Source organism: Gracilinanus agilis, chromosome 1 (assembly GCF_016433145.1).
Source record: "Gracilinanus agilis isolate LMUSP501 chromosome 1, AgileGrace, whole genome shotgun sequence".
In the NCBI taxonomy this organism is placed as follows: Eukaryota; Metazoa; Chordata; class Mammalia; order Didelphimorphia; family Didelphidae; genus Gracilinanus; species Gracilinanus agilis.
The window spans coordinates 642,934,801-643,006,889 of NC_058130.1; the positions used below are offsets into that span (position 1 = coordinate 642,934,801).

Sequence of the window (72,089 nt, forward strand, 5' to 3'; positions counted from 1 at the left end):
GGGAAAGTAAGAGCATGAATCATGTAACCATGTTAACTTTTCTAAAAAATAAATATTAAAAAAAGAAGAAGAACAAAAAGGCCAAGTTGATGAGCAAAGGGACTCCAAAATAGGGCACAGCATCGAAGGTATGTGGGATATGGACATTTCCATGCTATAAGGTGGTGAATTAGCTCCCACCAAAATGTGAGCTGATTGACCCTCCCTCACCCCACCTATGGGGCACGATTCACAGCCAGTGCTAGAATTAAAGGAGTGTGGGGCAACCTCTAAGTTCTTGGCAGTAGATCAAAAGCACCCCTAAGAACAGCTAGATCTGAAACTAGCACCCCTAAGAGTAGCTAGACCAGGAGGCTGAAGAGTGCACACCTTGGGCACAGAGAGGGGAGTGGGACTGGGGCAACATACAGCAGAAATTGTGTAGACTCAAAAAGTAGCCTCAGGCAAAAACCCCTCTGGAGCTCCATACACAGAGAGCCTGCCATCTTCATCCAGACTTCTGAGGGAAGCAAAAATCAGCACAGTAATGGCTAGCAATGCTCAAGAAATACTGGCCACCAAAAGAAACAAGAGAAAAGCACTAACTCTAGATAATTTTTACATAGAAAAAATCCAGACCACAGCACAGACAGCAGAGGAGGACAAACAATTAACACATCCTCCCCCCAAAAAATGAAAATTGGTCACAAGCTCTTGAAGAGTTCCAATCTGAGATCATGAGAAAGATGGAAGAGATTTGGCAAGAAAAGTGAGAAATAGTTCAAAAAGAATGGTGATGGGGCAGCTGGGTAGCTCAGTGGATTGAGAGTCAGGCCTAGAGACCGGAGGTCCTAGATTCAAATCCGGCCTCAGACACTTCCCAGCTGTGTGACCCTGGGCAAGTCACTTGACCCCCATTGCCCACCCTTACCACTCTTCCACCTATAAGACAATACACAGAAGTTAAGGGTTCAAAAAATTAAAAAAAAAAAAAAGAATGGTGATGAGAGAAAACATTTCTAGTAGAAATCATATTTTGGGACTTATCTCAAGAAGATGAAGTAAAGTCTTATATTTTGTGGCTCCCAAACCTTAAAATTAAAGCATGAAGGTAGCTGTATATTGACCCAGGACATGTATCTCGAATGTGATAGAGTCTCTCAAGATTTGTCAAATCTAATTACCAATATTTACTTCTAGCGATTTATGTGGATATAATTGAATGTACTAGAAGGAATCAAGAAAGAATTTCTAATGACTGAAATTTTGGATGAGAAACAAAGACCTAAAGGACCAAGGAGGTATCTTCATCAGAAATGCTAAATGAAGGGGCAGCCAAGTAGCTCAGTGGATTGAGAGCCAGGCCTAGAGACGGGAAGTCCTAGGTTCAAATCTGGCCTCAGCCACTTCCCAGCTGTGTGACCCTGGGAAAGTCACTTGGCCCCCATTGCCTACCCTTAGCACTCTTCTGCCTTGGAGCCAATACACAGTATTGACTCCAAGATGGAAGGTAAGGGTTTTAAAAAAATGCTAAATGAAGAAAATAAGGGAGAATATGGGAAATTACCAAAGAGACAATATGTGGAAGTAGAATTTGTATTTTCTGGATAAGGAATAAAGATTCTGAAATGATGAGTTCTGGGCTAGATAGAGTACATCTAACAATATTAGGAAGACTATATCTGTAATATAGTTTAGAGTTAGCATAGTGAGTGAAAAGTGTGCTGGACCATGAGTTTAGAGAAACCTACCTCCAACACTTATCAATATTTATCAGTGTTACCCAGGGCAAGTCATTTAACCTTTCTACTTAACTTTATTCATGTGCTAGGTGGTGCAGTGCTTAGAGTACCATGCCTGGAGTCAGAAAGACTCATCTTCCTAAATTCAAACCTGGCTTCAGACACTTCCTAGCTGTGTGACCCTGGGCAAGCCACTTAACTCTGTTTGCCTCAGCTTATTTATGTGTAAAATCAGCTGGAGAAGGAGATGGCAACCATTCTGGTATCTTTGTCAAGAAAGCCCCAAATGAAGTTCATGAAGAGTCAGACATGATTGAAACAACTGAAAAACTACAAAATGAGTATAATTAAATACTTCCCCATTGCCATCAGAATTGAATAAGGTAATGTATGTAAACCTAAAAGCACTTTAAAAGATGAACTACTTAATCATTGGGAGGCAGCATGGAAGAGTGAATAGAGCTGATCCTGAAACCAGGAAAACCTTGATTTAAATTTCACATATGACAGACATATACTTGTGTGTGATGCTGGACAAAGCACTTAAACTCTCAGTACTCTGGCAACTCTGACTACAAATTGCATAGAAGGTACAGATCTGCTTTGGGAGAGCATTTCCTCATTCAAGAGTTGTCTGTAGCATTGAAATACTAGCCACTATCCCTAATTAATTATAGATTTAGCAGTGTAAAAAGGATCTTATCTATCACCTGATTTTACCCCGTTAGGGCAGTTAGGAGGCACAACAGATAAGTGTTGGGCTTGGAATCAGGAAAGCTCATCTTCAAAGCTATGTTCAAATCTGATATCAGTTTCTCACTGTGTTACCCTAGGCGAGTCACTTAAACCCAGTTGCCTAGTCTCTACCACTCTTCTGCCTAGGAACCAAAACTTAGTATTAACTCTAAGGCAGAAAGTATGGGTTAAAAAAAAAGTGGTGGAATATACCCATGACGTGATGGATTAGGACAAGGTAGAGTTTGACTATTACTTCACTATTCCTGGAATTTAAGGCTCTTGTATTGCAGCCCAACTTCATTAACTTTTTTTGCTTGTCACCACATCACATTAACTCTGTATTATTCTAAAGAACTTTTTCAGACAAACTGCTATCTAACCATATCTTCTCATTTTGCCATAAGTGGTCTTCAGTTCTTTCAGTCATGTACAATTTTTCAGGAGTCAAAAAAATATTTTTTTTGGCCAAGATACTGGAGTGATTTGCTATTTCCTTCTCTAGCTTATTTTACAGATAAGGAAACGGAAGCAAACAGAGTTAAATGACTTGTCCAGAGTAACATAGCTATCTGAGGTCAGATTGGAATTAGGGAAAATAGGTCTTACTGACTCTAGTTCTATCCACTGTGTCACCTAGCTGCCCTACTACTACAGGAAGTAAATGATAGATGCAGATTAAAATTCCAATCCTTTGACTCCAAACTCTATTCTTTCCCTACTGTATCATGCTGCCTGCACCCAAATACTGTATAAGGGATCCATTCAAACTCAGACTTCTCATATGGCAAGTGAGAATTCTCTCATTGAGCTACCTACAGAACTTTACACTGAAAACAGGGGAAAAAATAACCCATTGAAAACTTCTTCACTATGTATAATAGATGATAACAAGTATGGCATTCAAAGAAAAATTGTATAGATCTAGGAGGATATGATCCATCAAAAGGGGACAATAGTATACCTAGGTAAGAGCCAAGCCAAGCCAAGCCAAATAAATAAATTAAAATATATATATACATACACATACATTCAACATTTGAAGGCTAATGATTCAGTGGGATGTGACATTTGACCAATACATGACATTGGAAATGTAACATTTGGGCTATCCCTACAACTTGATCCTTCAGATTAGTTAGGTTCCCTGAATGACAATTACCCCAGGTTCAGGTATTTTGTAAATCCATACTTCTGAAAGTATAGCTTGTGAACCCCAATCAACAGGTTTATCTGATAATAGTCAGTCAGAGGATACAATTAACTTAGAGCAAAAGCATTTGCTAGAACATTTTTAACATAACATTTCAAATATTTTGTAGTTATGTATTATTATATATTTTATCAAAGCCTTTTTCTGAATCTACTGGCTTGATCATGTAATTTTTACTTGTAATTTGTTATTGGTTCAGTCTATTTTGTGAATAGTTTACCCTATTTTAAGCCAATCTTGAACTCTTGATATAAATCCAACACAATCATAACAAATAATCCTTTTCTAATATCTTGTATCCTCTTTGCTAACATTTTATTCAATTTTTTCACCAATAATCATGAATAATATTGGTCTACTATAATCTTTTTTGGTTTTCCCTATCCCTGGTTTAGTTATTAAAACATATTTGATGACAACAAAGGAAAGTAATAAATGTTGGAGGAGATGTGGCAAAATTGGGACACTAATGCATTGCTGGTGAAGTTGTGAATTGATTCAACCATTATGGATGGCAATTTGGAACTATGCCCAAAGGGTGCTAAAAGACTGCCTCCCCTTTGATCCAGCCATACCACTGCTGGGTTTATACCCCAAAGAGATCATAGGGGAAAAGACTTGCACAAAAATATTTATAGCCACGCTCTTTGTGATAGCAAAAAATTGGAAAATGAGGGGATGTCCTTTGATTGGGGAATGACTGAACAAATTGTGGTATCTGTTGGTGATGAAATACTATTGTGCTAAAAGGAGTAATGAACTGGAGGAATTCCATGTGAACTAGAATGACCTACAGAAATTAATGCAGAGTGAAAGGAGCAGAACCAGGAGAACATTATACACAGAGATGGGTACACTGTGGCACAATTGAATGTAATGGACTTCTCTACTAGCAGCAATGCAATAATCCATGACAATTCTGAGGGACTCATGAGAAAGAATGCTGTCCACATCCAAAGAAAGAACTGTGGGAGCAGAAACACAGAAGAAAGACATTTCCTTGATCACATGGTTTGATGGGGATATGATTGCGGATGTAGACTCTAAATGATCATGCTTTTGCAAATATTAATAATATGGAAATAGGTCTTGTAAAACCCAGTTGGATTGCACATTGGCTTTGGGAGAGGGGAGGGAGGAGAGGAGGGAAAAAACATGAATCATGTAACCATGGAAAAATATTCTAAATTAATTAATTTTTTTAAACCATATTTCATTCACAGAAGGAATTTGGTGATTCCTTATTTTCCTATTTTTTAAGACAGTTTATATAATTTTAAAATTGTTCTTTACCATTTGACAAAAGTCACTTGTAAATCCACATAGTCCCAGGTTGTTGTTTTTTTTTTTAACTTGAGAGGTCACTTATGTTTTGTTCTATTTATTTTTCTGAAATTGCGTTATTAAAATGATCTATTTCCAGGTGATCCATACCCAGCTAGTCTAGGTATCTTATTTTTTGCAAAAAAATCTTCTAAATTTTCAATTTTGTTGATGTATAGTTGGGCAAAATCATTTCTGGTAATTTCCTTTATTTGTCATGAGTTATTATTCACGTTGATACTAGCAATTTTGTTCTATTTATCAGATATTTTATTAGTTTTTCTAGCTTTTTAGCTTTATTTACCAATTCAATTGGCTTTTTACTTTCAAATTTGTGGATCTCTTGTGATTTTTAGTATTTCTATTTTGTATTTAGTTTAATTATTTGATTTCTTGATTTTTTTAGATGTCTTTTTAGTTGCATGCATAATTCATTGATCTGTTCTCTATTTTGTCCAATTTATTATTTATTTTAAACAAACTTTAAAAAATTTTTGAATTCCAAATTCTTTCCCTCTTTTCTACTCCTTCATTAGCACACTGAGAAGGAACGCAATATGATATTAATAATACATGTGGAATCATGCAAAGCATATTTCTGTTTCCCTAAAAAGCAAGAAAAATAAAGAAAACAAGAACATTATACTTCAATTTGTATTAGGATTCATTAGTTCTTAATGTGAAGGATGATAAGTACTTTTACATCATAAGTCCTTTGGAATTGTCTTGGATCATTGTATTGATTAGAGTAGCCATGTCTTTCACAGTTGATTGTCATTACATTGCTCTAACTGTGCACAGTGATCTGATCCTTCTCACTTTACTTTTATATCAGTTCATATAGGTCTCACCATGTTTTTTCTGAAACTACCCCACTCATCATTTCTTATAACACAATAGTATTTCATCACAATCATATACCACAACTTCTTCCAGCCATTCCCTAGTTGATGATCCAATCATCATCATCATCAATCAATCATCATTGGAAATCCCTGATTTCCAATTCTTTGCCAATACAAAAAGAGTGGCTGTAAATATGTTTTTATGTATAGGTCTTTTTCTTTTTCTTTGATCTCTTTGGAATATAGATCAAGTAGTGGTATTACTGGGTCAAAGAGTATTCATGGTTGTATAGCCCTTTTGTTATAGTTCCAAATTATTCTCCAGTATGGTTGGACCAATTATTAGTGTACCTCTTTCCCCCTCATCCCCTCCAGAATTGGTCATTTTTAATAGATGTGAGATGGTACTTCAGAGTTTTAATTTTCATTTTTTTAACCAGTTGTGATTTAGAGCAGTTTTTCACAAGACTAAAGATAGCTTTAATTTCTTTTTATGAAAACTGCCTGTTCATGTTCATTAACTGTTTATCAATTGGAGAGTGACTTATTTTTATATATTTGACTCTTAGTTCTGAAATGGGTAGTGAAATTAGAGTCTTGCCCAGAGAACTGGTAACTCAAGTAATCTCCATGGTGAAGGAACAGGTTTTACTGAGAGAAAGAGAAAGGAAGGAGGTAGAATGGCCCTGGTGATAAAAAGGCCAGGGAGATGGACTGGCCTTGAGGACAGAAAGGCTATGAGGAGATTTCAGGAATGTTTTTTATCTTGCTTGGTTGTCAGGTAAGGAGTCAATTGTTTGGGTGGTTACAGTCTTGCTATACCCAAGAAACTGATGTCACATTACCCATAGTTCACCTTGTTGGTAAATCGGAAGGTGAAAATCAAAATGCAAATAGATCCTAATGATATATTAAATGCCCCAGGGCAACTCTACCAAATTTTGGGTGGTTCTGTGCAGGCTCCAAGTACCTAATCCACTGTGCCTATGGTGATTGGCTGGTTGCAGAGCTCCTGTCTACATCCTTATAGTATCCAGTAAACATCCATACACCAACCTGTCTGCATAGCAAATAACATTAGTTCTATAGACAGGATATGTCTGAGAAATGAGGTCTCTATCAGAGAAAAATGCTGTAAATTTTATATTTCATTGTCTACCTTTTAGTATAATGTAGTTTTCCTGGTTATCTCTCTTAATTAGCTCTATTATTGCTTTTGCTTTATCTGAGATCATGATTGCTACCTCTTTTTATATTTCAGCTGAAGCATATTAGATTCTGCTATAGCCCTTTATTTTGATTCTGTGTGTGTCCTTCTGTTTTAAGTAACAAATTGTTAGATTCTGGTTTCTAATACATTCTATCAACTTCCATTTTATGAATGAGCTCATTCTATCCACATTCAAAGTTATGATGGCTAATTGTGTATTCATCACCATCCCATTTTCTTCCATTTCTTCCTTTTTCTTTTTATCCTGTCCTTCCTAAAAACTCCATTTTGTTTCTAACTACTGCTTCCCCTAATTAGCCCTCCTTTTAATCCACCTTCTGCTTTTTTCTTATCCCTTTCTCCTCCTATTTCCCCACTGGGTAAGTTGCATTTCTATACATAACTGAGTATACATATATATGTACATATTTTTCCTTCCTTCCTTCTTTCTTTCCTTCTTTTCTTTTTCCTTCTTTCCTTCCTTCCTTCCATTTTCCTTTCTTTCTTTCTTCCTTCCTTCTTTTCTTTTTCCCTTCCTTCCTTCCTTTCTTTCCTTCCTTCCTTTCTTTCTTTCCTTCCTTCATTATTCCTTTTTTCTTTCTTTCATTCATTCTTTCTTTCTTTAATTCTTTCTCTCTTTCTTTTTTCTTTCTTTCTTTCTCTCTTCCTTCCTTCCTTTCTTTCTCTTTTAAATCAATTCTGATGAGAGTGAGGTTCAAGCATTGCCTACCATCCCCTGCCATTTCCATTATATTATAAAAACTCTTCCTTATGCACCTATTTTATGTGATACAATTTACCCCATTCTACCTCTCCTTTTCCCCTTCTCACAGTACATCCTTCTTTCTAACAACTTCAGTTTTTTTGGAGATCATTCCAACATAATTGACTCACATTCATGTTCTCTATTTATGTAAATTCCTTTTTTTTTTTTATTTTAAACCCTTAACTTCTGTGTATTGACTTATAGGTGGAAGAGTGGTAAGGGTAGGCAATGGGGGTCAAGTGACTTGCCCAGGGTCACATAGCTGGGAAGTGTCTGAGGCCAGATTTGAACCTAGGACCTCCCATCTCTAGGCCTGGCTCTCAATCCACTGAGCTACCCAGCTGCCCATGTAAATTCCTTTTAAGTGTCTTAATAATAACAGAGTTCTTAGAAGTTACATGTATCATCTTCTCATATAGGAGTAAAAGCAGTTTAACTTTATTAAGTTCTTTATTTCATTTAATTTCCCCTGAAGTATTACACTCAGTTTTCCTATTTTCCAGTATTTTCCAGTATTCTTGGCTATAATCCTAGCTAGCTCCTTTGCTTCCTGGAATAACATATTCCAAGACCTCTACTTCTTTAATGTGGCTCTGATTGTGGCTTCATGATATTTGAATTGCTTCTTCCTAGCTACTTGAAATATTTTCCCTTTGACCTGGGAATTCTGGAGTTTGGCTATAATATTCCATAGAGTTTTCATTTTGGGATCTCTTTCAGGAGATGATCAGGGGATTCTTTTAATTTCTGTTTTACCCTCTGAATCTAAGATATCAGGGCAGTTTTCCTTGATAATTAAAAAAAAACCCTCTTACCTTCTGATTTAGAATTAAAGTATCAGTTTCAAGACAGAAGAGTAGTAAGTGCTAGGCATTTGGGGTTAAGTGACTTGCCCAAAGTCATATAATTAGGAAGTGTCTGAGGCCATATTTGAACCCAGGTTCTAGGTTCTAGTTCTAGGCCTGGCACTCTATCCACTGACCTACCTAGCTGGCTTGATAATTTCTTGACATATGATGTCTAGGTTCTTTCTTTGATTATGACTCTCAGGCAGTCCAATTCTCTCTTCTCAATCTATTTTCTAGTCAATTTGTTTTTTTAAACCCTTACCTTCCATCTTACCTTCCAATGTGTATTGGCTACAAGGCAGAAGAGTGGTAAAGGCCAGGCAATGGGGGTCAAGTGACTTGCCCAGGGTCACACAGCTAGGAAGTGTCTGAAGCCAGATTTGAACCTAGGACCTCCCATCTCTAGGCCTGGCTCCTAATCCACTGAGCCATTCAGCTTCCCCCTAGTCACTTTTTATCCAATGAGACATTTCACATTTTCTCTTATTATTTCATTCTTTTGACTTAAAAAATTTTTTTCTTGATGAAAATTCTAAGTTTTAAGAAATTATTTTCTTCAATCAGCTTTTATACTTGCTTTTCAATTTGGCCAATTCTACTCTTTAAGGAATTATCTTCATCAGTTAATTATTTCTATTTCTTTTCCTTTTTGCATGATTCTGTTTTTCACAATACTATTTTATTCAGTGTTTTTGTGCCTCTTTTGCCAATCTATTACTTCTCTTTTCATAATTTTCTTGCATCATTCTCATTTTCCCCCATTTTTTCTTCTACCAGTCTTATCTCTTTTTTTAATGGGTCCAAGAATTTTTCTTTGGTTTGGGTCCTTGAGGTTTTGTTTACATTGCTGTTTTCTCCATCTTGGTTTTTTCTGCCACTGAAGTGGTTTTTTATGGTCAAATTATTTTGTTGTTGTTTATTCACTTTTCTAGCTTATTTCTTGATTTTTAACTTTATGTCAAAGTTGGGCTCTTTTCACCTGGGATTGTGGAGACACTATATCAAGCTTCAGGCTTTTTGTGCTGCTATTTTCAGAGCTAATTCTTGGGACGGGTGGTTTTGTCTGCCAATTCTGGAAGGTCTTCCAAAGTGATGTGATCCAAAAGACGTGTGATCACTGTTTTCCTTGTCTTTGCTCTGATCTTTAACCAGGAACAGACCCTGGTTCCCTATAGACACGTTAGCATTGCTGGTGAATGACTATAAACAAGTTGTAGCATTCGATTGTGATGGAATACTGCTGCACCATAAGAAAAGATGAGCAGGTTAATTTGAAAAAAACATGGAAGGACCAACATAAAATTATGAAGAATGAAACAAGCAGAACCAAGAGAACGTTATATACAGCAACAGAAATATAGTTTGAAGAATGACTTGCATATAAATACCTCCAAACAAAGAACTGTTATATAGAAACAGGAAAGACATAGTTTTATATATTCATATATCTTTTTGTCAAATGATACCTTTTCTAGAAGGGGGGAGGGGAGGGATGGTGGGAGATACCCAGAATTTTAATGTAACAAACAAATAAATAAAAATTTTAAATAGCATATTGTTTTAGTCTTTTTTTTTAAACCCTTACCTCTGTCTTGGAGTCAATACTGTGTATTGGCTTCAAGGCAGAAGAGTGCTAAGGGCTAGGCAATGGAGGTCAAGTGACTTGCCCAGGGTCACACAGTTAGGAAGTGTCTGAGGCCAGATTTGAACCTAGGACTTCTCGTCTCTCGGCCTGGCTTTCAATTCACTGAGCTACCCAGCAGCCCCTTTTAGTCTTTTTGCAAGAGTTTTATTTAAAATTTTTTGTTAGTATTTTATTTAAAATTTAAAAATCAATATGTATTAATGATGGTAGACTAGAGTTTTGTTGCTTTGCTCTACCCTTCTCTGGTTTAGGTATTAGGATTAAATTTGTGTCACAAAATGTACTTGGTAAAGTGTTGTCTTTCTCCATTTTTGAGTATAATCTATATTAAATAAGTATCAATTTTTCTTTAAATATAAATCCATCTGGACTATGATGTTTTCTGGCTGTTTTTTTTAACAGCTCATTTAGTTTAATTATCTGAGATTATAATGCTTAAGATCTCTATTTCATGTTCTGTTAAATATGAACATTTTATATTTTTGTAGCTAATCATTAGTTTCTTTTGAATTCTTCATTTCTGGCACAAAATTATGTATAGTTGGTTTTGGTAATTGTTTTTATTTCTTCTCTGTTGTAATTTTGGGGACTAATTTTATTTTCCTCCCTTCTTTTCAGTTAAACTTTTAGGTTAGCTAAACTTTTATCAATTCAGTTAATTTGTTCAAAGAACTAGCTTTTAGAATTTTGTCAATTCTATGGTCTTTTTGTTCTTACTTTGGGTTAGTTTATTTGTTGATTTCCTATTTTTAAAAATTGCATATTTGATTCATGAATTCCCTCTTTTCCTATTTTGTTAAAATTTATTTTTAGAGATATAACTTCCTCTGAGGACTGCTTTGTTACATCTAGAAATTCTGATATTTTGTCTCATCATTTTCATTCTATTTCACATAGTTACTGTTTCTATGATTTGTTCTTTGATCCACTCATCATTCAGGATGCCATTATTAAGTTTCCATTTAGATCTCTATTTTTTGCTTATGTTCCCTGTGTTACTATTTTTATTGTGCTGCAGCCTATAAAGGATTTATTAAGTATTTGTTTTTTCACTTTGATCTATAATTTCTCTGTGTCCTAGAACATGGTCTATTTTGCATATGTAACATGTAGTGCTGAGCAATAGGAATATTCTTTAATATTCCCATTCAGAAGATACCACAAGTTTTGCTCCAAGTTCACTAATAGTTTATTCAGTTTTTCATTTTCTTTTTGTTCATCTTTCTATTGCTTTGTTATCCACCTTCTTCAGAGAAATATTGAAATCGCTTACAACAGGGAAGGTAGATGACACAATGGATAGGGAGCCAGGCCTGGAGTTGAGAGGACCTGGGTTCAAATCTGGCCTCAGATACTGTCTAATTGTGTGACCTTGGGCAAGTCGCTTAACCCTGTTTGGCTAGCCCTTGCTTTTCTGTCTTAGAGTAGTTACTAAAACAGAAAGTAAGGTTAAACACACACACACACACACACACACACACACACACACACACACACACACACACACAACCTGTCCTATAGTTATGCTACTATTAAAATCCTTTTGCAATTCAGTTAATTTTTCTTTTGTGAATTTAGATGCTATGACATTGGTTGCATGTTCAGTATTGATATTGGTTTGTTGCTTATGATTTCTATGATTTCTACTTCTATGAAGTAGGCCCATTTGTACTTCCCTTTCTTATATGTTACATTCCTCCACCTGCCTGTTAAAGATGAGAATTCTTCTTTTTCTCTTTCCTTCCTTCCTCCCTTCCTTCCTTCCTTCCTTCCTTTCTTCATCCCTTCCTTCCTTCCTTCCATCATTCCTTCCTTCCATCCTTCTTTCCTTTTTCCCATCCATCCTTCCTTCCTTCTTTCCTTCCATCTCCACATGTCTCTGTCTCTTTCTTTCTCTCCCTTACCTTCCTCCTGGAGTACGCATTAAGACCTTTTTCACTACTTCAGACATCTTCATTTCTCCAATTTCTAGTAAATTCAATTCACTTATCTCCTAGGCAGGAAAAAATACTGAGTTTTTTTACTTCCATCATTTGGTACACCACCCTTTTTTCTTCATTCATAATTATAATAATAATAGTAATAATATAAACTCATGTTCATATAGTGCAGTCACTCTCACTACCACCATTCACTTTTTTAACCCTTACCTTCTGTCTTAGAATCAATAGTAAATGTCAGTTCCAAGACAGAAGAATGGCAAGAGCTAAGCAACTGGGGTTAAGTGACTTGCCTGGGGTCACATAATTTTAAAATGTCTGAGGCCACATTTGAACCCAGGACCTCCTGTTTCCAGGCCTGACTCTCTGTCCACTGACCTACCAAGCTGCCTCCACATACTTTTTCTCCTATTTCTTCCTTGACCCAATTCTTCCATTCTTTTATGGGATACATTTTTTTCTCTGCTAACCTAAAAAGTAGAGATATATTCCAGCAAATCTCTTTCACTTTTTCTTCTATGAAGTAGGCCCATTTGTATTTGGTGCCGACATAGGTGGTCAGTTTAATTCAACAAACATTTACTAAGCACCTACAGATATACAAGACTCAGTGCTTGTGTAGGGATGGGAAGAGAGGGAAATACCAAGGCAAAAATGAAAGTCTATGTCCTCAAGGAACATTTCTGAAGGGCAGATATAATATCTGCTTACTTGGGGAAATAAGCAAATTCAATGTATATACGAAGAAGTACAAATTAAAGAGACAAAACTAATAGCTGGTGAAATCCAGCAAAGTCACTTAGTGCTAAGCAATGCTTTGAAGGAAACTGGGGATTCTTCAATGCTTTCTGCCACCTCAAAGCCTGAAAAATATATGCCATGACTGATTCCCACCCTTTCCTAAATTCTCTCTGTCTCTGTCTCTCTGTCTCTGTCTCTCCCCTTCTTTCTCTTTCCTTCTTTCCCTTTCTCCCTTTCTCTCTCCCTCTTTCCCTCCACCCCCCTCTTAGAATTGATACTAAGTATAGGCTCCAAGGCATAGGAGTGAGAATCCTAGGGAATGAGGATTCATTGATTTGCCCAGGGCCACTCAGCTAGGAAGTCTCTGAGGCCAAATTTGAACCCAAGGTCTCCTGTCTCCAGGCCTGGCTTTCTATCCCCTTCACCACCTAGCTGCCCTCCTAATTGAACTCATAGAAGCTGACACACGGTGATAGTGAATCTTGGATATTCAGAGTGTCTTGCTGTGCTAGACAGTGAATACCGAGTGACAGCTGAATTATGATCTCTTTATGAAAGGTATTTACATAAGATACCTTTGTAGTCTATCTAGGGGTTGGATGTCTGTGGTATACTTCTGTTAGGATTCTATCAGAGTCAGCTTGTTGTCATTTGTCCTTGTTTTTTTAAGAGAATCAATGACATCATTGGAGTGATGTCTTGACTTACAGTTGAGTTGGATTTAAGTGAGACAGAGTTGCACAAAGTCATCAGCCTCACTCTCTCTGCCAGAGACATCAAAGTCCAGTAGCAAGACAAAAGTCAAGATCCCTGGAGATGGCCCAAATGCAGTGGATGACCTTGGTTTCTTCGATGTCCCAGCTCTAAGAGCTCCATAGTGACTGTTTCAGCCATCTTCATGGCCACTGGAACAAATTATTCTCATCCACCCTTTCTGCTTAGGGAAATCTTCCCATGCTTGAAGTAGACTAACCCACCAATGAGACTGAGGCTTATCAGTTACCTTCAACCTAGTTTGGTCTGTCTGTGGAGAAAGTTTTACTGCAGTATGGATCATGTACATACTATAGCTTCTTGGAGCCACAGGTGAGAATTGAGTAAAGGGTGGACACCAAAGGTGGGAGAGCAACTCCAGAAAAGGCTCAGTAAACTCTCATACCATAGGTGCTAATCCCCTCTAAACATTCCATATATCCCCAGTGTCAAGTTTAGGTCCCTCGGCAATAGTGGATAAGAACATAAGCCTGAACATATCTGGTGTGCTAGTATAGATTGAGACTAATTCCAGCCTTTCAAAAGTATTAACAAAATATTATGGATGTGAATACCTAGACTGTCTGGCAATCCTTGTGTCTTGTTCAGACAATTAAGAAAAAAAGACAATTGAAAGAAAGGAACATCAAAGAACATTAAATCCTCCATTGTAAGAGAGAGAATCCAGAGAAGTTTAGCCTCTTGATTCCTTAGTGCCTGAAGAATGGAATGACCATTTTGGGTTCAATTTGAGCAACGATATGTTTTCATTTGAAAAATAGGCTATGTCCATGGGACAATATGAAGAATTGATATTAAAGTTTCCTAGTCCTTTAGAGAGAAATCTCAGTAGATTTTTCTTACTGGATCTATAGAAATCAGGAAACAACTGCAGTATCTCTAATTCAATGGCATAATTTTAAGGTCTTGCAGTCCATGTGCCTCAACTAAAGTGGTATTCAAGAAAGAAGCTTGGAAAATGCAAATATCTGAGATCTATCAGGCTTTCAGGGAAAGAATTAAAGTATACTAATATACCATGCTATATTTTCAAGATACTCTATACCAGTGATGGTGAACCTATGGCATAGGCACAGAGAGCACTCTCTGTGGGCTCTCAGCCACCCACCCTCCCAGAGTTTGTTACTAGAAAAGCAGAGAGAGTTTCATAGAGCTGCTCCCCTCCCCCTCTCCACCATGCCTGACGGAATTTTCTCACATCCCCCGCCCCCCCTGCCCAGCAGCCCAATGAGAATGCACAGGGGGTAAGGTTCAGTGGTTCACAGGTGGTAGAGGTGGAGGAGAGCAGAGCACTCAGGCCATTCCCCTACCCCTCTCCACACTCGCTAAGGACATTCCTCACTTCACCCAGGTCCAACAGCCCAATGGGAGCACTTTCTCCCTCCCCTGTATGGAGTAAAGGTAGCCCCCCCCATACCCAGTATGTGGGGATGAGGGGCACAGCACATGGGAGGGAGCCCAGCACTTCATCTCTAAAAGGTTCACTATCACTGCACTAGTGATTTACTAAATAATCAGGCGTTTTCAGCGTTAGATTTGCAGAGAAAGACAAAAAACAGAGCTGAGCAGGGTTCAACCACTTTGAGTATATACCCGGAAGGAATCTTGGATTCTCTTGCCACTTTTCAATGACTTTTGGAGAAGGTAGTTGAGCAAGGCTAATGTGGAAATATGTTTTGGATAACTTCATGTGTATAATGTTTATCTTTTTTCTTGCCCTCTCAACTGGTAGGGGAAAGAGTAAAAGAAAGGGGAGAATTTGGAACTGCAAATAAATATTTTAAATTAAAAAAAAAGAGAGGATATTAGGAAACATGAATTACTGAGAGGTATTGCCATATTGTTGCACTGCTAAATGTTCTTGTCTTTCAGATGATTTTTGGAAGATTTGGGGACAACATAAGAAAAAACTTGGACAAAATACTCTTTTGGCTGGAAGATACTAGTCCAAAGCTATCAGTTCCTAAGTGTCAGATCTTTTAAAATGTTTTATTGATGCCCTTTTAAAAAAAATTTCTATCATCTTCCCAGTGGTCCTCCCCATCTTCCTACCAATAGAACTCTGGTAACAGATAAACTCGGTAGGAAGTTCTGAGGGAAACACAGGCAAGCAGGAAAGCTTTGGAGCTACCATGTTGAAATTTTTTTTAACTCTTACTTTCTGTCTTAAAATTGATATGAAGACCAGTAAGTGTTAAGCAAATTGGGAGTGACTTGCCCAGGGTCACACAATTAGGAAATGTCTTAGGTCAAATTTGAACCCAATTGTACCTCAAAGAGATAATAAGGAAAAATACTTGTATAAAAATATTTATAGCCGCACTCTTTGTGGTGGCAAAAAAGTTGGAAAATGAGGGAATGTCCTTCAATTGGGGAATGGCTGAACAAATTGTGGTATCTGTTGGTGATGGAATATAATTGTACTGAAAGGAATAATGAACTGGAGGAATTCCATGTGAACTAGAAAGACCTTCAGGAATTGATGCAGAGTGAAAGGAGCAGAGCCAGAAGAACATTGTACACAGAAACTGATATATTGTGGCACAATTGAATAGACTTTACTACTAGCAGCAATGCAATGATAACAATACAGAGGGACTTATGAGAAAGAACACCATCCACAACCAGAGAAAGAACTGTGGGAGTAGAAACACAGGAGAAAACATATGATTGTGGTTCAATGAGGATATGATTGGAGTATTGGCAGTAAAAGATCTCTTGCAAATATGAATACTCTATTACAAATATGAATAATATAGAAATAGGTTTGAACAATGATACATGTATAACCAGTGGAACTGTCTGTCAGCTCTGACGGGGGAGAGGAAAAGGGGTGGGAAAAATCACGAATCATGTAACCATGGAAAAATATTCTAGATAAATAAATAAAATTTTAAAATTAAAAAAATTGAACCCAAGACCTCCCATCTCCAGGATCTGGGCTCTATTCACTGAGCTACGGAGGTGCCTCCATGTTGAATTTTTTGCATAAGTAAAACAATATACTATATGTAATAGGAAGTTCATAGCTTCATATACAATCTTCTTTTCCTATGCTTCTTGGTTAATATTTTTCATATTCATAAAAAGAAAAGGAAAAATTAAAATATAGTAACACAAAGCAAAATAATAGATCAGCCATACATCAAAACATCATTTGCATTTTAACAAATGCTGTATCTACAAGTTTTTGTTACATATAAGGACCACTTAGTATTTCTGAATGGATGAAAGTACTGACCCTAAGACAATAACCACATTTGTTAGTTGGTCATATTGGAAGAATCTTGAAAGGGAAAGGAGAAAAGGCATAAGCATTTATATAGCACTTATTCTGCTAAGTGCTTTACAAATATTCTCTTATTTGAGTTTCACAACATCTCTGAAAGGTGGGTGATATTACCCACATTTTACAATTGAAGAAACTGAAGCAAAAGAAATTAAATAACTTACCCAAGGTTATGCAGCTAGTGTCTAAGGCTAGATTTAAATTCAGATCTTCCTGACTCCAATCTAGACCCTGTACTCTATCAACCATACCACCTAGTAGCCTATGTGCCTTTGAGAAGTAAAGATTTTTTCCAGTGTTTAATACCCACTACTGAAAACTCAATATGTTTGTACTCTGCCATCAGTGTTATTTTGCAGTGAACTCATTCCTGGTGTAAGTGACAGAGAAAAACTGAAAGCATAAGGGTAAAAAAACCAAGGTGACAATTTCTTTGGTACCATTGTAGATGTTCAATGGAGAAGTATGAAGAGGCTTATTTTAAGAACTCAACCAATGGCTTCAAACATTGTTGCTTTATGGAATTCTTTGTTTTATAAAGTTAGCCTGAAAGTCTTAGGACCAGCCTTCTGCCATGAGAGTGATGGCTATCAAAAGCTACTGCATTTGCAATTAGGGAATATAGTGACAGGAGAATTTGTTGACCCATGTACAAAGGAGTTCTTGGCTTTAAAAGGACTATGGCTGGCAATTTTAGAGACTATCAATGTAAGGAGTTGATCAGGGGAGATATCAATTTTATGAGCTACAGGGTAGTCTTTGTTTGGAACTTTGAAAACACCTTTAGAGAATGTGGGTAAATAACTGTCCCTTTGACAAACTCCTCAAGAGGATTTGGTGGGGAGGTGGTTATCTTCAACACTTTTTTTTTTTTTTGAGGAGGCAAACATGTTCTGGACCAATCTCAGCACTAAATAGGGACAATATTATTAGCTCAACTATTGTAGCTTGGAGCTATTCTTTTGTGCTGGCCTATAAAAAGGAAGTCTTTTTATGGATTAACCCTTTTTTTCTATTTTTTCTACCCAGAGAGGTCTTGCTCAGTAGGAGAGGTAGGAGAAGACCTGAGGTCTGGGGGGGAGAAGGGGCTCAGAGAACATGGAAACTGCAAATGACCTCACAGAGAGTTTATAAAGCCATACTCACAGAGGTAGTGACATAACCTTTCAATTAAAGAAATGTTCATCACAGAGAAGGGAATTACATGACCAAAAGGTAGGCATTATTGAATCTTAGGCTCATGGGTAGAGGAGGATGAGTTCCTAGGAGTCCTAGACTCTTAGAGAGATAAGATCATGACTATGGACCCTGGATCAGTAAGGGACCATACCATGACCCGGAGGAAGGGAGGAGGAATAGTAAAAAAAAAAAAACCCTAACTTTTGCCCTGTGTTATTATATTCAATTACTCAAATGAATGAAGATTGTAACTCATCTTTGCCTGCTATTGTCCATGTTCTCCTATAATTTCATTTTTTGTTCCAGAGTCTTTCCCCACTTTTTCTAATATCACAAGGATGCCAGTGGAATGTTCAAGCTGTACTCTTGATATCTTTTGCTTTTGCCATGTGACAAGTCTGTGTTCTTTTCCAATCACCATTTTCTTGAGGACATTGTTTAATCAAGTCTTCTTTGAAGTTCCTCATTTGTTATGTGTTGTAACGTGCTCATACCTACAATGTATCTCTCTAATGCCTGATATTTAATACTCATTTCAGAGTCTGTGGTATTCCATGATATATAACACGAGTAGAATAATGGTACTTTAAAAATAGACTTTCAGAGTGGGGGCCCTTGCCTCAGGTCTAAGGTGGAGAGGGGCACTATTGCTTTGGACTATGGAGAATGAAGCCTGATTTACAATTATAGGGGGAGAGGAAGTGAGAGCTCTACTAGTCACAGGGGAGCAGGGACTCTGGTCTTGATTCCAAGGCATAGAGGATTACTCATGGAGGCTCACAGGCCAGAGCACAGACCAGGAAAGCAGTGACCACACACACTTCTCCTTAGATCATACTACCTTGGAAGAAATGAAAACTTTCAGTCCCTCAGAATTGAAAAGAGAAGTAAAAAACCTAAAACTTGGGACAGTGTCTCCTCTACCTTGAGAGTAAAACCTAACTTTTAAGGTCATGAAATAGGCAGGAAAATGAGCAAATAACAAAAAAAAAGAACTCAGCCATAGAAAATTGCTATGGAAACAGGGAAGATCAAGACACCAACCAAAAAGAAAATAAAGAAATCAAAGCAACTATACACAAAGCCTTAAATAAAAATGTGAATTTGCATAAGTCCAAAAAGAATGAAGAGTTCAAAAAAATTTTTTTATCAAATTAAAAAGGTAAGGGAAATATTGGGAAAGAAATTAGAGTAACACAAAACAATTAGGAAAAGAGGGTCAACAGCTTGGTAAAAAGAAGCACCAAAAATACTAAAGAAGACCTCTTAAAAAATAGAATTGGCCAAATGGTAAGGGAGGCACAAAAATCTGTTGAAGAGAAGAATTACTAAGAAGCAGAATTGATCAAATGGAAAAAGAGGTACAAAATGTCACTAAACTAAGAATTTCTGAAGAAGTAGAATTAGCCAAATAGAAAAAGAGGTACAAAAGCTCGCTAATCAAATAATTCCTTTGGACATAGCTAATGTGAGAATTTATTTCTCTTAGATATGCATATTATAATTTATTACATATTCATAACAGATCATACATATTGTTACATATTATATTATATATAAAAATGACCATTAAAAAAAGAAATAATAATGACTCCATACAACATCAAGAAACAGTAAAACAAAATCAAAAGAATGAAAAATGAAAAGAAAATGAGAAATATCTTATTGGAGAACAACTGACCTAGAAAATAATCAAGAAGAGATAATGTAAGAATTACTGGACTATTTGAAAGTGTTAAAAAAAAAAGAACCTAGGTATCATATTTCAAGAAATTATCGAGAAAAACTCTTTTGATATCCTAGAACTGAGTGTAAAATAGAAATTAAAAGAACCCACTGATCACCTCCTGAGATTCACAAAATGAAAATTCCTAGAATTATTAGAGCTAAATCCAGGAACTCCCAGGTCAAGGTGAAAATACTGCAAATATCCAGAAAGAAACAATTAAGGGGCAGCAAGGTGGCTCAGCGGATTGAGAGCCAGGGCTAGAGATAGGAGGTTCTGGGTTCAAATCTGGCCTCAGACAATTCTTGGCTGTGTGACCCTAGGCAAGTCACTTAACCCCCATTGCCTAGCCCTTACCATTCTTCTGCCTTGGAACCAATGCACACTATTGATTCTAAGACACAAGGTAAGGATTAAAAAAAATTCAAATATTGTGGAGTCATAACACAAGATAACACAAGACCTTGCAGTTTCTACATTAAAGGATCAGATTACTTAGAATATGATTTTCTGGAAGGCACAGGATTATACCCTAGAATAGCATTATAGTCAAAAATAACTTACTGACCAAAGGTGAGTATAACATTTCAGTAGAAAAAATAGATTTTTAATAAAATGGAGGGCTTTTAAACATTCTTAATGGAAGAGACAAAGCTGAATAGAAAATATGACTTTCAAATATAAGACTCAACTGCAGAAGAAAAAGGTAAACATGAAAGAGAAATCATAAATGATTCAGTAAGTTGGATAGAGTGCCAGGCCTGGAGTCAAGAAGACTTGTCTTCCTGAATTCAAATCTGGCCTCAGACACTAGTTTATGTGACCATGGACAAATCACTTACCCCCATTTACCATTCCTCATCTGTAAAATGAGCTCACATCAATAAAATAAAGAAAGAGTAGGTCAAAAAATTGGGCATAAAACTTAAAAAAGAACAAATTAAAAGTCTTCAATTAAATAGAAATTGGGAATTCTGAAAATCAAAGTAATAATTAATACAACTGAAAGTAAGAAAATTATTGAACTGATAATTAAAACTAGTCACTGGTTTTATGAAAAACTTAATAGAACAGACAAACCATTGGTTAATTTTATTTAAAAAAAGAAAGGAGATAAGAAGGAAGAAAGAAACAAACAGATAGATGATAGATTGACAGACAGGTAGGTAGATAATTAGATAGATAATTGATATATAGATAGAAACAGAAAGAAGAAAACCAAATTACTGCTATCAAAAATTAAAAGGGGAATTCATAACTAATCGCAATGAAATTAAAGCAACTATTAGGAACTATTTTGTACAATTATATGCCAACAAATCTAACAACTTTAGTGAAAATGATATGGATCAGTGAAATGGACAAATATTCATAAAAATATAAATTGCCCAGATAAACAGAAGAGGAAGTAGAATACTAAAATAACCTTATCTTAGAAAAAGAAATCAAACAAGCCACCATTGAGCTTCCTAAGAAAAATCCCCATCAAGGCCAGTTGGATTTCCAAGTGTATATTACCAAACTTTAAAAAAATAATTATTCATTATACCATAAAACTATTTGGAAAAATAGGCAAAGAAAGAGTCCTAACAATTTCCTTCTATCATACAAATATAGTGCTGATTCTTAAACCAGGAATAGCAAAAACACAGAAAGAAAGCCATAGACCAATTTCCCTAATGAATATTGAGGCAAAATTTTTAGATAAAATACCAGCAGGGAGATTATAGCAATTTCTAACAAAAATCATTCACTATGATCCAGGGGGATTTATACGTGGAATGTAGGAATGGTTCAGTATTAGGAATCCAATCAGTGTAATTGATCATATTAATAATAAAATCAACAAAAATCATGTGATTATCTCATTATATGCTGGAAAAGCTTTTGATAAAATACATTACTCATTCCTAGAATGCATAGGAATGAATGGAACTTTCCTTAAAACAGTACTAGTAACTATCTAAAACCATCAACAAGTATTATCTATAATGGGGACAAGAAAGAAGCCTTTTCAATAAAATCGGAGGTGAAATAAGGACACCTATTATTAGTGTTAATATTCAATATTGTACTAAAAATACTAACTATAGCAGTAAGAGAAGAAAAAACATTGAAAGTATCACTCTTTGCAGATAATAGCTTAGTATATACTTAGAGAATCCTTGAGAATCAATTAAAAAACTAGTTGAAACAATTAACTTCGACAAAGTTACAGGATTTAAAATAAACCCACATAAATCACCAGCATTTCTCTATATATTGCCAACAAAGTCCAGCAGGAAGAGAGAAATTACTTTTAAAATAATGGCAGACCACATAAAATACTCGAGAATCTTTTTGCCAAGACAAACCTAGAAACTATATGAACACAATTACAAAGTGCTTTTCATACAAATAAAGTCAGATATAAACAATCAGAGAAATATTAATTGCTTGTGGGTAGGCCAAGTCAATCTAATAAAAAATGACAGTCTTACCCAATTTAGTTTATTTCAGTGCCTTACCAATCAACTACCAAAAAATCATTTTATAGAGCTAGAAAAATGATTTTTAAAGAAATTCATCTAGATCAGTGATGGGCAAACTACGGCCAGCAGGCCAGATTGAGGGGGGGAGCCCTGAAATGTCTGTCCTATCCAGCCTCAGGACATAATTCCTGATCTAATGAATACAAGGAATAGGATACAATACAATGAAACTTTGAAAGAGTTGCCTTAGAAACAGACTGACAGATGAGCATTTCCTTTCCTTTGGCCCCCTCTTTAAAAAGTTTGCCCATCACTGATCTAGATGAACAAAGGGTCAAGGACATCAAGGGAATCAATGAAAAAAGAATGTAAAGGAAGGTAGACTTACAGTACCAGATCTCAAATTGTACTACAAAGTGGTAATCAAAACAATCTTGTACTGGCTAAGAAATGGAGTAGTGGATGAGTGGAATAGATTAGGTACACAATACATGATAGTAAAAGGGCCATATTGTTAGTGTTTAATAAACACAAAGATATACATTTTAGGGACAAAAATTCACTATTTGACAAAAATGGCTGGGAAAAGTAGAAAAAAGTTTGGCAGAAACTAGGTATAGACCAACAATCTCATACCAAGATACCAAGAAGAGGTCAAAATGGGTAAATGACTTGGCCATAAAAGCTAATGTCATAAGCAAATTAGGGAGGCATGGAATATTTTACCTGCCAGATTTATGGATAAGGGAAGAATTTATGACTGAGCAAGAGAGAGAGAGAGTATTATGGGATATAAAATGAATAATTTTTATTATGCTAAATGAATTTGTACAACAAAACCCACACAGCCAAGATTGGAAGCAGCAAATTTCTCTGATAAAGGCCTCATTTCTCAAAAACAAAAAAAAATGAGTCAAATTTACAAAGTCACTCTCCAATTCATATATAGTCAACAGATATAAACAGGAAGTTTTCAGAAAAAAAATCAAAGCTCTATAGCAGAGGTTGGCAATGTATGGCTCTTGAGCCATTTCTGGCTCTTTTGAGGGCCAGATATGGCTCTTTCTGCAGGAGCCATAAAGTCAATTTTTTTTTAGGCGCTGTTACAGGAGCACACACTGTGAGCACTGTATGGGTCTCACGAAATTACATTTTAAAAAATGTGGCATTTATGGCTTTCACGGCCAAAAAGGTTGCTGACCCCAGCTCTATAGCCATATGAAAAAATGTTTTAAATCACTCTTGATTAGAAATAAAGCAAATTAAAGCAACTTCAATGTACCACCTTCTACCTATCAAATTTCTCAATGTGACAGAAAAATAAAATGACAAATTATTTGAGAGGATGTGGGAAAATGAAGGCACGAATACATGTTTGCTGCAATTGTGAATTGATCTAACCATTCTAGAGAGCAATTTGGAACTATGTCCAACGGGCTATAAAATTGTGCATAATCTTTAACTATAAAGTATCTCTACCAGGTTTGTGCCCCAAAGTGATCAAAGAAAAAGGAAAAGTTCCTATATATATAAAAATATTTATAGCAGCTCTTTTTGTGGTGGCAAAGAATTAGAAACTGAAGGGAACTGGGAAATATCTGAACAAGTTGTGTAGTATGTGATTATGATGAAATATTACCACACTATAAGAATGACAAACAGGATGTTTTCAGAAGAGCCTGGAAAGACTTACATAAACTGATGCAAAGTGAAATCAGCAGACCCAGGAGATCATTGTATAAGCGAAAGAAATATTGTAATGATTATCAACTATGAATGACATAGTTATTCTCAACTATGCAATGATACAATTCTGAAGGACTAATGGAAAATCCTATACCCTTCCAGAGAAAAATCTGATGGAATATTTTTCCAAGTGTATTTTTAAAAGCTTTTTTTTATCTGAGTTCTCTTTTGCAACATGACTAATATGGAAATATGTTTTGTATGACTACACATGTATAATCTATATTGAAGTGCTTGAATACTCAAGAAGTGGGAAGGAGGGAATTTGGGACTCAAAAATTATATGAAACAAATGTTAAAAATTGTTTTCACATGTAATTAAGGAAAAATAGCATTCTTTTAAAAATGTGCTTTCAGTTCTGGCAGAAATTTGTGACATTAAAAGTAGATTTTTCAATTTCTTAAGCCCAATCCATTCCATTCACTTCCTCCTCTTTAATTCTAAGCCCAACTCTTCTTTGGTATTATCTGTTCCAGATGCATATATATTACATGCATATGCATATGCACACACATATACATATATCTGTATCTGTGTGTAAGTGTAAATGTAAATAGAGGGTATCTCAAGTCTTAGTGCATTTTAAAAAGTCTTAGTAATCCTGTTTGTGTGTGTATATATGTATGTATATATGTATGAGTGTATCTATGGTCAAGAACATTTGTAATATCAGTAATTTGACCTTCTTCATCCACTCATTTTTCCTGTGTGGATGGTTAGACTTAAATTTTTTGAATGGGTATCAGTGTCTTCAAATAGTCTCTGTAGTTTCCTGAGGCTTTATGCAACTGGCATGTTTCCATCTATAAATAATAGCAGCTATAGGACTTTTATCATACATAGACAATTAATCTTCAACTTGGGACACTACTGTATTTTCTCCATGACTAAGGTGAATACATGGGGAGAATACCTTCCTATTTTCTGTCTTGCCTGGCTCAGTCCCCGGGGCAACAGGGGTAAGGGGGGAAGCCTTGGAGACTAGGGGCACACTGATAAAAAAAAAATCCCATACACTGGGAGACAGGGGCTCAAAGACTTGACTTTGCTGCAACTGGTTGGTTGGTTGTTTGTTTGTCCTTTGTACTCAAAGAAAACCAAAATGACATCACTGGTGATGTCTTTTGACCAGCGCATAAATTGGATTTAAGTGAGGCAGAGTTTCACAAAGTCATTGCTACAGCTACTGCGAGCTTGAGGATGAGAGCAGAACCTCAGTTAGTAGCACATCAGGGTTTAAAGATAGAATCCCAGTAACTTTAGAATCAGAGATCCCTTAAGACCACAGACAGATTAAGACCTGACAATGCTAAGCCAGAGACATGTAGTATGGCATCTTATATTTGCTTTCTGCATGGTTCAGAGCAGGACCCAGAGAACGAGGTAGGGTTATGGAGTTTTTCAGATGAGATCGGAGACAGAGAAATTCAGGGAGAGATACAAGCAGATCATCTCACAGAAGTTCACTGTGACCACGAAGTACCCAGAAGTAGAAGGCGCCAAGGCAAAGCCCGCCCACAGAGGTGAGAAGAACTTGAGGAATTTCCAGACCAATGAACTCTGAACTTCAGGAGCCTAGAGGTTAGCTAGGTTCCCATAGGAGCTTTTCTGGAGCCAATGAACTAGCCATTCAGTTCACATGGTAACAGAGACTATGACATCTTCAGTGGGTGGTGAGGTCATAGAATGAATGCTATAAACTAAGTGAATCTTGGGAGTTTCCTTTATTTGTAAAAGAAACTCCTGAGAAGAGCTTAGAACAATTTTTTCCCCTCGAGTGCCATTTTCCAAAGGTACTCACCGACAAATAAGGTGTGACTGTTATGGCTGCACTAAGTTGTCTTTTGGACAGTGTAAGAAGGGATATAAGGAAGGTGGACAGAGAACTCAGGCAATTGAAATGCCTCGACGAGTGCACACGTTGCGTCTGCGACTTATATGTGCATCCTTATTGCTGTTGTGACTTACATCCATACCCAGCTTGCCTGTGCTATTCAAAGTGCCCTCGCATTTGTGGGCTATGTGATCTATACCCATATTGCCTGTGTGATATCAAGCTTTTCTGTCTTCGACCGACCATCAGAAGTTTGGAGAGGAAGGCCATTAAAGCCATTCTGGATGAAAAGAAAGAACTGACCAAGTAAACTTATTCTTAGATACTTATAGTTGCTATAGTAACCTGATATGATGGGAGATGGAAAACGGCCTAAGGATGGGTTCTTGCACAAAGGGGGAATGATGGATGTGTGAGAATAAAAAGAATGCTTTTAGCAGAGACCAGGAAGAGTCAATGAAGTCATGGAGGAATGAGTGATGGTGGGGTGGCTAGATGGCTTACTGGATAGAGTCCCAGGCTTGGAGACAGGAGATCCTGTGTCTCACACGTTTCCTAGCTGTGTGACCCTGGGCAAGTCACTTAGCCCTCATTGCCTAGCCCTTACCACTCTCCTGCCTTGGAACCAATACTTAGTATTGATTCTAAGATAGAAGGTAAGAGTTTTTGTTTTTTTTTAAAGGGAATAAATGGTGGCATGATATGAACATCGGTTTATATTATGACTATTATCATTATCATTATGAATGAAGAAAAGAAGGGTGGGGTACCAAATGATGGAAGTCAAGAAACATATCTTTTCCTGCCTAGGAGATAAGTGAATTGAATCTCTTGGAAATTGGAGAAATGACACTGGGGGAAGTAGTGGCAAAGGAGATCTGAATGTATACTCTAGGGGGTTTGCAGGCTGGAAAGCAAAGAAGATAATATAGGCAATAACAGTTTTTCCTCCCTCCAGGACATACCTTGAAACTTGGATTTATTTCATTACTTCCCTTTCCAAGAATAGGCAGCTAAGTAGCCCAGTGGATCTAACACTGGGCCTAGATTCAGGAACACCTAGTTCAACAGTCTCAGACATTTACTAGCTCTGTGACCCTGGGCAAGTCACTTAACCCTGTTTGCCTCAGTTTCCTCATCTGTAAAATGAACAGAGAAGGAAATGTCAAACCACTCTAGTATCTCTGCCAAGAAAATTTCAAATGGAGTCACCAAGACTTAGATATAACTGAAATGACTAAACAACAGTAATGTATCTGAAGAGAGAAGGAAACATTAATATTAGAGCAGAAAAAGTATAGGCGTTGGAGTCAGAGGATCTGAATTCAGATCCCTATTCTATCTTTTAATTCTGTCATCCTAGGAAAGTCCCTCTTTGGACTTCAGTTTTCCCATCTGTAAATGAGAAGATCAGGCCAGAGTGGTATCAAATTCAAATAGAAACTCTGCATGTTGACTTAGAAAACCACAAATTATCATTGTCTATGATAATGGTGTATTTTTATTGACTGTTAAACATTCCTTAATTAGTTTTCATTTAATTCAGTTAGCACTCTGGAGTTTTTGGCTGCTTGCGGCTGACATGAGTGAAATTTAACAAATGGGTAAATTGAGGCATTTCTCCTCACAAGATAAGTTTATTAATAGGGCTCCAAATGTGTTGAAAAAGGAGTTTCTGGACTGCCCCCATTTTGTGCCAAAAGATCTGATCTGAGGGACAATAGACCTTTTAAAAACTACTTGTGCTTTTCCTCTGATTGGCCTGACAGGTCATCATTTGGACTTTCCCCTGGAAAAGGCAAGACAGTCATAATTGATGGACATCTTAAGGAAGAAGTTGGTTAATAGATCTCAGCTCCTGCTTATTATTTCATTGTCAGGGAAGTGCAAGCACAGGACTAAGCCTTAGATGATAGGAATAGTTTGCCCCCCGCTTCAAATTAGTCTGCCCCTTTCAGATGTACTTCATTACTGCCCCCCACCCAACCTTGACACTTTAAGGAATACTAGCTATTTTATGAGACCCATCTACCTCTTAGCAATCTTGACTAGAAAAAAATCCCTAATCAGAATCTCCTGATTTGGTCTCCCTTTGTAGACCAGGCCACCCTCCTTTGATGAAGGAAAAGCAAGGACAAAGGGACATAACCCCAGAGGAGGACCTAGCTCAAGCTGGCACAGAAGTGAGGTTCCCACTTTGAGGGGACCCAGCCCAAGCTGGTCAATGAGCAGATACCTTGGGGCCAGGAGTGACCATATTACTTGATCACACCTTCAGAAACTGCCTACCCTTCCACAGTGGAGTCTGACAAAACAAGAAAAATGATGGCTTGAAGAGTGATATTGGTTATTAAGTAATAAGGCATAATCTTAATTTTTCTCGTGGCAGGGAAGTTTGACACCTTTGACTCTTGAGGACCTTCCTCTGAAGTCCCTTGTGGCTCTAGAATCCATAGAGTTGAAAATCACTGATTGTTTTCTGATGACTCCAAAATACTTCAGTTATATAAGGAGCAAAATTTTAAACTGTTGATGTTTTTAAAATTTTTATTTTGGGGGGAGGTCATATTTTTCTTTTTCTTTTCTTTGGCCTTTGAACCAAACCTTTCCTTTGTAACTTTTTTCCCTTTTGTCCATTTGATTACAGTGTAAGTTTGGCTGTTCCCATTGGTGAAATTAGTGCTTGAAGAGCTCTCACTAACAGAAGGAAGTGTAGGCAATGCTGTGTTACACATGCTGACAGAGAAAGCAAGCACCATTCTCCCATTGGCACGGCAGAAAGAAGTGTAGGCAATGCCATGCCCCCTTGTACGCTGAAGCGCCATTCTCCCATATGTTGAGGGCCTCTGTGAGATCCTTTCTCATGTCTGACATACTTCAGAATATGGGAGAATAGAACTCATCGCATTCACTACCACAGGAAGGTACAACAATTGAATGGTGATGAAAGTGCAACAGAAAGGTCCAGTTATGAGAGATTCAGAAGTATTCATTTAAAAAACAAACAAAGACCAGATGTCATCAAGCAAACTCTGTTTTTAAAAAGATAAAACAATTATTTAGCACATTCTATTTGGTCAAATCATTTCTTTTTTCCCCATTTTTTATACTATGGAAAAAATGTGAAAGCATAAAAAATGTAAATATAATGGGTCATATCCATGCATAATCCATCAGTCTAATATATTAGCTCTGAGTACAATATCAAGGGATGTTTACCTGGAGGATCATATTCATTTTTTATAACCCACCTGAAAAGATTAAGGATATCCTTCCCTTAATAACTTATTCTTAATTACTCAAGCAAAAATTTACATAAACCTTTCTTAGTTTTGTATTTTGAAACTGTTGCCCAAATATCTATTACCATCATAAAAAGTATTAACTCTAATTTTTTCTAAATTTAGAAGTATCTCATTTAAGTTCTAAGGAGTGTCTCTCCAAAACCAGTTCTGGCCTTCTCAACATTATGAAAAGAAGTCCATATTCATGGATATTTGGAGGAGGGGGAGGAACAGCCCATGACTTACATCAGTGTGAAAGATGGCCTGTGTGCTCCCCATTAGTCTAGATCTGCAACTCCTTTAGAACTTAACAGTACAACATTGATCTTTGTATTACAATACCATACCTAGTATAGAGTAGGGCTGAATAAATAAATGATCATTGAATAAAGGGACGAATAGTCATTTGAGAGCTGTCTAGGGCAATTTGCCCATAGTCATACCACTGCTATGCATTAGAGAGAAAACTTGAACTCATATCTTTTAGACTCTTCTCTTCAAGATGCCTGACTTCTGGATATCTTACATAAAATGTTCTTCCTGCTTTTAATTAGCTTTGACATTTTGTTTGCTCAGCTTTGGTGTTCTCAGACTCCATCTCTATTTTTCCTAAGTCTCTTCTTAGGCAAGAGTTGGAGCCAAGATGGCAGTTTAGTAGCAGCGAAAGCTGAAACCTCTCTGACAATCCTTCCACACCAATCTTTAAAAAGCATCTCAAAACAGCAGGAGTCAAAAACCAATAGCAAAATGGAATGAGGGAACTTTCCCCGCTGAACACAACTTGAAAGGTAGGCAGAGAGAGTTGATTTTCACAGGATAAGGGGAAGCAAAACTGCACACAGAGGAGTGCTGGCCAATCAACCTACCACCTACTGCTTCAGGTTCCAAGCCTGGGCATAGGCTAACTTTGGGATTCCAAGACCTTTTCTATACCAACCACAGAACATTCCAGACCCCAGACCCACCCCTTGAAGTCCTAAGCTTAGTGCCAACCCATGATGAGGCCAAGAAGTCCCTAGAATCTGACTTTTTTTAAACCTGTGCTGTGTGGTAAAGCTCTGAGCCCCAGGGCAAAATAGCTCATGAGTGCCGAGTCCTGCAAGCCATCAGGAGAGGAGACAGAATCAGCAGCTTTCAGAATTTCCAGTCCACAGGCAAAAAAAGGCTAGGAAAAAGAGCAAAAGAAACATTCAACACTAGAAAATTTCTATGGAGACAAGGAGAGCAAGGCACAGAATCAATAGGGGATGGTGAGATACAAGCAACCACGTGGAAAACTTCAAAGAAAAATGTGAATTGATCTCAGGTGCTGGAAGAACTCAAAAATGAATTTAAAAATCAAATAAGACAGGTTGAAGAAAAATGGGGGAAAGAAAGTAAAGTAAAAAAAGAAAAAGAAAAAGCAGTGTTAAAAACAATTGGTCAAGTGGAAAAAGAGGCACAAAAATACAATGAAGAAAAGAGTTCGTGAAAAGTGGAAAAGGAGGATCAAAAGGTCATGGAAGAAATTTATTCTTTAAAAATTAGAATTAGCAAATAGAAGTTAATGACTTCATGATACAATTGAGAAACAAACAAAAAACAATCAAAAGAGTGAAAAAATAGAAGAAAATATGAAATATTTTTTTGAAAAAAAACTGACCCAGAAAATAGATCCAGGAGATCCAGGACAATTTAAGAATTATTGTACTACCTGAAACTCATGATAAAAAAAAAACTAGACATCATATTAAAAGAAATTATCAAAACTGTCCTGATAATCTTGAATAAGAGGATGAAATAGAAATTGAAAGTATCCACAGATCACTTCCTGTAATAAATCTCCAAATGACAATTTCCAGCAAGTTCAAGAGTTCTCAGGCCAAGGAAAAAATTCTGCAAGCATCCAGAAAGAAACAATTCAAATATCATGGAGCCCCAGTCAGGATTACATAGCGTCTGACAACTTCCACACTGAAGTACTGGACAGCTTGGAATATGATATTCTGGAAGGCAAGGGAACTGGGTTTAAAACCTAAGTCTCTTCTTAGGAGGAAGGTTCTCTACTATCTTATTTCTCACTTTGCTACATTTTTATTGAGGTATGGGGATGAGATCCCATGTGCTATAAATACCTGGTGTGGCTACCCTGTAATGTTACATGACGCAGGTTCATGAGTTCTATTTTATTCTGTTGATGATATTTTGAGAATGTCTAGCATGTTGTTGTTGGCCCTTTTGAGCAGCAGAAGCCCAGTCTTACAGTAACTCAAGTTTCCTTCTTAGGTCTCATTGGTGATATTCTGGATTCATCAGTTTTTAAACTTTTTATTTATTTATCAATTTATTTATTTATCAATTGCTTTGTAGGAAATCCATTACCCAGCACACATATAAGCTTACTTGCCTGGTTTACCTCTGCCTCTAGTGTGTTGGCATTTCACCAAGCAGAAAAACTTGGTTTTACCCACAAAACAGTTCTTTCACTTTCCTAGAGCATTATAAAAAAGAATCAAATAAAACTGATCCAACACCCACCTCTGGAAGATCTCTCAACCCTCTGGCAAATATTCCTTATAAAGGAATATGTGATTATTCCTATCCTCAGTTTTCTACTCCTGAGTTCCCAAAGGATGACCACGCAAACACAAAAATGTCAAGGCAACAGTTTCTAGAATAATTTTTTATATAGAACCTTATTCTATGGCATTTAAAAGACATGTTAATCCCGTTCACTGAATTGCACTATATTAGAGCTAGAAGGCATCTTATAGGCCATCTAGTTTAACCCACACTTGAAAAAGAAGTCATGTTATGACATACCTTATAAATTATCAACTAGCTTTTGCTAAAAATTTTTCTTAATGTTGTATGTTGTTCAGTCATTTCAGGATCCAATTTTTTATGACCCTGTTTGGGATTGTCTTGGCAAAGATACTTCAGTAGTTTGCCATTTCCTTCTCCAGCTCATTTTATAGACAAGGAAACTGACGCAAACAGAGTTAAGTGACTTGTCCAAGGCCACAAGGCTAGTAAATATCTGAGGCTTGATATGAACTCAGATCTTCCTGACTCTAGGTCTGGCTCTATCCACTATACCACTCAACTACAAAGGTACTGGAGTGGTTCACCATTTCCTTCATCATTTCATTTTACAGATGAGGAAACCTCATGAGGAAACAGGGTTAAGTGACTTGCTTAGGATCACACAACCAGTAAGTGTCTTGAGGTTAGATTTGAACTCTGGAAGATGTCTTCCTGATTCCAACCCTACTACTCTATCTACTGCACCACCTAGTTGACCTCCAAAAATGCTTAACAAGGGGGAACTTACTGCATCTTTTACCCATTGCTCCTAAATCTGCCCTCTGAAGCCAAAAAAAAAAAGTCTGGTCTTTTTTCCACTTGACGATTTTTAACACATTAGAAGACAACTGTCATGTCCTCCTTTGAGACTTCTCTCCAGGATAACATCAATAGTTCTTTAAACTTATCCACATATGACATGAATTCCAGGCCCGTCACCATCCTGACTTTCTTTCTCTGAATGTTTTCCAACCTGTCAGTGCTGTTTCATTTTTTTGTGTCCAATTCTTCATGGCCCCATGGACCATAGCATGAAAGGCCCTTCTCTCCTCCACTATCTTCCAAGGTCTATCCAAGCTCATGTTTGTTGTTTCCATGACAATGTCCATCTCTTCTTCTGCTGGTCCCTTCCTTTTGCCTTCAGTTTTTCCCAACATCAGGTTCTTTTTCAATGATCTCTCTCTTCATATTATGTGGTTTCTGCTTTAGTAAATGCCTTTCCAATAAGTAGTCTAAATTAATTTCTTTAATTACTGACTGATTTGCTCTCCTTCCTTGCTATCCAAGGGAGTCTCAAAAGTTTTCTCTAGCACCACAATTTGAAAGCACAAATTCTGCAGCACTCAGCTTTTCTTATAGTCCAACTCTCTTAACCATACATTACTATTGGAGATACCATAGTTTTGATCTTTGCTGCAAGATATGATGTCTTTATTTTTTAGTATACTGTCCAGATTTGCCACAGCTTTCCTTCCAAGGAGGAAACGTTTGTTGTATTTTTTAATTTTCATGGCAGCAGTTACCATCTACAGTGATCTTTGAGCCAAAGAATGTAAAATCTGGCACTACTACCATTTCTTCACCCTTTATTTGCTAGGAAGTGAAGGGACCATTTGCCATTTTCTTGGGGTTTTTTTAATGTTAGACTTCAAGCCAACTTTTATACTCTCTTTTTTCCCCAATCTTTAGGAAGCTTTTTTAAAAATTTAAACATTTATTAATAATCATTTTTAACATGGTTACATGATTCATGCTCCTACTTTCCCCTTCACCCCCCGCACTCCCCTCACCCATGGCCGACACACATTTCCACTGGTTTTATCATGTGTCCTTGATCAAGACCTATTTCCAAATTGTTGGTGGTTGCATTGGTGTGGTAGTTTCGAGTCCACATCCCCAATCATGTCCACCCCGACCCATGTGTTCAAGCAGTTGCTTTTCTTATATGTTTCCTCTCCTGCAGTCCTTCCTCTGAATGTAGGTAGCGTTCTTTACCATAAATCCCTCAGAGGTGTCCTGGGTCATTGCATTGCTGCTGGTACAGAAGCCCATTACATTCGATTTTACCACAGTATATCAGTCTTCTTCTGGCTCTGCTCCTTTCACTCTGCATCAGTTCCTGGAGGTCTCTCCAGTTCGCCTGGAACTCCTCCAGTTTATTATTCCTTTTAGCACAATAGTATTCCATCACCCGCATATACCACAGTTTGTTCAGCCATTCCCCAATTGAAGGACATACCCTCCTTTTCCAGTTTGTTGCCATCACAAAAAGTGCAGCTATAAGTATTTTCGTACAAGTCTGTTTATCTATGATCTCTTTGGGGTACAAACCCAACAATGGTATGGCTGGATCAAAGGGCAGGCATTCTTTTATAGCCCCTTGAGCATGATTCATTTAGGAAGCTTCTTAATCTTCTTTACTTTCTGCCATCAGAGTGAAATTGTCTGCATATTTGAGATTGTTGGTATTTCTCCTGGTCACCTTAATTCTGGCCTTCAATTTGTCCAGTCTTGCATTTCATGTGGAATACTCTGCATAAATAAATAAATAAGGTGACAGCCTTAAACCATCCATTTGTTCCATGTTCAGTTCTAATTGTTGCTTTTTGGCCCACAAACAGGTTCCTTAGGAGACCAGAAAGATGAACTGGTACTCTCATGTCTTTGAGAACTTGTCATAATTTGTTGGATCCATAATCAAAGAATTTAATATAATTTATAAAGTAGAAATAAATGCTTTTTTCTGGAACACCCTTGCTATTTCCATCATCCGATGAATGTTAGCAATTTGGTCTCTAATTCCTCTGCCTCTTTGAAAACCAGCCTGCACTTCTGGTAATTCTCCCTTAATGTATTGCTTATAAAAGTCTACTGACCACCCAATATAAGGTATTTTGGCTATTTAAGGGACCAAGACATCTGATTTATTAGTGGATAGCACCCCCATTAATGAAACATAACTTTGCTTGGAGAAGCTTACTTTGACTTACTATTTTATTTAAATTCTATTGTAACAACAGCATCATCTTTTAGGATTTTAAATAGTTCAGCTGGAATTCCATCACCTCTGCTAGTCTTGTTAGCAATACTTCCTAAGGCCCTCTTGACTTTATTCTCCAGGATATCTGGCTTTATATCAGTAACCATGCCACTGTGGTTATTGATAAGATAAATTTCTTATATAATTATATATATTCTTGCCATTTCTTCTTCTTTTTTTAAAACCCTTACCTTCTATCTTAGAATCAATACTGTGTATTGGTTCCAAGGCAGAAGATTAGTAAGGGCTAGGCAATGGGGGTTAAGTGACTTGCCCAGAGTCACACAGCTAGAAAGTGTCTGAGGCCAAATTTGAACCCAAAACCTCTCATCTCTAGGCCTAGCCACTGAGCCACCTAGCTGCCCTCGCCATCTCTTCTTAATCTCTTCTATTTCCATTAAGTCCCTATCATTTTTGTCTCTTATGCCCATTTTTGTGTGAAATGTTCTCTTGATATCTCTAATTTTCTGGAAGAAATCTCTTGTCTTCCCCCCAGTTCTATTGTTGTTTTCTTCTATTCTTTGTATTGATCATTTAAGAAAACCTAATCTCTCTTTGCTATTCTCTAGAATTCTGCATTTAGTTGGGTATATATTTCCCTTTCAGAATCCTCTCTTTAGTTATTTGTAAAACCTCATCAGGCAGCCATTTTGCTTTCTTGCTTTTCTTTTTCCTTGGGATGTTTTTTATTGCTGCCTCCTGTATGATATTGTGAATCTCTGGCCATAGTTCTTCAAATACTCTATTTACCAGATCTAATCCCTTAAATTTATTCCTTACTTCCACTTCATATACATAAGGGATATTAGTTTTGTCATACCAATACAGTCTAATGATTTTCCTACTTTCTTCCACTTAAGCCTGAACTTTTGTACCACAGTCAACTCCACATTTTAATTTAACTAACTTCATAGAGCTTCTCCACCTTTGACTGCAAAGTATATAATCAATCTCATTTTGATATTGACTTTGATATGACATATTTGATATGGACATCATATTGGTGATGTCCATGTGTAGAGTCACCTTTTGGACTGTTGAAAAAAAAGAGTATTTGCTATGACCAGTGATATATTTTGACAAAACCCAGCTAAATTTGTAACTTATCCTAATTATTTTTTATTTCTTACATTAACATTTTAATCTCCTTAGGTGAATGTGAAATATTTTTGGTATTATTTCTAGAAGATGTCATAAGGTACTTCAAAGAACTGAGAAAATTGAGCCTTTTTGGCATCAGTGTTTGGAGCAGATAAGTGATGTTGAACAGTTTGCCTTGGATTTGAATAGATATTGTCATTTTTAAGATTATGCCCTAATATTGCTTTTCTCACCCTTTTAAGGACTAGGAAGGTTTTCTATATCTTCTAAGGGATTCCTCCCTACATGTAATGGTCACCTGAATTAAATTCACCCATTTCCATCTATTTAGGTTCACGGACCCCTAAGCTATTGACATTTAATCTTTCCATCTCCCATTTGACCACATCTAGCTTACTTTGCTTCTCAATATTGCTTCCCCACATTGGATTTTCCTTTCATCACTGACATATCCACAGCTGAGCTTCTTTTAGGCTTTGGTCTAGTTGTTTCATTCTTTCTGGAGCTACTTGTAGTTGTCCATCACCCTTCCTCAGAAGCATGTTGAACACCTTCCAACCTGAGGGACTTTTCTTCTGGTGTCTTATCTTTTGTCATTTTAATACTTCACACAGGATTAAATGTCTTTGTAGAAGATGGCGCTTGATATGAGCTTTAAAGGAAATCAGGAATTCTGGTTGTGTTTAGGTGTTCAGTGAGAGTGATATTGCATTTTTATACCTGAATTTCTCATATGAAATCAGTTTGCTCCCAGAATGCTCTTTTGGCCTTACTTCCAAATGGTTAAGCATCTTAGCCATACCCCCAACCCTCTAGCATGACAATTGGTTAGCTGGGTTGAACAGGTCATCTATCTTTGCCCCATTTGTTGCCTAGAGGGCCCAATTTGTGACTTCAGAAGATGATTGGGAGATGGGTTGCTGTCTCCTCTGATAAGAACTGGTTCTCTCTGGAGACCAGCTCAGGGGAGAAGGGAGAAGAGAGAGAAATCCTGTGTGGATGAGAAGTTGACAGGGTTAAGGGGGCCATGAATGGGATTGCGGATTCCTTTTTATTGAGCATATATAAGTCCAATGTTTATACAGTTTCTACACTCTATGAACAAAGGAAAATAATATATCAAGAGCATACATCCTTGGTGCCAATTAGAGTGTCTAGCTGCAGTTTAGGAGTACTCTTCACCCAATGGTGATCTTCAAAGCTTCTTTTGGTCTGTCATCACTGACACAAGGATTTCTTTAGAAGTACAGATCACTAAGGTATAGCTGATATGCATGAAGGTCACTTGTCCCAGAGACAGAGCACAAAGTTTGTGATAGTAAGTTTAGCTGGTCAAGATGTTCTGAGTCATTTAAGAAAGCCCAGGTGTTCTTTATTTTTATTTTTATTTTATTTTTATTTTGAATATTTTCCCATAGTTACATGTTTCATGTTCTTTCCCTCTCCCCCAAGCCCCTCTAACCCCCCTTAGCTGACACACAATTCCACTGGGTTTTACATGTATCATTGATTAAGATCTAATTCCATATTATTGATAGTTGGACTAGAGTTATCATTTAGTATCTATATCCCCAATAATATCCCCATCAGCCCATGTGTTCAAGCAGTTGTTTTTCTTCTGTGTTTCTACTCCCACAGTTCTTCCTCTGAATGTGGCTAGTTTTCTTTCTCATAAGTCCCTCAGCCTTGCTCTGGATCCTTGCACTGTTCCTAGTAGAGAAGTCCATTATGTTCGATTGTACCACAGTGTATCAGTCTCTGTGTACAATGTTCTCCTGGATCTGCTCCTTTCACTCTGCATCAATTCCTGGAGGTAATTCCAGTTCCAATGGAATTCCTCCAGTTCTTTATTCCTTTGAGCACAATAGTATTCCATCACCAGCAGATACCACAATTTGTTCAACCACTCCTCAATCGAAAGACATTCTCTCATTTTCCAATTTTTTGCCACTACAAAGAGCACAGCTATAAATATTTTTGTACAAGTCTTTTTCCTTATTATCTCTTTGGGGTATAAACCAAGCAGTGCTATGGCTGGATCAAAAGGCAGATAGTCTTTTAAAGCCCTTTGGGCATAGTTCTAAATTGCCATCCAGAATGGTTGGATCAGTTCACAACTCTACCAGCAATGCATTAATGTCCCAATTTCACCACATCCCCTCCAACATTCATTATTCTCCCCTGCTGTCATTTTAGCCAATCTGCTAGGTGTGAGGTGGTACCTCAGAGTTGTTTTGATTTGCATTTCTCTAATTATTAGAGATTTAGAACACTTTCTCTTGTGCTTATTGATAGTTTTGATTTCTTTATCTGAAAATTGCCTATTCATGTTCCTTGCCCATTTATCGATTGGGGGATGATTTGATTTTTTGTACAATTGATTTAGCTCTTTGTATATTTGAGTAATTAGACCTTTGTCTGAATTTTTTCTTATAAAGATTTTTTTCCCAATTTGTTGCTTCCCTTCTAATTTTGGTAGCATTGATTTTGTCTGTACAAAACCTTTTTAGTTTAATGTAGTCAAATTTATTTATTTTACATTTTGTGATTTTTTTCTAACTCTTGCTTGGTTTTAAAATCTTTCCTTTCCCATAGATCTGACACAAGTATCCTATTCTGTGCTCATCCAATTTACCTAGAGTTTCCTTCTTTATATTCAAGTTATTTTCACCCATTCTGAGTTTATCTTGGTAATAGGGTGTGAGGGGTTGATCTAGGCCCAAATCTCTCCCATATTGTTTTCCAATTTTCCCAGCAATTTTTGTCAAATATAGTAGGGTTTTCCCCCCCAAAATCTGGGTTATTTGGGTTTATTGAAGACTATCTTGCTGAGGTTGCTTACCCCTAGTCTATTCCACCGATTCTCCCTTCTGTCTCTTTGCTAGTACCATATTGTTTTGAATGACTACTGCTTTATAGTACAGTTTAAGATCTGGTATTTGTTAGGCTACCTTCCTTCATAATTTTTTTCATTATTTCCCTTGATATTCTTGGTCTTTTGTTCTTCCAAATGAACTTTATTATAGTTTTTTCTAATTCAGTAAAAAAGTTTTTTTAGTAGTTTGAATAGGTATAGCACTAAGTAGGTAAATTAATTTGGGTAGGGTGATAATTTTTATGATGTTAGCTCATCCTACCCATGAGCACTCAATGTTTTTCCATTTGTTTAGATCTAGTTTTAATTGTGTGGAAAGTGGAAAGGGTTTCGTAGTTGTGATCATATAATTCCTGTGTTTGTCTTGGCAGATAGATTGCTAAGTATTTTATATTGTCTAGGGTGATTTTAAATGGAATTTCTCTTTCTAACTCTTCCTGCTTCGATGATTTATGTGCATTTATTTTGTATCCTGCAACTTTGCTAAAGTTGTTGGTTATTTCCATTATAAGTTTTTAGTTGATTCTCTAGGATTTTTTAAGTAGACCATCATATCATCTGAAAAGAGTGATAGCTTGGTTTCCTCATTGCCTATTTTAATACCAGGTGTTCTTTAGATAGTGATCTGTAGACATACATGGTCAGACTAATCCTTGCCATAGTCTTGAGGCAGATCTGCAAATATGTCTTTTCTGGCTGCTTTTGCCTCAATGGGCCCAGAATGTCCTTATGGACTTGTCACTCCTCAAAAGAAAATGAATCAAAACATTCTCTAAATATGCTTCACCTCACAAAGACACCTCTTTTCCCTGGGTATCAAGTGGTGCTTCCACCTTTCCTTTGCTATAAAGAACAACTAACCATGGATTTACTTTAAATCCCTCTATGCAGTATCCCTCTGGTTTTGTTTTTCAGTCAGCAGGGTTTCTAATTTAGCCCTCATCTCATTTATTTTGTGTCTTTCCCTCTACTTGATAAATGTATGAAGATAACCAAGCAAATCTTGCCCTTTCAGAATTTATAATATAATAAGTGAAGGCTTTATGAACTTGAGGATTAAATAATTAGAAACACAAGGTGTAGTGGAGAGAGCTTTGGATCATGACATAAAAGGACCTGGATTCAAATCTTCTGTCTAGTGTTTATTACCTGTATGACTTTTATTACTGTTCAATTGTTCCAGTTGTATCTCTTTATAGCCCCATATGGAGTTTTCTTGGCTGAGATGCTGAAGTAGTTTGCCATTTTCTTCTCCACTTCATTTTCCAGTTGGCAAACTAGATTAAGTGGACTTGACCAGGATAACACACCTAGCAAGTGTTTGAGTCCAGATTTGAAAACTCAGGAAGATGAATCTTCCTAACTGCAGGCCTTGTACTTTTCCCTGTGCTACCTAGCTCCCTCTTAAGGCATTTAGCTAGTCCCTTAAACTTCCTGGGCCTTCGTCTCCTCATTTGTAAAATATGGAAGTGAAATTAGCTGACTTCTGTAGTCCCTTCCACTTCTTATGTATATAAAATAACTCTGTTATTATGTAAGCTTTGATAGAGTTACACAATAAGAGAGATTTTGGTTAATACCAGCTGGGAAAAATAAAACAATGTGCCACTTATTTCTCAAATATCCATAAATATTGTATTTTCTCCTTTGGGATTGACCCCAGGAAGTCTATCGTTTCTCTAAGCTGACCTCAGTCTCAAGCATAAATTCATTCATTTATGTAAAAATTCTTTACCAAGCAAATTTTCTCAAACTGTTTATTGTGCATTTTCTGTGCAAAGCAAAGCATTATGTTTTTTGTTTTAGTAGAAAATCCTCAGACACATTGAATATCAATATTTTCACAGTCTTAAGAAGCTATGATTGTCCCACTTCCAAATTTTATGTTACGTCCCTCTCTTCTCCCCCAACTTTATTGTCAGGGGAGACTGGTGAACTTAACATTATGAAGGAATTATTAAGAATTTTTGGATGTCAGATACCTAGATCCCAACTATCCTACTCTAAATTTGAGGTTTATATTGAATTGGCTTTGTTGGGGAACAGGGGCTACAAAAATGTAATAAAGGAATACGTAGATGCCATTCCTCACATATATGGTATTATACAAAGCATCTAGGCAGAATTGTTAGAACTCTACTTGGAATCAGGAAGACCTGGGTTCAGATCCTGACTCTAGTAATTACTACTCGTATGACTCCAAGGGCAAGTTACCTAACATCCACGAGTCTCAAATTTTCCACCTATAAAATGGAAATAAATGAATAATAAATTAATTAATATTATATTATTATATATTATATATTATTGTATATTACATATATTTGACACATAATATATTAATATAATAAATTAGTAATATTAATAGATAAATTAAATTTATAAATTTCTTTACAATATGGCAGCTTGATGATCTGACCTCAAAGGTCAAAAGTCCAGACTGGGTTATCAGAAACTGTCAGAGTAAAATCCTCAAGTCAGGCTACCTTCTTACATCCATGAATGGGGGGAAGGAGAAGGTGGGAGGTATACCCAGCATACCATATATGGCACCCAGGTTTGCTGGTATACCACCAGAGCCATGCTATGTGCTTTCTCATCAATCCTTTCCCATCATCATCAGCCATTCAATGGCTGCACTCCCAAAAAATTATTTTATGCTTATGAATTTTAGTTCCAAGTTTAGTTCCACTGTGCCACCTAGCTTCTCGAGAGGGACAATACTTGGGTTCAAATCCTGACTCTTCTACTTATTTCCTCTATGAAAATTAAGCATGTCATTAAGCCTCCCTGAGGCTCAGTTTTTCCCCCCTTTTAAAGTGAGGGAGTTGAACTAAGTAGCCTCATGGTTCCCTTACTATTCTAAATTTATAGCCATTTTCATCACTGCTTTTGGATCTTATCTGCATGAATCCTGAGGATGGATAAAATAGAGAGAATGCAGTATAGAAGCCTTGTGGTCCAGGGGTAAGGGCATTGACTCCAGACTCAAAGGAGGACCTATCTTCAAATTCTCCATCTAATACCTCCTACCTGAGTGATCTTGGTCAAGTCACTTAGTTTTCTTGGGCCTTGGTTTCCTCATCTGTATAATGAAAGATTGGACTGAATGGCTTCCAAAATCCCATCTAGATCTACATTTATGTGGGAGTCAGAAGGTGAAAGTAGGTGGCAATAGAGTCTATTAACAATTTCCTTTATAAAGAAATGAAGAGCAGTATAGTATAATGCTAGAAGAGTACAATAGTGGTTTGGGTAGAGGTGGCACAATGCAGCTCATCTTCCTGAGTTCAAAAGTGACCTCAGTCCCATACTAAGAAGGCAGCCCTGGACAAATCACTTAACTGTTTGCCTCAGTTTCTTCATCTGTAAAATGAGTTGCAGAAGGAAATAGCAAACCAATCCAGTACCTTCACCAAGAAAACCCCAAATGAGGTCATGAAGAGCTGGACATGCCTGAAAACACCTGAACAACAACAAAGTATAACGCAGTGGTATCAAACTCAAATAGAAAGGTGGGATCATATTGACTTAGAAAACCGTAAATTAACATTATTATATCTTTATTGACCTCATTAATATCTCCCAATTCCATTTTATTTTAGTTCAGTCATTTTGAGGAGATTTACTGGGGATCCTTTGGTGTAGGGAATTAGACGTTAGACTTGAATCTGGATTGTTGTTGTTCAGTTGTTTTCAGTTGCATCCAACTCTTCCTGACCCCATTTGGGATTTTCTTAGCAGAGATACTGGAGTCATTTTCCATTTCCTTCTCCTACTCATTTTATAGATAAGTAACTTGAGGCAAACGGTTACATAATTTGCCCAATGTCACACAACTAGTAAGTGTCTGAGGCCAGATTTGAATTCAGGAAGATGAGTTTTCCTACTTCAGACTCAACACTTTATCTACTAGACAGTTTTAAATCCCACCTCAGTCTCTTAGTCTAAGGCTGGGAATATCACTTAGCCTCTCTCTTCCTTATCTATAAATGAGGGGATTGGCCCACTTTAAAACTATGATGTTATGGAATGGCAAGAAGAGGGAGATGTGAGCCTTGAGAATCTTCTATTCCCAGCACTACCTTTTCTTGTAAGCCTCCATTTAAAGAAAAGAATGAGTTATCTCCCTTCTTTTTTTTTTTTTGGTCTTTTTTTTTTAAACCCTTGTGCTTCGGTGTATTGTCTCATAGGTGGAAGACTGGTAAGGGTGGGCAATGGGGGTCAAGTGACTTGCCCAGGGTCACACAGCTGGGAAGTGACCGAGGCCGGGTTTGAACCTAGGACCTCCTGTCTCTAGGTCTTACCTCTCAATCCACTGAGCTACCCAGCTGCCCCCATCTCCCTTCTTTAAGATAGGATAGTAGGAAGGATGCTGACTTCAGAATCTGAGGACTTGAGTTCAAAGCTCATTTTGACTGTATTCACTATTTGTTGTGACCTTGGACAAGTCATTTTTCTCATTGGGAAAAGGAGAGCATTAAACTTTAATCATCTCAAAGGCTCTTATCACACTCTAAATCCAGGGTACGGTCTTCTTAGATCATTTCAGCTGAATTCCCTCTTAAGCATTGGAAATGTAAGATTTCTCCTTTTGCCTGGGACATAGAGAATTGTGATCTATCACGTGGTGTGAAACAGAAGGACTGCAATCGTCCCGTATACAAGTCTTATGTGAGTTTCAGTTATCTCACCTGGAAAATGAAGAAAGTAATACCTACCATGCAGGGTTGTTGTGAGGATCGAATGTAATAATGAGCTTAATAAAGTGTTTTGTGAACATGATTTATGTTATAGTGGGCATAGATGAATGAGAAGCATCATGGCATTTTGGCATCATGGGTAAAAAGCTGATTTTAGACCCGGGAAGACTTGAGTTCAAGTGCTGCCTCAAATACAGACTGGTCAGTGACCCTAGATTAAGTAATTTAATCTCTCTCTGACTAGATTGCAGAGAAAGTACTGACTTCCATTAGGTAACGGAGTTTTCTCATCTGAGAGTTCCCTATACTCATAAAATAATCAAATCCAATCCCTATACTTAGTCTGGCAAGCAAACTTTGCCACAAAACAAGCCTTTGCCTTTTGTTATGGTTTTGTTGTTCAGTCATTTTTCAGTTGTGTCAACCTGAAAACAAGAAGAGAGGGGGATGACATATTTCTTGGAAAGGGACAAATTAGAACCATTGCCCCAGATTTTGTGGGATTCTTATACTGTGAAAGGGAATGAATCAGGGAATCATTCAGGGAATGGAAGAAGATGAAACAAAGAGGTCTAGGACCTATCAACTGGTGAGGAAAAAACTTGTTGACCCTGAGATGCTGTTGCTTGTCCATTTCAGTCATGTCCAACTTTTCATGACTCCATTTGAGGTTTTCTTCACAATGATTTTGGAGTGGTTTACCATTTCCTTTTACAACTGTAATGGTTTGCCATTTCCATCTACAGCTCATTTTACAGATGAGAAAACTGAGGCAAATGGGGTTACATGACTTGTCCAGGGTCACACTGCTAGAAAGTGTCTAAGATCAGATTTGAACTCAGGAAAATAAGTCTTCTTGACTCCAGGTCCAATACTCTATCCACTGTGCCACCTAACTGGGAGCCAGTCCCTTATAATTTGGGACAGGAACCTTAGCTATATTCTCTCCATTCCCCACTTTAGGTAATATAGAGTTACACGGAGCTTCTGATCAAACTGAGGCTAACTCCAATCATTAACAAGCATTTATTAAGTTTCTGCTAGGTGCCAGGCACTGATCTATGTACTGGGAATAGAAAGATAAAAATTAAATAGTCCTTGATCTCAAAGAGCTTACATTTATTTCATTGAGAGAGACAACATATAAATTTAACCTTTATGAATTAAATACAAGGTAATGATGGTGGCGAGGCAGATGCTAGAAAACAGACAAGTAAAGGCTTCACATAGAAGATGATGATAGTTTAGCTGAATTTTGAGGGAAACATGATTTTAAGAGGTGGAGGTGAGTAAGAAAAACATTCCCAGATAGGAGGGACAGTGTACCAGAGACATGGAGATGGAATATTAATAGTATGTTAAGTGTAGTTAGCCCATTGAGTATAGAAAGATGGCTAATGTAAAATAAGACTCTAAGTGGGGGTCATGTAGTGAAAGACTTTACCTGCCAAACAGAGGAGTTTATATTTGATCCTGAAGGCAATAGGGAGCCACTGGAATTTATAGAGTAGGAGAGCTGACATGGTCAAATTTACAAATTTTTACAAATAATCACTTTGGCAACTATGTGTGGAGCATGAGGCAAGATTAGGGAGACACTGGAGGAGGTGGGGTGACTAATTAGGAGATTATTGTAATATAGTCCATGTGAGAGGTAAGCAAGATCTGGACTAAGGCAGTGGCCACATGAGAAATAAGAAGGGAACATATACAAAAGATGTTGTGTATATAGAAGCAAGATTTGGGGTGACTAATTGGACATGTGAAGGAAGAGAAAGTGAGGAACCCAGGATAATGCCAGAGTTGTGAAACCTGAGTGACTGGCTGATATGATTATAGTATCTTTACTAAACTAAATCGGGAAGTTCAGAAAAGGGGTGAGTTTGAAGAGAAAGATGAATTCTGTTTTAGAAACATGAAGTTTAAGATGTTTGTGGAACATTCCATTAGAAATTTCCGGTTGGCAGTTGAAGATTGACAATTTAGAGATAAGCAAGCTTAGGAGGTCAGAACAAATATGTGATAATAAATATATTTAATAATAATATTTCCTCAGTGTTAATCCATATTGTTATTTATTTATTTGAATGCTATTTAATTTTAAATAAATAAATGTGTAACTTAATTAAACAGCATTTAATAATAAATATATAAGTAAAGGAGGCCAGGGCAGTCTAAAAGAATCTGTGAATCATCTGTAAGAAGATAACAATTTAAATCAATGGAAGTTATTGAAGTCACCAAGAAAGAAAGTGTAGAGTGAAAAGAGGGTCAAGGATAGAACCTTGGTGAACAACTCAGAGTTAGGGGCTAAAGACAGGTAGGAAGAGAGCAATCCTTAAAAAAAACAAAACAAAACAAAAAAAAAAAAAAACAAAGAGAGGGAAGTATATAGGGGCAAAGTGTGGACAATGGTGTTAAATGATACAAAGAGGTCAAGAAGGATGAGGATAAAGGCAAAACTACCAAATCCAGCATTTAAGAGATCTGTAGTAACTTTGGAGAGAGAGCTGTTTCAGTTGAAAGGCAATATTGGAAGCCCCATTGCAATGACTTGAGAAATAAGTGAGAAGAGAGGAAGTGACCAAGAAAAACTGGCTTTCTGTTCCTTACTCAAAACACTCCATCTCCCATATGTGCCTTTGCACTGACTTGCCCCATGCCTGGAATGCATTTCCTCTTTCCCTCCTTCCCTTCCAATCCCTTTTAAGATATAATTCAGGAGTCATCTTTTCCATGCAATTTTTCCTGACCATTCCTTCCTTTCAACTGCTGATTCTCTCCTTCCCAACCTACTGTACTTGATATTTGACTACTTTGTGTGTGCACATATTTATGCACACAAATATATATATATATATTCATATTTTTGCTATTGTTGAGTCATTTCAGTTGTGTCCAACTCTTCATGACTACTTTGTAGGGTTTTCTTGGCTAAGATACTGGAGTGATTTGCCATTTCCTTCTCCAGCTCATTTATTTATGAGGAACTGAAGCAATGGGTGTTAAATGACTTGCCCAGAGTCATACAGCTGGTAAATGTCTGAGGTTGGATTTGAACTCATGAAGATGAAGTCTTCCTGACTCCAAGCCCAATGCTCAATCCCCTGTGCCACTTAGCTGTCCATATACTAATATATACATATAAAAACATAAGTACTTCATACATTTTTAGATTAGAATTCATAAACCTATTGCAAGTAGGAATTCTTTCATTCTTTCTACTTTTATCCATAGAGCTTAGTAGTATGTGGTGCTTAGCAGCCACTTAATAAATGCTTGTCAAAATATGGAAATATGTATTCCATGAAAGCACCAGCATAATCTATATCAGACTATTTACTGCCTTGGGAGGGGGGGGAAGGTCTGAATCCCAAAACGTCAGAAAATTGTTAAAAATTATCTGTGTGTAACTGAGGGAAAAAAAGAAAAAAGAACTGCTTACTGATTGATTGAGGCAAATACTTATAGTTTCCCCTAATAGTTTGCTTAGGAAAGGGAAGGAAAAGGGGGAAAATACAGGAAAGTAGCCTAAGGGTTGACGGGTGGGGGTGGGGGAGTTGTTTTTTGTTTGTTTGAAACTGATGAGATATGGGCTTATTTGTAAGTATAGTAAAGAAAAGTGGACAATAGATTGAGAATTAGAGAAATGAGGATAACTGACATTCATCCCATGGTCCAAGCATAACATGTCCTTTTTTTGTGTTTTTCCCATTAAAGAGAGGAAGTTTCAGTGATCTGAGGTCTTGGAAATCTTGCGGAATAAATAGCCTAGTACCTTAGGGCTTTTCCCAGTCCAGTTTGTGCAGATCATTCAACTAGGAAAAGAACAGGCGCCTTCCTAACTTGTAGCCTGGCTTAGAAAACCATGAATGGGATTGTAGTCCTCTGACTCCTTCCCACAGAGTATGGTCTTTTAGGGATTCACAGGACTGGGAGAGAATCCCTCAAAAACCAAGTGCTTCGCCTTAGAAGCTTTAGCCTAGGTTGCTTCCACCCCCGCTTTCAAATCCTCTTATCAGCTCCAGGAAGTCTGGTGCCTGGAATTTTCAAGCTGACTCAGAGCTGCTAGCCTGAGCCTATTCCCTGTCCACACTGGCTATCTGTCAGCATTCTCACTTACTAGCCCAGCAGCTTTCTTAATGGTGATATTTATTCCTGCCTCCTACTTACCTCACAGGCATACTTTCAGCATCTGCAGCATTATTGACCCAATTTTCTTCCGCCCTTCCCCTTTCATCCCATCTCCTTGGGGTGGCATCAATAGGTGATGGATCTCACAGGAAAATAGAAGATATCTCTCTATATACCTAGGCTTAATGCCATGCATTGTAGCAGGATGTGTGGGTCCGTACCTAACTTGGCTCCTTGCAGAAGAGTGTTACATGGCCCAGGGTGAAAAGGGAAGAGGTTTCACAGTATCCCTTTTGCAGCAACTGCAGATTCTACTACTACTGGATCTCTCCTTGGTGCCCAAGAGCACCAGAACTTTGGTGGGCTCAAAAGAGAGCCTAGAGCAGTGATAGCAAACCTATGGCACACGTGCCAAAAGGGCACACAGCGATATCTCTGTGGGCACGCCTGCAGTTGTTCACCAGAGTTCTTTACTTGAAAGCCAGAGGGATTTGGAGGAGCTATTCCCCTCCCCCTTGCCATGCACATGAGGACATTCCTCACTTCATCTGCCCCTCTGTCTCTGTCCAGCAGCCCCATGGGAGCACTTTCTCCCTCTCCTGCCTAGAGTAAGGTACTGGGGTGGGAGGGAGCCTCACATGATGCCACATGAGCATACAGCACAGATAGCAGCTTGTTGAGTCTCTGGTAAAGGTGATTCCTATGGAGGGATTGAAAAAGAGCTAGGTTTGAGGAGAGCATAGTTGACAGCATGGCACAAAGCTAGAGGAGAGCAGAGTTGGAGGGAAGAGAAGGGCTGGGACCAGTCTCCTCCCCTTCTCCTTGCACCTCTCATCACCTATCCCTCTGCTCAGCAGCTCAATTGACAGAGAAGGGGGGAAGGAGCAGGACGGGGGACACTCTCTGGGGGTTTGAAATGGGGGGGGGGAGGGCAAGCCCAGCACTCCATCTCTAAAAGGTTCACCATCACTGGCCTAGAGCTACATGCCAATAAACCCTTTTCCATTCATAGGAACTTTGTAAGAAATGAGCTTTCTATGTCAAAGTCTGACTTAAAACCCTTTAGAAATGAGGGCTTTTTGGCTATTTGTTACTTACCAGGGCTAGGGGCTTGGACTGTCTGCTGAAAGATTTAATTGCTCCATTTTTATCCATTTAAATTCATATGAGAAATGCTCTTTCTATCTTTTTTCCTTAAACTTAGCCACTATTTTTTCAAAGTTTTTTGTTTTTTGTTTTTAAGAAATAAAAAATTCCTCATATACCTAAAATCATAATATCCTCAAAATTCCTGGGCAAATGAAATGACGTGTAAATAAATAAATGGAGGCTAGATTTTCCTTGTCACCCAGGTAGTCTATGCAGGGTTACATAGAGCCATATTGGAGGCACAGTGTTTTCTTTCATACAACAGAATTGTTAAGTGCTGAGGAGCAGAATATACTCCACTGACAGGTCAGGGACAGCCCTAAGTGATCTGCTGCAATTCCCCCTTTCCTTACCCACCTCCCCATCACCACCAAAGGAGACATAGTGGGTGGGGCACAGGCCATTGTCAAAATATAACATTGGAAAATATTCAGGAAACCACCCACCCTTCTCCAAAGGGTGACTCATCCGCCTTCTGGGAGAATGGGGAGTTATAGCAGCTGTAGCTCTGGAACAACCCTTATAATAAGAATGGAAGAGGGAGGAACCACCACTACTGGCCAGGGAGCTCAGGTGCCCCTTTAAATCCAGGATAAAGTCCAGGATCCCAGTCACCATAGTATTTACCCATTGGCTCTGCATAAGCTGTTCTGAGATAGGCAGATTGAAGGTCGCCTTTGTTAGTCCCTGGAAGGGATGTCAGAAATCCTAGAGCTCCAATGACTCATTTTACAGATGAGAAGCCCAGGGCCCAGAACAGATTAACTGATTGGTCTAAAGATCTTGGGCTAGTAATAAGTGGTAGAGCTGGGACTAGAGCCCTGGGTTGCACAATCCATCCCATTCCCATGATCCCTTTAGCCCACCACCCCCGCCCACTTAAAGAAGTACTGCCTCCCTCTTAAAGTATAATCTGGTCTGAGCTGGCCTGTTTTTTTTTTTTGTTTTTTTAAATTGCAGACTAAGAAGAACAACAAACAAGATTCTGGCTGCATCCTGTTGCAGTAGTAACTTACTAGGGTCAGTGAATGTATGCGGCTTTGAGCCCGACCAAGTCAAAGTCAAAGTGAAAGATGGGAAGGTGTTTGTGTCAGCGGAACGTGAGAATAGATACGATTGCCTAGGATCGAAAAAATACAGCTACATGAACATCTGCAAAGAGTTTTCCTTGCCCCCGTGTGTGGATGAGAAAGATGTGACCTATTCTTACGGACTTGGCAGTTGTGTGAAGGTTGAAGCCCCTTGCAGCCCATGCCTTCCATGTCTTCCATGCAGTCGATGTGACCCTTGCAATCCATGCAATCCATGCGGTCCATGTAATCCATGTAATCCATGTAATCCATGCAATCCATGCAATCCATGTAATCCATGCAATCCATGCAATCCATGCAATCCATGCAATCCATGCAATCCTTGCAGCAGTCCATGTGATCCTTGTGATCCTTGCAGTCCTTGCAGTCCTTGCAGTCCGTGCTATCCATGTGGAAGCCGAAAATGATATCATAGAGGGGTACAGATAGGATTCTTAGAAGTAGTTAGTATTCCCCTGACAAGGCAGCTCTTCCGGTGTTTCTCTTTCCCTGCTTTCTGAAATATGTAGGCTCCCGTAATACATAACTGCAAACCTGTTGGTGTTGTGTGAGAATCTTTTGGTTCTGCCCGCTGCCCAGTGAGGTTGGCCCAACACAATTCCTGGGTTCCAAGAAGTGGTAGGAAAGAAAAATGACATGGGAGATCTGTTCACAAAGAACCACGCATGGATTATTCTCTTAGGTAGCCAGCCACAAGCACCATATTTCCAAATGATGGTCCTTAGGAGCCCAAACCAGAAGTTAAAGAGAAGTGGAATATCTCACGGGCCCCAAATCATGAAGACAGACCAAATTATATGTTGGCTACCTGAAAAAAACCAAGAAGTAAATGAAAAGGGACATACTTGGGAGGGACCAAACAAAGGGATTAAGTTGTTTGTTTCAATGCTGTCCCCTGAAGATATCACAAAAACCATAAAGTTTGCACTATTAATATCTTTATTTGCCAGTCTCAGTTGTGATGTGATGGGCTAAACGGACCCAGGATGTCTTCCTAAACTGAATATCTCCTGACTTCTCCTTCAGGTCCAGGATTGAGGAACATTGGTGTCAACACAACAATTTCCTTGAAATGTTTTTGTCCCCTGTGCAAAGCTTACTGATTTCCCATTCCTTTTCTGTCTTGACTTGCCTCCCTTCATAGTCTTAGCTCTGCTATTGGCCCCATCTCCCATTCCCACCCCACCAAGTTCAACAAGGTACTCTCTCATCTTGAATCCTTTGTCCCCTTGCTCTAGGCAGCTAGGGGGCTCTGAGGGTAAAGTGCTGAACTTGGAGTCAGGAAGAGCCACTTTCAAAACCTACATCAGACAGTTACTAGCTGTATAAGCCTGAGTAAGTCCCCTAACCTTTTCCAGCTCCAGTTTCCACATCTAAAAAAGAGATTTGGACATGATGGCTTTCAAGGTGCCCTTCAGCTCTATATCTATGTGCCTTTTATCTTTCCACTATTCATGCCTTGCCTAATCTTCAGCTTTCTAATAACCTCCATCATCTACCTTCTCCTTCCTACTCAAAGACATTAAACTCTACTGAAGAAAGTCACAAAACCTGTCGGCTGGGCCTGCTACACATTATTGTTATTAAACCTCAGCTGGACCCTTTCCACTGCTTTACAATCTTTTCATCTCTGATTGCCTCTATATCACATTAACCACCGCAGTTATTCCAGTGTTTCTTTCTCCCCCTCTAACTCCAATTCTCTACCCATAACTCACTCTTAGCAGATCATTTCTCCTCCTGTTACTAAGAAGTCATTAGGACCAGCTATCTTATCTCCTCTATATACCTCAAAAGCTCTTTGTATCTGTATTCCTTATCTTCTTTTTTGCTCCAGGTTCAGAAGATGAGGTGAAATTTCTTCTCTTTGTCAAGTCTAGTCTTCTAGATGCCATCCTCTTTTGTGTCCTCCTCATCCCATCAATCCCTCTTGTCCCTCAGCCTGTATTTAGGTGTAGCTTGCCTTCAAAAAACCTTTTCTTGATTCTGACCCTTCTATTCTAGAGTAAAACATTTCTTTAAAAGGTCATAAAAGTCTATTAAAGCTAAATATGATGACCTTTTCGCAGTCCATGCCCCCCTTCTTCTTTTTGCAGTAGTCAAATGTATTTACCAACCCTTCCTGATGTTGGCAAACCCTTCCTTTTCCAGGAATTGGCCTCTCTGGGTTCTTTTTTCTTATCTGGATGCTTCTTAATCTTCTTGATGGTTCATTCCCCTTTTCTCACCCACTAAAAATATATTGTTCTTCCAAGGTTATGTTCTAGGCTATCTCTTTTTCTGTTCTCTCCTGTCCTGACCTGTCCTTTTCCTTAAGTTCTCTCCCTTAGTGATTTCATTTGTAACTGGAAAACTAAATTATCACTTCTACACAAATGGCTCATAATTCTATATATCCAGCCTTAATCTCTTCTCTGAATTCCAATTCCATAGAGTCTCTAATCTCCTGATGGATTACAACCTGGAGTCCAAAACTGTCATTGCCTTCCCTCCTAAACTAGCCATACTTATTTAGTTCTGTCAAAGGTATCAGCATCCTTCCAATCACCCAAGTTTAATATGTTGGAGTAATTTTTGACTCTTTCTTCTCTTTTGCCTGACCTCCCATCCCATCACTTGCTATTATGGCTTTCTCCATATTATTTCTCACATCTGTCCCTTTCCATTCACTCAGATGGCTCCCAGTATAGTTCAGGAGCAGATAACTTCTAGCTTACACTCCTGCGATAGCCTAATTGATCTCCCCGCCTTCCATTTCTTTCCTTTCCAAAATTTCCTTCACATAGGGGCCAAAATTAAGTTTATATTGTAGAGGTCTGACAATATCATTGCCCTCTTCAAAACTTTCAGTAACTCCTCATTGACTAAAAATAGTAAAAATCTAGCCTGGTATTTAAGGCCTTTCATGAGCTGATTCCAGCCTACCTTTCCAGACTTGTTTCATACTACTTTCCATCACACACTCTGCATACTAGAATCCTAATTATCTCCCAAGCCAACATCCTATCTCCTTTCTCTGTATATTTCTTCAGTCTCTCCTCATCTCTTATCGAAATATCTTTCTTCAATGCTCGACTCAACTATCACCTCATCTGTCAACTCTTCTCATAAGTCTTCCTTCAGGACCCTCATATGAAAGTTTTTTCTCTCTGTCCTCAATTTTCTTTGAACAAATTATCTGGAATTCTTCCCTGCCCCCCACCCTGTCTTGCCCCATAACACTATAGCTTGTGTTATACTGATTTGTGTACATGTCCTATCCCACTCCTCAAGTAGATTGTAAGCTCCTTGAGGGCAAGAACTGTTTTATTTTGTCTTTGTATTCCCAGCACCTTGCACAGTGCCTCGCAAACAACAAGTGCCTAATAAATGTTTATTGAATTGAATCAGAAGTTTAGGAGTTCTTTTGGATTACAGCCTCTCTAGTCAATAAAATTTCCCTGGCAAATTGAGCCTGTTGTACAAACGGCATATGAATATGAGGACCTGCCTACAGTCCTCAGAAATGTGTGTGTGTTTGCATATGTGCGTGTAAGTGTATTGTGTGTGTGTTTACATATGTGCATGTAAGTGTGTTGGGGGGTGCTGCCATTGAACTCCTCCTTACTCTTGTTTGCAAGTAAAATAGGAAAGAACATTATCATTATCATTATTATCCCTATTTGTCTCCAGACTGCACTGTGGATATCTCTTCAAGCATAAATGATCCAGGAAAACTGGGTCACTGTCCTCTGAGGACAGAAGCAAATATCTGCTCTTTTGGTTCACAGGTAGATAGGTTGGGTTACCTTTATTCACAGAGAAATTAACATGGCCAATCAGCAAGTCATTCTCCTACTTTGTGCCTGTTTTATGCTTGGGACAGCACTAGAACCCTCTGGGGAGTATCAAAGAAGAACGTTTCCCAATGAACTTGTAATCTAGTTAGGGAGAGAAAACCGATACACACAAAATTATTAGAAAACAGTACATTCTGTCTTTAACACATGGACAATTTGCATCTCCGCTTTCTACTCATTCCTCCAAATAATCACTGCCAACTGTTATTGTAGAGTGACAAACAACACCTCTCAAAGCATATCAAAGGATGTCTTCAAGCAATGGTCACTACTTTTCAATCATTTTCCCCTGCCCTTTGTAAATGTGCACATGTAAATTTCAGGAGGTTAGTAAAGACACATCTTCCTAAAGAAAGCGTTCTTAAACTTTGTTGGGTCATGAACCCCTTTGGCAATCTGGTGAAGCCTATAAAAATCTCAGAACAGCAACAACAACTAGTATTTAGCATTTTAAAAAGGCTTGCAAAGCTTTAAAATATCTCATCTTATCCTCACTATAACCTTGTGATGTAGGTTCTATGATTACTCCAATTTTATAGATAAGGAAACTGAGACAGATAGAGGAGGTGTCTTGCCTAGGGTTACAGGGAATCTGTGGTTTTATCTGAATTCAGATCTTCTTCACTACAGGTTGAAGGCTCTGTCCATTGTGCCACCTAGCTGCCTAGTATAAATATTGTTTAGAATAACCGGAATGTAGAATTAGAACATCTGATGAATCTTTTGAATTTAGACATAATTTAGAATGAATAATTCTTCCAAATAAAAGAAATGTATTTTTATTATTGGTCAATGTGGGATCCATGTTTCTGAGAGGAGTTCAAGCTGCATCACAGAATTCCATAGTGCCCCCCAGAACTCTAAGAGAGGGGTTAGTTAAAGGCAGTTGGAGTCCTGGTATAAAAGCCGGGTCACCCCTCTTGCAAGGGTCCTGACTCTTTGCTCTTAGCTCTTGGCTCTGAGCAGAGGGACAATCTGTGTAGCTCTGGGATGAGACATTCAGTCACTGACAGCCAGGGCTGCTTTACCTTGGTAGCTAAGCACAAAGACAGACCTTCAAGCAAAAATACAGTCTACCTTCAGTTTAGCAGTTCATATTTTAGAAGGAAGATTATCTAGGGCTTAGATTAGAGTTCAGCCATTCAAGTTACAATCCCCACCCCCTCCAGGGGGAATGTGTTGTTAGCCTGCAGTTAACAGTTTTAGCCAAATTACCTTCCTTCCTCTTTCCTTAAACTGATTCCTTTTCCCTATTCCCTGAAATCATTAAATACATTTAGTTTGTGAAAAGATAGAGTTTGTGTATAGTTAGCTGGGGAATATACTTACTACCTTCCTTTCACCAAGCCAAGTATTTCATCTATCAGGGGCTGTAACTGCCTTTGCCCTGGGGGCCTGTTGTCAGATTTGCTGAAGACTTTAACCTCATACATTTCCATCCTGTGAGAGAGTAATTCAAATAAAGTTATCATCAAAAGGAGTTTAGTTTCTATCCACTTACCATCTTGGCTCAAAAATTACCAAGCTAGAATATCCTCCATAACCAGACAGTTAACTGATTTCCAACTGCTTACAGGGTGGGGGAAGGTGAAGAAGTACTTCACAGGCTCATGCCTCTCCCATCCAGTCAAGTCTGCCTGCTTCTCCAAAGACTAGGGATTGGGGAGACTCCATTGTCATCTGACCCGTAATCTCACAGTTTCCCTAATCTTACAGTTTGGCCAGCCAGCCTAGGAATTTTTTTTCTGAATCTGAGAGTGAAAGTTTCATCATAGCCAACCTTATTAACAGAATGATTGTTACTCTGGGGTGCACTGCAGTGCTTCTGTATGGTCTTTGGAGGGCATGTTCAACTCTCTAGCTTGTGACAATCCCTCAATTTTTCATAGAAGTTATCAGAGTGTATGTCTCGTGCCAATGGCTGGCCATAACCCTGGGAGAAGCTCTGGCCTATGTACCATTAGGGATGGCCATGACAGTGTCATTCTATGGGGCTTTTATGATATTGGGGAAGATTTTAAACTTTACCTTTGCGAAGGAAGAAGTGACAAACCTGGCTTTGGAAACTCTAATTGAACAGATGAAAGTACTGATTGAAATAAACAAGCAGATTAGGGAAGGTGAGGAGCTAGATGCATGGACCATCATGCAGCTAGAGGTTATTGAGGGAACAGTGTTGACAAAGAAGGAAGAAAGCAAACAAAAGGCCACTGACCCTACTAACACTAAACAGCAAGTTGTAGGGGCTGAAGCAGCTCCTGTCACCATTTTACCCATCACGGACAGGACTGTGGTTCCACCAGACTTGGGGATTGTGCATGTGAAGGGCTATATACTACTCTCTGGGGGTGATTTAGAGATTTTAAAAAAGAGATTTCCCCAGTTCTACACAAATCCACATAAGTCAATTAAGGAATATAAAAGGGCTGTCCATTTATACAATCCAACCTTCGAGGACTCAGAGTTGCTTTTGTCAGAACTGTACACCCCTAGTGAAAAGGCAAAGTTTATTGCTGAAACTAGAAACAACCCCAACCTAGCCTCTTGGCCTGAACTACATCAAGACTTAGAGTTATTGGGCAGCTGGGTAGCTCAGTGGAGTGAGAGTCAGGCCTAGAGACAGGAGGTCCTAGGTTCAAATCCGGCCTCAGACACTTCCAGCTGTGTGACCCTGGGCAAGTCACTTGACCCCCATTGCCCACCCTTACCACTCTTCCACCTATGAGAAAATACACCGAAGTACAAGGGTTTAAAAAAAAAAGACTTAGAGTTATTGGACCATGCCAACATGGCATATCTGAAATGCTGTAGGGAGGATTTGGCAGAAGCAATGCATTTGCATGCTTGTCGCTCCAATGCATGGGGATCCTTTGAAAAGCTTAGGCAAGGGGAAGAACAGCACCCAAGCCTTTATTTAGACAGAATCGTGGAATCAGGAGAGACAATTTTGGGCTTTAGGGATATGACTACAAAGGACAACATTCAACACATTAGGCATCAGTTTGTGAAGGGTAGTGCAACTCCCATACAATCATACTTTAAGTTGCATTGCCCACAGTAGAAGACCATGCCCATTGAAGAACTTAGAAAGACAGCTGCCTATGTTTATGAGTCAAGAGAAACTGAGCCTAAATAATCTAAGACCTCAGATAAAAACAAAGAAATAGCTGAATTGAAAAGACAACTGAAAGAGGCACTAAAGGCAAAAGGAATTGAGGAGATAAAGAACATGGCTCTGATGTCACGTAATCAGAGGAGCCAGAGTAGGCCAAGGCAATCTTTCAACAATAATAATAATAACAACAACTCTGTGGAAAAAATGCTTTCTGTGCCAAAAATCAGGCCATATCGTCAGGAACTGTAGATTCAAGTCACAAATAAATTTTAACAGGAACAATTACAACAGCAATAGAAGAAATACTTATTATAATTCTAGATATAGTAATAACAGCAACAACAAGGACAATAACACCAAATATAGTGACAAAGTAAAAGCAAGATGTTGTGATCATACCTGTGCTAGCTTTAGTAATTCTCCTAGTTTGTCCAAGATGGAGGAATATGTGTCCCAAGGAGTGAGGCCACATACTAATTTATGAATCAAGGAAGCAGCATTAGTAGTTGCAGTAACAGACAAGGGCTGTTGCAGGGATGACAGAGAAAAGTGAGAAAGAGAAACTGGGAGAAGAAATCATAAATTATGGGCTGGTGGATGTAACACAAAGTTACAAAGGATAGACTGAAGAAGAGTTGCAGTTGGAGTATGATATATTAGAAATAAAAGGGGAGGGGCAGCTGGGCATCTCAGTGGATTGAGAGTCAGGCCTAGAGACAGAAGGTTATAGGTTCAAATCTGACCTCAGACACTTCCCAGCTGTGTGACCCTGGGCAAGTCACTTGACCCCCATTGCCCACCCTTACCACTCTTCCACCTAGGAGCCAATACACAGAAGTTAAGGGTTTAAAAAAAAGAAAGAAAGAAAAGGGGGCATCTGGGTAACTCAGTGGATTGAGAGTCAGGCCTAGAGACAGGAGGTCCTAGGTTCAAGTCTGGCCTCAGACACTTCCCAGCTGTGTGACCCTGGGCAAGTCCCTTGACCCCTATCGCCTACCCTTACCATCTTCTGCCTTGGATCCAATACACAGTATTAACTCCAAGACGGAAGGTAAGGGTTGAACAACAACAAAAAAACAACAACAAAATTAAAGAGGATTTATGTGAAGAAAGACAGTAATTTGGGGAGTGATTAAAGAAAAGCATTTACATCTACACAAAATTTTGATTCAAGCTTGAAGGAAGTAGCATTCATTAATTCTCACTGTATTAGAGAAGAAACATCATTATGCAGTAAGACTGTGGATCATTTAAATCAATAAGTAGTATAGCAAGGCAAAACAACAAGGGCAATGATTTTAGACAGGTGTTCTAAAGGGGCTCTCTTAAAGACAGACAGTGTCAACAAAGGAGATAAACTCCTGCAGCTTGAGAAGGAAAGTGCAAAATTCTCAGACACAGGTACAATCTCTTCTCTATCACCAGCTAGAGAGGCTGAAAAAGAAAGTGGAAAGTCTAGTGGCTACAATGATAACTCTACAGCTAACTCCCAAAGCTAAGAAATTTTTACCAAGCTTAGCTATGCAGGGACAGTTGAATCAAGATGTAGCACACTTTCAAGCCTGTGAAAGTCCAAAGAGAGCTGCCTTTGGAGTAAATTCTGAGTCAATGCATTTAAAGGAATTCAATTCCAGAAATGTCAGTACCCAAGAGGAAACAAAATAACACCAATAGGAACAGAGAAAGAATCTACAACACTGACTTTGTTTCCTATGCAAAGTACATTTGCAGTTAAGTTTCCTGCTACTGACATAGAGTCTACGGGTCAAGCACAAGAAAAAGGCATAGACTCACAGGATTGGGATGTAACCATTAACCAACAACACATTCCCAACTCTGAAGAATTTCCTTTAATGCAAAGAATTGCCTCTCCTGAATCTAACTTTTCACATACCGGGCAAAGTATGTTCAGTAAAGAGCAAGACACTCTACCTTATTCATGTTCTGAGATAACAGAAATACAAGATGATACTGATAGGCCCATGAACAATGCAGAAATGCAAACTAAGACAAAGAAAATCCAAAATGCCAGATTTAAAGGGGACATACCATCATTATAATTACAGAACCCTGAGCCAGCACAAACAGAAATCCTAGAAGATCAATGGGATTTGGGTGGCATGGATGTAGAAGCACCTTTGGTACCTGTTGATCAATCAGCTAAAGACAGGGAACCCTTGGTTATGGTGAAGATAGAGGACCAGATCTATCCAGCTCTTATCAACACCAGAGAAACTAGGTCTGTGTTAAAAACAGCACCAGAAAACTGTACATTAATAGGGTCTGTGAGATTTAAAGGAACCACTGGGCAAATGGAGTTGGTGCCCAAGCTTAGATCAAAGATGATGAAATAGGCCCAATGACCTTGGGTCATTTGTTTTTGTTGATACCCGGATGTCCATCCAATCTCCTGAGGAGGGATATTCTCTGTAAATTAGGAGCTATTATCCAGTGTGATAAGTCCGGCCAAATATTCCTACACGTACTCAAACAATCACTCAAGCACCATCCCTTGCTGTTCCTGGGGCAAGTGGAGGGTGATGAGAAAGAACATCATATGGGGAGTATCTTTGAAATACCTGAAGATATCCCAGAGGCAGTTTGGGCAAAACATTCAACTGATGTAGGAATCTTAAAATCTGTCACACCTGTCAAGATCAAGGTGAAAGAGGGCACTCCACCTAGAATCCCTCAGTATAGGTTGAGTAAAGAGGCTACAGAGGGCATCAAGCCTATCATCCAAAGTCTCCTGGAGCAAGGCATTTTGGTCTACACTATATCTGAGTACAATACACCCATTATGCCTTCTAAAAAAACAAAAAAAGATGCAAACAGCAAAACACAATGGCAATTTGTGTAGGATCTGAGGACAGTCAACAGCTTTGTTAAAAAGGGACATTCAGTGATACCTAGCCCAGCCAGCATCATTGCTGAAATTCCAAACAAAGCAGCATGGTTCACCATTGTGGACTTGTGCTGTGCATATTTTACCATGCTCCTGCATGAGTCTAGTCAGAAGATTTTAGTATCCTCCCAGGAGGGAAAACAAATCTGTTGGACAAGAATTCCACAAGGATTCTCAGAAAGTGCAAATATCTTTTGCCAGTTCCCGCAGAGAGACCTTGAATCAATCATATTCACTGAAAGTAAACTAGTGCATTATATTGATGATCTTTTGCTTATGTCACCAAATGTTTGAGTGTGTCAGAGGGACAGTAAATATCTATTAGGAGAGCTATGCAAAAGAGGACACAAAGTCTTGAAAGCCAAATTGCAGTGGGTTATACCTAAGGTCGAATACCTTGGCTTTGTGTTGGAAAAGGGTACAAGAAGGATCTCCCACAAAAGAGTTGCAGATATACAGAAGCTGTGCATGCTTAAGACCAAGAAGCAGTTCCGTGCAATTTTAGGAATCATAGGTTACTGTAGACAGTGGATCCCAGGATATAGTCTGATCTCAAAACCTCAGACAGACTTGACTAGGAACACTGTCTCAGAACCTTTGAAACTTACATGGGAGCACAAGCATACTTTTGAAAAACTTAAAACAGCTGTCTTGTGAAGCCCTGCACTTGGAATCCCTGACCACGCAAAACCATTTCACCTGTTTGTGCATGAAGACAAGGGAATTGCCAGTGCTGTATTGGTGCAAACTCTTGGGGATCAGTTTAGACCTATTACCCATTATAACTCCCAGCTAGATGTTGTGGCTTGAGGGATGCTACCATGTATGAGAGCAATTGCAGCTGCTGCCCTAATGGTGAAAAAATCTTCAGATCTGGTTTTGGGATGCAGGATCATGCTGTATTCACCTCGTCAAATAGATACCATCTTGAAAAACAGCAACTTGCAAGCTTTTACATCCCAGCACTTGTCCCAATATCAAATTGTGTTGCTGGGCAATGAGAACCTAACTTTCCATCGTTGTAAGGAGATCAACCCAGCTACACTAATGCCAGACTTACCATTAGAAGTAGAACCCATCCATAGTTGTGCAGATACCTTGGAAGTAGTGCAAAAGACTAAAGACCTAACCCATATTCCTTTGGTCTCACCTGACCTGACACTATTTACCAATGGTTCTGCATATGTGTTAGACAGAGAAAGATTCACAGGTGCAGCTGTTGTGACTCAAGATGAGACTATGGTATGCAGCTCAACCAAAGTCCATGAGTGCTCAAGGTGCCAAAATCCTAAGTCTCACCGGAGCTCTTGAGATTGGCAAGTATAAAAGAATAAATGTATATACAGACAGCAAATATGCTTTTAATGTGGTCCATTGCACTTGCCAGATCTGGAGGTACTATAGCTTTATAACTGCTGGTGGAAAGGAAATAGCCTATGGAGGCATTATAAACCAACTCCTGGAAGCCGTCCAGTTGCCCAAAGAAATTGTGGTGATGCATTGCAGATCACATCAAAAGGGTATAGATGGGGTGTCATTAGGAAACAGAAGGGTGGACATAACAGCCAAATATGGTGCCTGATTTGGTCCCATCCATGTGCTAAACTTCTCCTTGGTGGAAGAAGCAGATCTCAAACAAGAATACTCCCCAAGGGAAGTGAAACACTGGATAGAAAATCTAGGGGCCAAATTAGTGAGAGGAGTATGGTTGTCAAGTGCAGACAAACCCTTCTTCCAAGATCTTTGTACAATACCCTATGCAGGTCATTGTATGCTAAAGGGCATTATGGGACTCAATCCCTCATAGATGGCAAAGATACTGGACAGCACCCGGAATTTATACATGTGCAATAAGAACATGCCAGAAATGCAAGGTTTGCTTGCAGTACAATCAGGGGAAGACCAGAATTAAAGGGCTCGGCAGGAGATAATTGGCATATGCCCTGTTTGAGTGCTTACAAATCGATAACATATCAATGCCCAATTGTCAAGGCTACAAATATGCCCTAGTCATCATTGATAGGTTGACTCGATGGCCAGAAGTTTTCCCAGAAAAGAAAAACAACACTGCCTTTGTGGTAAAAATACTTCTGAGAGAGATAGTCCCAAGATTTTCAAAACCAACCAGAATAGACTTAGACCATGGATCACACTTTTCTCAAAACATCCTACATGAGATTAACAAAACATTAGGAATAAAAAGAAGCCTCCATAGCATTTACCACCTCAGTCATCAGGACAAATTGAAAATTGCAATAAGAAAGTCAAAACTTTGATTGGAAAAGTATGTTCAGAAAGCCATCTGAAATGGGTACAAGCACTCCCCATTGTTCTTTTTCATTTGAGAAGTCAAACCAGTGGTGACACTCACTTATCACCGTTTGAACTTTTCTATGGTCATGCTCCATGGAATAGTTCATCCCAGAAATCAGTTTACTTGTCACACCTTGGAGCTGAATGTCAGCTATATAGATACATAAAAGCTTTGAAGAAAAGACTGAATGAATTGCACAAACTTGGACTTCTAACTCAGAGAGTTCCGTTAGACTTTAGTTTACATCATCTTAAACTGGGAGATATGGTCTATATAAGGAACTTTGCAAGGAAATCCATTCTGGACCCTAAATGCATTGAGCCTTATCAAATTTTAATCATAAGCCCTATGTGTGTCAAAGTTGAGAATAGAGATCCCTGGTTTCACATCATGCATGTGAAGCCTATAAAAGAACACGCTATAAATGAAGAACATCATGAAACACTAACTGATTTAGAGCAACATCAAACAAACACACAAATAGATCCACAGCATGCAGAATGTACAAATGAGGAAGATTGAACTACTTGCAATTAAAAAAAAAACCTGGAAAAGTTTTTACAACACAAAATTAGGTAACACAATTACACAACAACTACTACTGTTCCTGTTTAAGAAGGACAAGTCAACCACCTGGCAAGATGTTAGACAACAGGCATGTGTGTATGCAGTACAGATGAAAAACGAAGTACACAAAAGCTACAAACTGCAGTGATCAACAGCATGGGCAGCATGAAGGAATGGACAATCAAAAGTGAACTGTAATCTTTATTAAATATTATGCAGGAAGAGGACTGGAAAGGGGTAATGTAAGGTTATAATATTGAGTACACAACTACACAATACACAAATAAGCCATCACATGGTTGCATGCCATACTATACATGGCTACACAAGGAGAATTATGTTTCTTCAGTGTTGGCAGAAGATCCACTCAGTAGAGGTGAATATGTGCATGCATCAGCACATATATTAATACATGTGACACAACACAAAACTGATTTTTCACTTTTTGACATGGACCTCATGTAGATAAATGAGAAGTCTCTATAATATGTATGTATATGTATATATGTATCATATGTACATATTGCATGTGAATATCTATATAATGGAAGAGTATCCTATGATCTCTAGCATATCAAAAGATCCATTGTTTTTTGATTTGATAGACATCAATGGAAATTTTGCTTTTACAAAGTTACATAGTTTGTATATAGGCATTGTGAATAGCTGCATATTTGCATTATAATTACTAACACATATATAGTTTAGAATTACTAACAACCTTAGGGAAAGGTAGCTTTAGGGACCTATGGAATAAGAGTTAGGTTAGGGAAAGTCATTATAGTGATAAGTATAAGTAATTATATATAGCTATGTACCTAGTTGTGACTAACAAGATGACCTTAACATACTAATAACTTAGAACTTAAAGTATTAACAACATTAATATAGCTTAAGGTACTAACACAAAAAAATTAGGATTAGGGGTTTATGTTTATAACTAAACACAGCTTTATAGTTTTTCTACAAGCACTTTTGCTTGTAGGGTTTGACTATTTTTAATGCTTTGTTATATTATAAGATAGATAACAAGTTGAGATACAGTTTAACCTTTTGCAGGTTTGCATTTGATTGTGTTTCACAGATATTTTTATTGCATTCCTTAGATGTATGAAAATAATGATGTACCCCTGTTATGTAGAGATGGATGCATGGAATCCCTGCAAAGATACAGGGACAGCCTCACCCAGAATTCCAGGGGACCCTCCTGGAGAATTTTGGGTGAGGGGGCAGTTGAGAAGAGTGGGCAGTTGCTTTGTGGGGGTTGAGGTGAGCAGACACTCTGCTTACTGCTCTTGACTTGGGGGGTTCACCTGAGTGGCCATTGTGGCATAAGTCAGTGTGGTTTCTACTCAGGGGTTAGCCTGTTTGTTAGAATTAATCCTTATAAATATCAATATAATAATTATTTAGTGATTTAGTGAATTAGATATATAAATTATCTAACAAGAGAGCAAATTCAGTTAGGTGCCTTCACTCCCTCCTGTGGGGGGGAAGGGCAGCTTCAACCTAATAGATCAGGGTCACCTTTCCTTATCCAAATACCTTCATTAATTCCTCTAGTTTTCCTTTTTACTTCTTAATATAAGCTTTATCTTCAAAATCGGTGCCTGGAAATTATTTGAGGGAATACTCACAACTCAAGTCTGGTCATCTAGTTTGAATCCTGTCTGCTGCCAGTTTTAAGAAGATCATTTATCTCTGTGCTCAACAGTTAGATAGCTAGCTTCTACTTATTCCTCTATTAGACCTGTGAGGAATATAAACTAAAGAAAGGGAACATCATTGGGGTTCAGCCATAACAGAAACTTACCAGAAGAATCTTAGCCAGTCTCCATTTTCCAACTGAAACATCAACTGCTTAGGGGGGAGGGGTTTGAGATCCAGGAGTGTCTAACCCCCTCCTTTCTCACTGAAACCTGTCAATCAGTGCCTGTGACTTGAAGGTCTACTGGCCCTGACACATTTATCTGCTTCTCCAAATTATCTGTTATTATCATCATAACACCCCTCCCTTTCTAAGTCAATAGACCCCCTGAAATCTATTCAGATTAAGAACCCTTCACCAAAGGAGGGAAAAGAGGTTAGGGTAGCCTTAAGCTCCCCCTCTCTTTATATGTTATTTATATGTTAACAAAAAAATTTAGTTGAAAATGTAGCCATCATTCATCTGGTCTCCTAAATATCTAAATGAACACTTTTCAAAAAATAAGCTGTTGTGATAAAAATCTTCACTAAATGGGGGCAGCTGGGTGTCTCAGTGGTTTGAAAGCCAGGGCTAGAGACAAGAGGTCCTGGGTTCAAATATGGCCTCAGTCACATCCCAGCTGTGTGACCCTGGGCAAGTCATTTAACCCCCATTGCCTAGCCCTTACCACTCTTCTGTCTTGGAACCAATACACTATATTGATTCCAAGACAGAAGGTAAGGGTTTTTTTTAAGTCTTTGGTAAAAAGAAACTGAGGCACAAAAGTCTGAGCACAATATATTTGTTGGCAAGGCTAGCAATTACTAATAATAGAGACCAATGACCCTTCAATGACCATTGATCAATGACCAAAGATATAGCTTACAGTCAGAGCAATTTTTTATACAGTTTGGTGGTTACATAAAATCCAGCAACTCAAACTAAACTAAGACTGTGATTGATTTCTAATTACACTGATTTGCAAGAGGATGGTTTCTAGATTTCATGGTAACAGAAAATACAAAGTTAATCGATATTTGCTAGAAAGCCCCATGACAGGTTATTCCACCCCACCCACCCCCATCCACTTCCTATACCAGAGAGACCTAGAGCTAGGAAAGACATCTCTGACCAGGTCGAATCATCCTCCATTCATCTTCTTTATCTTCCTCAAGTGGCAGGATCACTAAGAATTGCACGAACAGTCTCCTTTCAAGTACCATACTAACAAGATCTATACAAAAGAGTTATGAATCTTAAGCCTTTAGGAATTGGTTACAATGGTTATTGCTGTGATTACTAAAATTTGTAACTACTAATCAACAATCAATTTCACAACAAATTATATAGCCCTCCTTTATCTGGTGGTATAGCCTATTTGGCATCTGGAGTTTTTTTGCTTTGATGATTCCAGCTTACTAGAGATTTGATTTTGTTTTCAGTAAACAAAGATATACCTTTCCCCCCTCTACATAATGGTAGTAATAAATGGTAGAGGCTGCATTTTTGGTAGTAATAATGATGACAACATCTCATTTCACCTTCCTTGGCTTCTGGTTTTCTCATTCTATCTTGTCTTTAAAGAACTACCTTCCATCCCTGTCTTCTTCTCTCACCACTCTCTCCAGACCCCCAAGAGCACATTTTTCCCCACTCCACTCTTTCTATAGGGGTCTCTATAAATGCCATGTCCACCATTCAGTCTATCCTGATGATGCCACCCAACAGTGAGCTGGTCAATGTTTAAAAATTGCTCCCTAGAGAAAAAAATGTCTACAGGACATACTCTTAAGTTTAATTAACACAGTTACCATTTCCCCCATCATTTTCCAAAGTCAAGATAATCAACAAAAATAAATAAATCAAGCCCTGATTTGTAGTGTTTACTGATTTCCCAGGCATAAATGCTTATACTAAAAATTTATCAGTTGGTTCTTCTGAGATGGTTATGACCTGGCTCCAGGCCATCTCTGACTCTACCTCACATTGATAACTCTTTCTGATTCCTTTATTCTCCTGCCCAACCTAGTGCTTTATTTCATCATTATACAGTAGTAAGAGGGACAGTATAATCAAGGGAATAGATGGACTTAAGAGTCAGGAATATTGATTTAAAATCTGCCTCTGATTGTGGCCATTGGCGAGTCCCTTAATTTTTGTGCCAGCGACATCTGTCTGGTTTATATATAGTTGCATGAGTGAAATCACAGGCCCTTCACTTATCTATGACTTCTTGCCCACTGATTATTTCACATACAAAGGTGTTTGGTCTCCCCTAAATAGATTAGACAACTTAAAAGTGAGAGTTAAGTCATCGTTTTTCTATTTCCCTACAGAACCCAGAATAGTGCTGAGCAAATAGTAGACATTTATTGATATATTCAAGAATCATTTCATAGACTAGACAGATTGTTTTGCCCCTCTCCCTCAAACCCTGAGCCTTCTAAGCAATAGCCTTCACCTGGGAGATTGTCCAGTAATAGCAAATAAGCTTATGCAGATTCTTGAGGACCATTTCAGGCTTCATGGTAATAAGCTCTGCTAATTTCCAGGAGAATATGGCAACTCCCAGCGTTTATCCCTGGTATAGCAAAGAGTTTTCTAGAGAAATCACTGAGTGCTTAATTCATACCTGACCTCATATATTTCTCCCTACCCCCAAATATCATGTCTTCCTCCCACCCTCATTCACTGTTTTGGAATATGGCCTGAAATTCAGCTCTTGGATTTGTTCCTTTGGCTCAAGTAGATTTTTCCAAGAGTATTCCTCTAAAAAGCAAATATTTCAGGGGGAAATAGCACTTTTAAGAGTTCATCAGTCACTGGACATTAGTGTGAATTAATAATTCTATTTTCATATACTACACTTACCTGAAATGAAGGCACTGCAAGAATATGAATCTGTATGTTAGAAACAGGCAGAGAATGGGAGTAGGAATGAGTTATTTTGGACTCTGAGTCACCATGAAGAAAGGATGGGCTTGGGAAGAAAGGAGTTGGAATTAGTGGAATGAAGGCAGCAGATGATGGAAAATGGGAGGTAAAGAGGATAAAGGAGCCAAAAAAGAGGTGATGAAGGACTTTGAAGACATATCTCTTACTTCACAACATTGACTTCCACAACCCCTGGAATTGAAGGGCAAAGACCTAGAATGGATTTTTAAAAGTATATGTTTTAGGAGCAGCGAGGTGGACCAGTACATAGAGAACCAAGCCTGGAGATTGTAGGTCCTGGGTTCAGATTTGGCCTCAGACAATTCCTAGCCATGTGAACCTGGGCAAATCACTTAACCCTCATTGCCTACCCCTTACTGCTCTTCTGTCTTGAAACCAATACACATTGATTCTAAGACAGAAGGTAAGGGGTTTGTGTATGTGTAGATATAGATAACACACACATACATCACATATGTACATCCATACATATAGCACCACACATAGACCTCCAGGCCTGGAGTCAAGAGGACTTGGGTTCAAATCCAACCTCAGACCCTTCATATCCGTGTGACCTTGGGCAAGTCACTCAATCCCATTTGACCTGCTCTTGTCATTCTGATTTGTTACTAAGACAGTAAGGGTTTGCATATATATTCATATATATGCTTTACTGATATTTTTTGCCTTTATATCAGTTATTTTCCATCAACCTCCCTTCAGATTGAAGTTTCCCTTGTAACAAAGAAAAACAAACACATCCAATTCAGAGCCAGAGTCTAGCGATGCATTGAATATTCTGACTGAGTAGTTGCCCACAACTCTGACAGGTAAGGGAAAAGATTTCATTACCAATATCTTCTTGTCCTTGTTTCCTTCCTTCCCCTTCCCCGCCTCCATAAATGAGGGCTCAGCTTCCTTTTAGGGATCTGATCATTCACATTGTCATAGGGAGGGGAGGTGGTTTTGCCTTGTTTCAGACAAATTAGACAGCCTTTGACTTGGTTGTAGAATAAATCTAATGAATGTAAATGCAAATTAAGTAAGTATACCCTGACTAATAAACATGCTGAGTAAATATTATAGAATTAAGGATGGAAAGGAGGTTAATCACACAACTCTATGAATATTGAATATGTTCTAGCATTTAAGAGCCATTTAATTAATGGTATCATGAGCTGAAAATTTTCTCTTTTAGAAATGGGCTGAATCAATACTAACATCCTGTGATTAGAAAGGATTATGTTTGTTTTCTTTTTTTCAGTCAGTCAACAAACACTTATTAAGTGGCTACATTGTGCTAGGCATTTTTTTTTTATTTTAAACCCTTAACTTCTGTGTATTGACTTTATAGGTGGAAGATTGGCAAGGGTAGGCAATGGGGGTCAAGTGACTTGCCCAGGGTCACACAGCTGGGAAGTGTCTGAGGCCGGATTTGAACCTAGGACCTCCTGTCTCTAGGCCTGGCTCTCAATCCACTGAGCTACCCAGCTGCCCCTGTGCTAGGCATTTTGCAAAGTGCTAGGGATAAAGAAAGGCAGAAAACATATTAGTGTGCTGCTCTCAAGGAACTTACAGTCTAATTCCTTAAGAATCATGGAGCAATTTATAACAGTGACCAATATGGAAGTGTGTTTGCATGATAATAAAAATAAAATTCAAACCTCTTTAAAAAAAAAAAAAGGAAACAATCATAGAGCCAAGGAGCAGCTAGGCGGCTTAGTGGATAGAGAGCCAGGTCTGGAGATGGGAGGTCCTGGATTCAAATGTGACCTCAGAAACTTCCTAATACCACAGGTGACACTGGGTAAGCTACTTAACCCCAATTGCTTATCCTTTATTGTTCTTCTGCCTTGGAACTAATACTTAATATTGATTCTGTGAAAAATATAAGTAAGGTAATGGAGTCACCAGGGATATTATAATAAACTAAGTAGTTTGTGGGAACACACTCTAGGATTTATGAGAGACTGGACCAGGGTGGAGAGACCAGAGTTTACTGGATTTCCACAGGAATGGCAGTTGATCTTAACTGTCACTCAGCTTCCACTAGACCAGAGTATAGTAACAGGCTAACAAGGTAAAAGGACTTAACAGCTTTAATTATGTTTGACTAAAATGTGGGAAAGGGATTTCTATACTTACAATCTACAGGATAAAACCACAGGGCAATGGGAAGACTTATTCTACTCTTATCTAAGTGATCTAACTTAGGGTCCAAGGAGCTGTAAATGGAGTCTCTGGGTGTCTGCCTCAGACCTGGATCCTGCCAGGCTTGAGAACAGCTAAGGGTGATGTGGCTTTGGGATTCTCACTGCAATCCACTGATGATCTCTGGATGCCAGGAGCTAAGGTTGTCTCAGGTACCAGGTAGAGAGGGTTTTGCTTGAAGCACTGTCCACCAGAACTCAAACTTCTCCTCCTCCCTTGGCTCTGTAGATTTTTTCCTTTTTGCTAGATGCCACACCACACAGGATCCCAGGGAAAATCAGAAAGCAGGGTGTCCTTTGCTTTGAGGTCTCCCAGGCTGGCAACAGTTTTTGCCCACCACTAATAGAGTCCTCACTCAGGGCCAAGTCACCTCTTCCTGCTCCTTCATTCCAACCTGGAATTCCCAGCTCCAGCTCCTTCTTGCTATGTACTTCCTAATCAATACCTAATCAATACCTAATCTAATCTTCCTCACAACAATTCTAAGACAGAAGGTAAGAGTTAAAAAAAAAAAAAAAAAGAATCATGACACAAGAGGCAGGTAAGGTGGTTCAGTGGATAAAAGCACCAGGTCTGGATTTAGAAAAACCTACATTCAAAAGTGGCCTCAGACACTTCCTAGCTGTGTGAACCTGAACAAGTCACTTAACCCCATTTGTCTTATCCTTGCCCTTCTGTCTTAGAGTTACCACTAGGATAGTAAGGTTTAAAAAAAAAAAAGGAATCATGGAGCAGTAAATTATGCATACATACACTTGTACATATATGTACATATTTTGAACCAGATCACAGATATGGTCCAGAGATCACAGATAGAGATATAGGGAACTCCTGCTGAGGGAAGTCCCTCCACCAAAGCAGATTGCCACTGGCAAGTTAGTTTCAGGGAGATGTTAACTCTTAATTCTTAACCCTGGGAAGTCAAGTGACTTGCCCAGTTGTCCCACAGCTTCTGTATTAGAGGTGAAACTTCAACCTCGGTCTTCCCAAGTCTAAGGCTAACTATCCACCCATATCTCTATGTCACCCCATCCCCTGTCCCCATAACTCTTATACATGTTTATGCTACACCTATAAGCATAGCTGGAGACAGAGATAGAAATACACAGATATAATATAGTCAAGTGCACATATAAATAGGCTTGGTCCAAGCCTGTGATTTCATCAGTGATGAGGAGGGAACTCCTTCCCTGACTCAGACAAACAGCTCAGATGTGATTTATGGTCTTGGGGAGTTGTCCCAGGTTACTAAAAAGCTCAGTGACTCAGCCTGGGCCACACAGTCTATGTGAGTCAGAGGGAGGACTTGACCCCAAGTCCACCCAATTCTTGAAGATCAACCCTTTATCTACTCTGCCATACTGCCTTTCTGTGAATATATTTGTCCTGAATTATGACAAAGGCAAATGGAGGAATTTTCATTTTCATGAATTATTTATCCATGCTTTGTTTTTCTTTAGATCTGGTAAAGAATTTTAAAGGCTTACATAACCCATTATTCTCTCCTTTCCTTTAGCCTTTTGGATCTTTCCTCTTTGCTATAGAGCATGATGGCTTAGCTTAAAGCTTTGGACTCAGGTCTTACATTTAGCGGGGGCATTTTAAATCCTGTACCAGGTAAGTTTGCATCACGGCAGTGGGAATTTGAAGCTAGAGAAGGAGCCACGCTTAGATTCTGGGGTTTTTAAACCATCATCATACTATATTGCCCAACAACTCTCCAGTGAATCCCATGGTGTAGCATCTTAGGATTGACTTATTTATTCACGAAAGTGACCTCATGAAGCAACTTTTTAAAGGCACTAGAGCTACTTGCCTTTCCAGTCTTACTTATAAATATAAGCAGCTAGAGAGCTTTTTATATATCAAATTCTAAGCTCACACAATGCCTCCCCTGCCTAGGTCCCTAGGTAAATAATGGCAGCATAAAATTAAATGAGCTGAAGGGAGTACTCTTCTTCCTTACCCAACCCACCAATTCTTGGTCTCTGAATCAGTCCCCTAAAGGAGACTAAGGACCAAAAAAACTAAACAGGTTCAGGCTTCCTAGTCCTATGACTTCTTTCAACAGCTATAACCTCCTCTAACCTCTCCTCTACTTTAGCCATGCACATGTGAGGACACTCATTAGGCTTTCTCATCATTATTTGGAACGTCTCGCGTCCCTATCCTTCCATCTATCCCACTGTCTCATTCCTGCTATACTGTAGTTCACTCTTATGACATCCATTCCCTCTACTCTCCCAATCACATGGTTGGATGGGACCTCATTCCCTTGTACAATCCATACCTGAAAAGATACTATAAGTGTCATCCAGATTCACTTGAAGGTCTCTAAAAATGGGAACTCACTGCCTCCTCCAGTCTCAATCTAGGTTCAGATCTGCTATCTAGTGTATTATCTGTATGACTTTTGTTGTTGTTTGTTTCAGGCATGTCTGACTCTTTGTAACCCCATTTGGGGTTTTCTTGGCAAAGATAGTAGGTAGTTTTCCATTTCCTTCTCCAATTCATTTTACAGATGAGGAAACTGAGGTAAAAGAGGGTTAAGTGACTTGCCCTGGGTTA

General features: G+C 38.4%; 1 protein-coding gene across 1 annotated transcript; it reads left to right on the plus strand.

The window, feature by feature from the left end:
* The first annotated feature begins 25,996 nt into the window (after positions 1–25,996).
* On the plus strand, positions 25,997–50,356 carry ODF1 (outer dense fiber of sperm tails 1). Its single transcript, XM_044658226.1, has 2 exons — positions 25,997–26,313; positions 49,819–50,356. The coding sequence occupies exons 1-2, from the start codon at positions 25,997–25,999 to the stop codon at positions 50,354–50,356; spliced, it is 855 nt and encodes a 284-aa protein (XP_044514161.1).
* The last annotated feature ends 21,733 nt before the right edge of the window (positions 50,357–72,089 follow it).

Bases quoted from the DNA above. Each gene is read 5' to 3' on its own strand.
- ODF1 (XM_044658226.1), top strand. From the start codon at position 25,997: ATGGCTGCACTAAGTTGTCTTTTGGACAGTGTAAGAAGGGATATAAGG. The intron at 26,314-49,818 runs GTAAACTTATTC...TTTAAATTGCAG, and splicing joins GAAAAGAAAGAACTGACCAA to ACTAAGAAGAACAACAAACA.